This window comes from Neltuma alba, unplaced genomic scaffold (genome assembly GCF_004799145.2).
Source record: "Neltuma alba isolate B1F8T4 unplaced genomic scaffold, ASM479914v2 tig00010597_pilon, whole genome shotgun sequence".
Taxonomy (NCBI): domain Eukaryota; kingdom Viridiplantae; phylum Streptophyta; class Magnoliopsida; order Fabales; family Fabaceae; genus Neltuma; species Neltuma alba.
The window spans coordinates 10555-82643 of NW_021635459.1; the positions used below are offsets into that span (position 1 = coordinate 10555).

At 36.1% G+C, this 72089-nt stretch overlaps 1 protein-coding gene across 1 annotated transcript; it reads right to left on the reverse strand.

Moving 5' to 3' along the window:
- Positions 1–27580: 27580 nt before the first annotated feature.
- Positions 27581–34544, reverse strand: LOC114757492 (uncharacterized protein K02A2.6-like). Its single transcript, XM_028946561.1, has 4 exons — positions 34437–34544; positions 30700–30772; positions 30235–30339; positions 27581–28062 (listed from the first exon to the last, which is right to left on the reverse strand). Exons 1-4 carry the CDS (start codon positions 34542–34544, stop codon positions 27581–27583), a joined length of 768 nt encoding a protein of 255 aa, XP_028802394.1.
- Between the last annotated feature and the right edge of the window lie 37545 nt (positions 34545–72089).

The window sequence follows — 72089 nt, forward strand, 5'->3', positions numbered from 1 at the left end:
CTGTCTAAAAGTAGTGAATCATAATAAAGCTTTCAAGGCTCTAGATCCAATTCTCTATACTAAATCCCTATATCTGATCCAGATGACAGAACTCATGCACCTGTAAGGGTGTATATGGAAGCATTTCCATCATCGTATAAATCCAGTCTTTAGCATCTAGATAAGGATTACCCAATCCATGAGTCTAATATAACACCTTCACTCCTTGAAGGTAATCTAGTTAAATTTTGGGTCTTGCTAATCCTCATCTTTCTTGATATGATAACCCAAGAATTCCAACTTCTCTCTTAGCTGATCTTGACTACGGATCTCAAGCTCTGTTGGAACAAGGATAGGTACTGCAGGTACCGGGGGGTACTGGTGGTACAGTACTAGGGCCAGTTATGTCACTTAGGTGGGAGCCTAGAAAGAAAGGCTAACTAGGCTCAGAAAAGTCGAACCTAGAAACATGTGGTGGCAAACTTGGAACTAGTACACATTCCACTCAAAAACCAAACCCAAGGAGTCTCCCTAAACTCGATGCTAGGTTAGACCCTTTGATTGAGTGTCCTGGGTGAGCATTTTTCAACCACTCCTTCAAGTCTTCCTTTTTTATCATCAAATATTTACCCCTGTAGGGTGCCTCTCCTTGGTTCACTGAACTCTCTGGCTTAGCATCCCAATCCATGGTATTCTCCATCTTGATTCCTGCAAAATATGTCAATTTTCCCTTCAACTGACACATTATCTAGGCAAAGTGTTCTATCCTATGCCAGAACCTCTGTTCTAATACCAAACATGTTACACCATACTATCGGATCAACTTATAGTTCAATCAGAACCATTTTAGATCATATTGGATGGTCTTGGGCTCAAAAATATGTTTAGGATGCTGGTTTTTAGATTTTTACTGTTCATATGGTAAAATCCAATTTTCTATGTCAACTTCGAAAATTCATAACTTAATCTATAAAAATCAAAATGGAGTGATTCAAAATTTTGTGGAAAGCTCTTTGAATACTCTTTCAAGAAAAAATAATCTTAGGAACCAAATCCATTTGAGAAAGTGTTAGGTGGTTGTGGAAATCACCACTATCCTTTTGGTAAAAATCCATTTTCCAGATTTTGAACCCTAAATTTGAAAAATCATTAAAAATTGCATAGTTATCCATTTTTAACGTGCTACCTATCAAATTGAAGCTCAGGACATGATCTGCATGAATACCAAATTTCATGATTTAAAACGTTTATGAATTTAATAAAAACATACCTTCAAGTTGACAGTTCAGTTAGGATTATAGTACCAACCATGCATACTCATACATAACCAAAATAGGATTGTTTCTCATGATTCCACCACCATATTTACCCTTGTATTTGTAACATCCAAAATTTTGAGCCTAGAAGTACCAGAAATAGCCTGGATTGAATAGGCTACTAGACCCCTTTTGAGCAAAGTCCCAAAGATGAGAAAGGAAGGCAAAGCAGTTCAGGGACTAACTGCAAAGTAAAAGTTTTAAGGGGCTAAAGTGTAATCAAAGTTATAGGCTTTAGTAAAGTCTTGAAGGCCCAGAGAGAGAAAAGAGGCTAGACACAGGCCAAAGGTTAAGTTAGAAACCTCAAAGAGAGGATTGTATTAAGTCCAGTCCAAGTAGGGACTAAATTGTAAATCCAGAAAGTTATGACCAACAGGGGTAAAAATGAAATAGTATACGGAGAATTCCAAGAAAATCCCAAAAAAATGGGAAATAATATTCTAAGACTCTTCTGTGAAGAAAAAAAGACGAAAATACCCCTAAGACAGCTTAAATGGAATTTTTGAGGTTATGACCGGTAAAAAGTATACCGTTTAAGGTAATTGTTTGAGATAGCAAGAGACCTCAAAAATGTATACAAAAATAAGGTTAAATGGTTGAAAGTTTGTAATAATTTATAAAATTAGTCCTGCAACCAAAAGGCCAGTGGAGTGGCTTTAATAAATTAAAGAACCGGTTTTGCCGATAAAAGGGTATTTTGGTAAATGAATTTTTATGCAAGGTTTAAAGGAAGTGTTATGGCATAAGAAAATTCATAGATATTCTCTAGAATTAAAGGAAATTTATGAAGCAGATAGAAGAATTTTTTGAGCTCCAGAAGGCCATAAAGGAAGCTAGAGAAACGTGGGCTAAGTAAATTCGGAGGAATTAAGTTTGATCCAACGGCTAGAATCTAATCTCCCATCTCCTCCACCACTTTTATGACACTTGGCATCTTCTAGAAGGTTGAGGTAAGCATGATGCAAGAAGATGATGCAATGATGATGTAAAAGTCAACTTGAAGTTCCAAAATTGCCCTTACCCTTTCTATTAGCCACCAAGGGCATTTTGGTCCATTCAAGCCAAATTTTTGGCTATAAATAGGCACTCCCTCCCCTCATATTTCAGCCAAGCAAGGTACTATAGGGGAACTCTGCCGCTCTTGCATCTAGAGAGAGAAAGAGCTATTTCTAGTGAGAGAAAGTCCACCTAAGTTCAAGCTTCAAGATCAAGGTATGTGGTGGCTATAGCATCTGATTTGATACCTATTTCGAATTATTTACTGTTCATATCTGATTCTAAAATTTTTATGCTTAAAGTACACTCTGTGAGCTTTAAATCCATGGGTAGAACAGTTCATTTGGATATGTGTACGATTTATGGTGATTTTTCAAAGTTAGGGTTTGAAATCTGGAAACAGTGTTGAACTTTTGGAAGAGTTTTGAGTTCCGTACAATTCCGGTACTGTTCAGCATAGAATTGGTTCCTGAAACTATTTTTCCTTTAAATTTAACTTAAGTATCTTTCAGTGAGACTTGGAACCACTCAGTTTCAATTTTTATGGAATTAATTATTAATTTTCAAAGTTGAGCAAAAATTCTGGAGTTTCTGCGTGAACAGTACCCGCGAACCAAAATTTTCAGATTTGATATTCTTGAATCTAAGGCCATCTAAAGTAGTCCTAATTGACAAGAAATGGATCATAAGGATGGGAAATGATGAGATTTATGTTAGAAAAGCTAGAAAGAAAACTCTAAGACTAAGAGGAAGGGTTGAGGTTCAAGAGAGATAGTCTTGAACTTTATGTAATCTAGTGGTCCTAATGGATTGTATGATCATTATGGTTATGTTTAGGACCTTTGGAACATCCAAGAGGATATTTGGTGATGTTGACCGAATGCCCACATGGTTGGAAAGTCAAGGGAGTCAAAGGAAAAGTAAGAGGAAAGCTTGAGGTGCAAGGTAGTGAACTTACCTATTGTCATTGCTTGATGTTGTATGCTTGTGTGTTGCCGTGTACATGTTATTGAATGTTATTGTGAAATGTTTTAGCTGCTGTAATTGCTATTCATGATGAGTAGATTATGTCTCCATGGCCATGCATCAAGAAGTTAGATTTGAGCATGCTAATATGTCACTAATTAACAAGAGAATAAACAAGTTACGTGTAGTGCATTAGCATCCATCTAGCATGATTATGTGGTATTGTTTGCTACTGAGATTCCCCTAAATCTCCCCCTCCCTAACCAACCATATAGGTCAATCATCAATGGGCAATAATGGCATGAGAAGCAAGGAGAAGAAAGTGGAGAATTATTGATGTCAATGAATGATATTATTATTCATTGTGTAATTCTCTTATTATGTAATTTATGTTATGGATGCATATGATGCCATGTATTTAATTATAATGCTTATGGCATGTATAGAAATGTATGAGCATGAATGGAAAAGAGTAAGCCCATGTTATGTATGCCAAAGAAATAAAAAGAATTTAAGTAAAGAGATGTTAAGGGATAAAACATAGGTCCTGGAGCAGCGAGTTTGTAGCCCCAGTTTGACCTATCAAACGAATAAGTTAAGTCACGAGATTTAGTAGGCTTATAGTACACGTCCCAAAATTTAAAATGAGAGGTATATCACCTCCATTGGATGTATACATAAGGAGATACGAATTTCCAAAGTTGAGGCACAGAATCTGGAAGGTCCAGATTTTACGAAATGAACAGTAATATCTATTGATTTAACTGTACAAATTGGACAAGGATAAGTCTAATTGGATATTTTTTCCTAAAAGAGCATCGAAATAGCTTTCAGTAGAATTTTAGATCACCTCAATACAATTTAAATGGAATTAGTTATGAATTTTTGAAATTGGCCCTATAATCTGGAAATTTAACAGTGAATAGTAACCCGAGTAGTTATGTTAAAACTTTAAATCCACGGGTTTGTGCCATGATCTGCTTGAACCGTAACGCTTACAAATGTGTACTCTGAGGGGTTAAAGGTAGGATATTTCAGTATTGGCAGCTTCCATTTGGATGATTTGGACCCTAAAATTTTGAATTATTTTAGGAGGGTGAGATTTCAATGAAATCCCAGTAGCAAGAATAATCAACCACAATATCAACATGCATCAATTACAAGCATTTTAACCTTTTGCTATTAGTAGGGAACTACTTAACCTTATACATGTAGCACTCTAACATGCAATGGCCAAGGCACTTAACACAAGGAGTATAGCTACACAATCATCATCATCATCATCATCATCATCATCATTTAGCTCAACCACATAATAGGACATGAAATTGCATAGTAATCAATGCAACAATCAACATTAATGTTAATTAAACCTTGATCTAAAAGCTTTTTGCTTCTTTGTTCTTCTTCCTCTCCTCCACAAATACAAATCATAACATAACAATCCATAAAAAGGGTAGCAAGATTACCAAACAAACTATATAAAAATCAATAATGAAACTCAAGTAACCCCTTAACCCTTAAAGCTTTAATCTTTGTTCTTTAATTTTAGAGTTTTGTTTCCTTAAATCCTAAAAATCCTCTCTTGGTTCATTGCTACATGATTTTTCATGTAGATTCCAAATATGCACTTGGATTTAAGAAAATAAAACTCCTTCCCAAATTCAAACTGACCGAATGCCTTAGGGTTTAGGTTCCAAAAATTACAACCTCAATTCTAATGCTTCCAACACTTGTTCCTTAGGTTTATCCTACACTATTTTTCAATTTGAACACTATGAAAGCATCAAAAAATTGAAAAACTCATCCTAGGGTCTAGTTATCATTTTGACCAAACAGCACCTCTTAGGTTTCAACAAAGAAATCTTTTTAGAAATAACATACAACTACTTGAACTGTCACACCTTAAGTTTATACCAATTAACTTGCCTTACAAAGCATTTGGTATCACTTTTGAAGACTGCAAGTTATGAAAAATCAAGTTTGAAAATTTTCTTCTTCGGATTACTATTCATTGTAACCCTAAAATGTGGTAAACTTTGAAAATTCATAACTAATTGTAGAAAAATCGAAATCGAGTGATTCCAAGTTCTATGGAAAGCTCTTTGGATAAAATTTTGAGAAAAAATAGTTTCGAACTGATTGCCTTGAAATTCAAGCCCAGTTTTCTTTGAAATATTTATTGTTCATTTGGTATTTTTGGATTTTTACCTTATCTTTACCTAACTTTGGAAAGGCATAACTTTCTACTCGGTTATCAGAATCGGGTAAACTACCTCTCATTTTAAAGACAAAAATCAGATCTCTTTGGTCACCAAATTTCATAACCTAACTCACTTATTTCCTCAAATGGTCATTGGTCAAACTTTAGTCTATTTTAGTTGACTGGTTACCCCCTTGAAAGGGTAAATTAACTTAATTGACCATTTATCATCATAACATACTCTCATTAGCTATACTAGCTATTTCTAACATGCTTGGACTATTCTAATCATGCTTGTATACTTCTAACCTTAATCACTATTGGAAACTTAAAGCATGTTTACTATTACATTCTTCCAAAATAGAAATGTTCAAAGACATATAAAGTCACTATGGCTTACTACCTCTTCAAGTAAGAGCCAACTCCCTTCCTTTGCCCTTAGATGTTGAAGGCCTTAAGGTTTGTTTAAATATTGGGGTAAGATTCTTGGGGAATCTTAATAGCAATTGCATACATTATCAAGGTCACACAATACATTGTAAATCAAGCTATATGCATGCATACTTTAACTTTATGTTCATGCTATGGCAATGACATATCATCATAAATATTCATAGCACTCAACATAGCATAAGCCAAGGCATAAATTGCATGGAGGCAACATCATACAACATAACATTCTCATCCACCTGATAGCATAACAATTTAGCAAAACACAGCCATAATCATATATAGTAAAGTGACACTCTAATATAATGGATTACAAAGCTACCTTGAATGCTTTCCTTCCTTTTGAACTCTTTCCTCTTGACTAGATCTTTGTCCCTTTGTTGTGTATAGCCTGTTAGGCAACCAATGACACAACATTAAGTGTTATTAGAACTCCATAACTTAACATAACCCCCTAAACCCCTTTTTCTTGATTTTTAGGGTCTACTTTTCTAGCTTTGATTCTTGAACTTTCTTGGGCCTTTCCTATATAATTTTTCATGTAGAATCCATTTATCATATTATTTTATGACAATCCAATACCTTCCCATTGAACTTGACTTGGTCGAACACTATATATAATCATAGGGAAAAGGATTTTCAACAAAACTAACATGTAATCACTTAATCCTTAACCTTTAACCATGCCTAAACTTAATCATACATAATCATACATAACCCAAACCCTTCCTATCCATTTTGATAAAATTTAGGCAGCACTTTTCCCTAGGAAAATGACTTTCTATCATCTTCAAAATAGCATAAAACCAACATATAATCACTATAACTTGAAATAGAAGAGTTGTAGAAGCTTACCTTGCTCCCAAGTGACTTCCTCTCACTAGAACTCTTCTCTTTCTCTCTCTAAATGAAATTTTTCAAGAGTTTCCCTACTTGAATGGTCTTGGATGAAATGAACATGTGGGGGGTATTTATAGGCTTCCTATTTTCATTAATTCCACATATGCCCTTCTTGCATAAGACTTGATCTTGGCCTTGTAATTCTTACCTCTTTCCAAATGTACAAATCTTAAGCTACGTGGCTTAATAAGTTGACACTTGGATGGAGTCATTAGGGCTTATGTCATCTCTTCTTATCCATTAAGATTAATTAGGCTTTAATCAAGGTTAAATCTTTTAATTCCCTGATTAACTTGGCTAATTACCCTTCCAGAAGCTTTTGACTTCTCAAAGATAGATGGTTAAATCCTAGCCATCTAATGAACCATGCTTGCCATGTGTCAAGATCTTATAGAAAATTACTTAACCATAATCGTCTTACTTAACCCTAATTAGATTTTAATCTAACTTGATTTATTATTTTCTTTTTCTTTTGCTTTTTATTTTCTTTTTCTCTTTCTTAGCCAATTTGGGCATCACATGTGTCCTTCACATTCTGTCAGAAATTTTACCACCCTGGTTGTCCTAACAGTCCACTGAGTCTTAATATAATATTAGTTTATTTTATCTGATAGCCAAAAAATTTTAGTATCTCAAAATTCTTATATCATATCACCATTAATTATATCTCAATAAAGGGAACTTTCCTGATTAATTTCATAATTTTTCTCCCCTATAACTCTTCAAATTGTCGTTTCCATAAAAATAGACAATCTACTAATATTAATTTAGCTTTAAATTCAATTAAAGCTAACCTCCTCATTATTTAGGGTTGGAAATAGTTTTATAAATCTCCATAATTCCTAATGAATTTGCTTTAATTTTTCATGATATTCTGAAATCTCTAGGTATTTTTAATTAATTGATATTGGCCAATTTTCCCTAATTTAGCCAAAATATTAATAATTAAAATAATTTTTAATAAATTATTTTCAACCTGTATTTACTTCCTAGACCTCAAATACCATTCTAAGGCATTAATTCTATCTTCCATGATTCACTAGACATTTTTAGGATTTTTAGACACTAATTACGATAAAGCCCTTTATAGATCAATCATTTCAAAAATGACAATTTGGTCCTTTTCCAATTTTTTCTTCAATTGTTGTGCTGTTTATCTATCTTTTATCTCACCTGGCCTTGGTCAACCCTAATTCCTTCATTAATCATGTTAAAGAAATTAGGGTGTGACATATTTTCCTATTTCTGGGTTAGAAATTTTGGGATGTTATAAAACCCACTAGGAATAACCATGATTTAAAGTGTTCTAACAAGTTTGAACAACATAACTTCCTCCCCTTTACAAAGGTCATTTCGGCCAACACCTAATAAGGAGGAACAACAGAAATTTCAACCATACAACTCAAGAGAATCAAGCAAGAAGCAATATAGAATCATCCAATAACCTTAACTCCTAGCTTACTTGATCAAAGTTGGTTGCTTTCTCCTTGAACACACTTGAAGCTCTCTCTTGGCCACTCTTTTTCCCTCTTAGCCAAACCAACAAGTCTAAAAATAGGGAGAGGAGTGTCACACCTTACTATTGGATCCACTTAGGGTTTAATTAAAACCATTTTAGGCCACATTGGATGGTCTTGGGCTCAGAAATTCATGAAAAACGCTTATTTTTGGATTTTTACTGTTCATCGGGTAAAAATCCATTTTTCTTGCCCAACTTAAAAAATTCATAACTTAATTTAGAAAAATAAAAATGGAGTGGTTAAAAATTCTATAAAAATATATTTGAATTATTTTTCAAGGAAAAATAATCTTATGAACCAATTCCATTGAAAAAAGTGTCAGGTTTTTGTGAAATTCACCTGTCCATTTGGCAAAAATCCTTTTTCTAGATTCTGAACCTTAACTTTGAAAAATCATTAAAAATCGTGTAGTTGGCCATTTTTAACGTGCTATCTATCAATTTGAAGCTCACAACGTCAACTCTAACCATACCAAATTTCATGCAGAAATTCGTTCAGTAAATAAATAAAACGTGGCTCTAAACTGACGTCCTGCTTAGAGATTACAGTACCAACCATTGGTATTTATACATAACCAAAAGTCCACGAATTTTTATGGTATGACACCATAATTTAGCTCCAATCTGTAGCTTGTTCTTGGGAGTTTTAGGCCCTAAAATGTTAGATTATATTTGGGGGATGAGATTTTAAGAAATCCCAGTAGCAAGATCAATCAACCAAAACATTAACATGCATCAATTACAAGCATTCCAACCTTTTGCTATTAATAGGAAACTACTTTATCTCATACATGTAGCACTCTAACATGTAATAGCCAAGGCACATAAAGCAAAGAGTATAGCTACACAATCATCATCATCATCATCATTTAGTTCAACCACATAATAGCACATGAAATTGCATAGCAATCAATGCAACACTCAACATTAAGGTCAATTAAATCTTATTACCTTAATCTAATGCTCTTTGATTTTCTTGTTCTTCTTTCTTGCTTCCACAAATGTCAAACCCTAACATGGCAATCCAAAAAAGGGGCAGCAAGAATCATCAACCATTTCTCATAAAAATCAATAGCATAACTCAAGTAACTCCTAAACCCCTTAAAGCTTCCATCTTTGTTCTTGAATTTTTTAGAGTTGGTTTCCATAAACCCTAAAAATTCCCTCTTGACTCCTTCCTACATATTTTTCATGTAGATTCCAAATATCTACTTGGATTTAATAGAATAAAATTCCTTCTTTTAGTTTCAGCTTGGCTGAACCACTATGGTTCACTTTCCAAAAATTACAACTTTGATTCTATGGCCTCCAACACATGTTCTTTAGGTTTATCCTACACTATTTTCCATTTTGAACGCAATGGAAGCATCAAAACTTTGAAAAACACATCCTAGGATCCAGATCTTACTTTGGCCGAACCATACTTGGAGTTCAACCATGAAAAACTTCTCAAAACAACACTAAACCACTAGGATCTATCATGTTTTGAGATGTTCTAGCAAGTTTGAACAACAAAACTTCCTTCCCTACACTATACCCATTTTGGCCAGCAACAAGAAGGGACAAGAAGTGATTTTTCCAACCATACAAATCAATAAAACAAGGCAAGGAACATCTTAGAACAACTTACCAAGCTTAGATCTTAGTTGGAAGGTAAAATATGCTTGCTTTTCTCTTGATTTCCCTTCAAGTTCTCTCTTTTTCCTTCTCTTCTTGCCTTGGATGAAATGAGGTTTAATTATGGGGGAGGAAAAGCTCATTAATGTTCACAAAATATCCCACCAACCATCATCAATGATTTGCCAAGTGTCAAATGCTTACTTAGTCTTAATCCTCTCTCTTAATTAACTTAAATCATAATGTAATTAAATTCCAAAGTCAAGATCCTCTCCATTAGTGGCTTGACATTTGGAAAGCTTTAATTACCATCCATTAGAGGCTTGACACATGGCTAAATGTGAACCATTCAAATTGCAAGACTCTAGTCTTGCTTTATCGGTGCACTTTGACTCTGGGTTTAATTTCTTTTCTATAATTACAGTGCTCTGGCCTCTGTAATTATTTTCTATCAAATCCATAAATTATTCTCCTCATTTTCATCTTCCCAAATTGTCCTCTTTGTCTCAAATTTAATTTCCCAATAATTAAATAAAAGGAAAACTAATTTCCTTCTCTTTAGTGATTTTTCCACTTTTCAAAGGAATTGGGAAAAATCTTGGATACTTAAGGGTCTTCTTTTAATTTCATAATCTCTTATAATTCTTTGGGATATCATAGGAATTTTCGTGGGGTTTTATCCTCCTTAAAAATATTTATTTGGAATTTTCCAAATAAAGGACCTTAAACTAGCTTAAATCGCCCTTAAATTCCTTTGTAATTTCTCTAAAGGGCAATTTGGTCATAAAACTAATTTTATAATCCCATATAATTTTCAAGGAACATTGTCCTTATTTTTTCTTAATTTTCTAAAGCTTGAAAATATTTTTCCATAATTATTCTTGACCAATTTTCCTTAATTAGTCAAGCTTTTCATAATTGGCTTGGAAAACTATAATAATTATTTTCCACCAAAATTTTTCTATTTCTTCTTGTCATTTTTGACCCTTAGTTATTTAGGAGTATCCCTATTTGTAAATGCCATATTACTAGATGTGACAAGGAGAGCTCTCTCTTAATGACAAAATATCTCAAAAACCACATTTAACGAAAGTCTAAGTGTCAATCCCCTACTTAATCTTGCATTCTCTTTCTTAATTAACTAAATCCAAATGAAATTAATTACCAAAAGTCAAAATCCTCTCCATTTAAGGCTTGACACTTGGCAACTTTGAAAACTCTCCATTAGGGGCTTGACAAGTGGCAAAATGTGGGCCATTTAAAGTGCAAGACTCTAGTCTTTACTTTATCGATGCACTTTTACTTCGGGTTTAACTTCTATTCTATAATTACAGTAATCTGGCCTCTGTAATTATTTTCTGTCAGATCCATAATTTATTCTCCTCATTTTTTTTTTTCCAAAATGCCCTTTTTATCTAAATCTCAATTTCCCATTAATTATATAAAAGGAAAACTAATTTTCTTCTCATTAGTGATTTTTCCACTTTCCAACTAAATTAGAAAAAATCTTGGATATTTGATGGTCTCCTTTTAATTCCATGATCTCTTATAATTCCTTGGGCTATAGAAATTTTCTTGGAATTTTATTCTCCTTAAAAATATTTATTTGTAATTTTCCAAATAAAAGACCTTAAATTAGCCTAGATCACCCTTAAATTCCTTTGTAATTTTTTCAAGGGTAATTGGGTCATAAAACCAATTATACATCCTCATATAATTCTCAAGGAATATCATCCTTATTATTCCTTAATTTTCTGAGGCTTGGAAATATTTTTCCATAATTATTTTTGACCAATTTTCCTTAATTAGTCAAACTTTCATAATTGACTGAGAAAATCATAATAATTATTTTCTACCAAAATTCTTCTATTTCTTCTTATCCTTTTTGGCCCTTAAATGTTTAGGAATATCCTTATTCCTAATCACTTTATTACTGTATGTGACAATATGGCCTTTGTGAGGTTGCGACCTAGACTTCCCGAGTTGCGACATGAGATTATAAGGTCACAACATGAGTATGTTAAGTGAAGCTATGTTTTGGAATAGGTTTTTCAGCTTCTACACTTAGGGAAAGTAGCCACCATGAAAAGGGAGCTCTCCATTCTGTAAATTTGTAGGGATAGAAGCCACCACAATTCTCTGTCAAGCCTCTATTGATTCTAGAGTCCAAACCTTTATTTTATCTCACTTCTTTACAATTTCTTGTGATTCTGAATTGATTAAACCACTCTAACCATCTTCTTCTGCATGTTTTTGACCCTCTTTTTAGCATCACTTATGGTTGTTCTTACCTGGAGTGATTGTGACCAGTTTGAAAACATAAGAGGCTAAATCAGTAAATCTTTAGCTTCTTGGTTATGGAGGATGAAGCTTGAGCTAAAGGACTTAATCGGGGAGTCTTTCTATAGTCTAAATCTATGCTTAAACTTGTGTTGAACATTTCTAAATTGAGGAATTTTCTGTACTTATGTAAGACTTGATTTATGATTTGTAAATCTTGTGTCTAGACTACTATAATGTAATTGGATTGGATGCTGTTAATGTTGATTTATCTATATAATATTTCAGTTTTGAATCCTTGTAGTCAGTTTATTGTCTGTGATCATTGATACTTAAATTGTTTACTTGGTATTATGAGTTGTTGATTGACAATCTGAGGGCATTTGCATCATCCATTCATTTACACTCTAAGTGGTTTTCAATAATGTTTTAAGATATGGCAGTTAACTTTGATTAAAGTGAGTTTTCATTAACTAAATATTGGACCCAAGTAATTACTTGGGGTTTTTCATCAGACTTAGATATTTCTAAAACTCCTAATCATTTTAAGAGTAGTGACAGCTAAGTTTTCATCATCAATAGACTATTCCATCATAACTTTTCTTTAATCCAAAACATTTCTTCATTCACTTAAAATACCAAAAAGATTTACTTCTTTGTAATTTACATTTATTGCACCACTCTTTGAACAATTAAACCCCCATTTTCTTTACACAAATCATTATGTTTTCGATAACCAGTTTAGTCTAGGTTTTTCTAATAAAGAGCTCCTCTAGAAATACGATTGTTTGTGCCCTATACTGCATTATCTGGTGCAATCACAATCTTGATGACCCGAAAGGCGGCATTCCAGTTTGATCAATAAACTGAGAGCAAAACTGAACACTAAAAGATTGAGGTTGTGACAAGACACAAGTCAAGTCACAATTTGAAGAAGTGAGGTTGTAACATATCAACTTTTGGGCCTAAAAGTACCAGAAATGGGCTGAATTGGATAGGCTACCAGATCCCTTTTAGTAGAGCTCCCAAAGATGAAGCAGTTTTCAGGGGCTGAAGCATAATCAAAACTAGAGGCTCCAATAAAGTCTAAAGAGCCCAGGAAGGAAAAAGGGACTAGATACAGGCCAAAGGTTAAATTAGAAGCCTCAAAGGGATGGTTTTATGAGGCTGAGCCCATACAGGGGTAAAACTGTAAATTCAGAAAGTTATGGCCATTAGGGGTAAAAATGGAAAGTATACAAAAAATTCCAAGAAAATCTCAAAAAAAAAAGAGAAATAATACTCCAAGGCTTTTTTGTGAAGAGAAATGATAAAAATAGCTCTAAGACAGCTTAAATGGGATTTATAAGATTATGGCCAGTAAAAAGTATGTTGTTTGAGGTAATTATTTGAAATAGCAAGATACCTCAAAAATGTATGAAAAAATAAGGTTAAATGATTGAAAGGATGTACTAATTTATAAAATTAGTCCCGTAACCAAAAGGCCAGTGGAATGGCTTTAATAAAATATAAAGCTGATTATGTTGACAGAAGGATATTTTAGTAAATGATTTTTATGCAAGGCTTAAAGGAAGTGTTATGGCCCAAGAAAATTCATAGATATTCTCTAGAATTAAATGGAATTTATGGATCAAATAGAAAAAAATTTTGAGCTCTGGAAGGCTATTAAGAAATTCAGACAAATGTGAGCCAAGTAAATTAGGAGGAAACTTAAAGACTAAGTTTTGATCTAATGGCTAGGATTTAATCTCCTTCTCCTCCACCAAAATTGTGACACTTAGCACCTTCTAGAAAAAGGTGATGATGCAAGAAGATGATGCAATGATGATGTAAAAGTCTACTTGAACTTTCAAGTTTGCCCTTGCTCTTTTTATTAATTACCAAGGGTATTTTAGTCCATTCAATGCCAAAGTTTGGCTATAAATAGAGCCTCTCCCCCCATCCATTTTCAGGCAAGACAAGATTAAGAAAGGAAACTCTTGTAAAATATATTCTTGAAGCTAATCAAAAGGAAAACACCACCTTTGATCATCTAAGCTTGGATCTAAGGTTAGTAAGTTGTTTCCTCTTGTTTCTTACTTTGTAAACTTGAGTTTAATGGTTGAAAAATATGGAATCCCCCAAGGGGAAGTGCTAGCTGAATTTATATAAGTTTAGGGGAGGATGATTTTGATGTTATATTTAGTTAAAACACAATGGCTCAAGGTTGTTTCAAGTAGTTTGTGCTGATACGTGAAAGATTTCATGATTGTTTAAGGAAGGATAGTGTTTGGCCAAACCTGGTTATGTACCATAGGATGTAATTTTGATAATTCTAAGGCTTCCAATTGATTTAGAATGGAAAATTATGTGGAAACAAGTTAGGAAAGTGAAGTTGGAAGCATAAAAATCAAAAGTAAAATTTTAGGAATTCTAAGGGTACTACTTAGCCAACACTAATTTTTGGAAAGGAGTTGGATTTTCATAAATCTAATTAGACATTTGGATTCCTTGGGTAAAATTGTATAGGATTAGTCTAAGAGAACAATTTTTACAAAGCTAGAACATTAATCCAAAAATTAAGAGAAAGAGGTTAAGTTCAAGAGAGTTAGTCTTGAACTTTGTGTAGTCTCTTAGTCCTAATGGATTGTGTGATTAATATGGCTATGTTTAGGATCTTGGAGCATCTAAAAAGATGTTTATTGATGTTGACTGAAAGCTATTATGGTTGGGAAGTCAAGGAAATCAAAGGAAAAGCAAGAGGAGAGCTTGAAGTACAAGGTAGTGAACTTACCCTTTATGTCCTTGATGTGGTATGCTTATGTGTTGGTTTGTATTTGTTGATTGTATGATATTGTGACATGATGATCATTGCTGGAAATGCTATTTTTAGTATGTTTCTATGGCCATACATTTTTATACCAAGCATAAAGCATGATTGCATGTTACTAGTTAATTTAAGTTTATGAAAAACTACATACCATACATTAGCATCCATCTTATGCATGTATGTTACACCTTACTTCTGGTACGGTTTAGAATTTATGCTAAGGCATTTTAGACTATATTGGATGGCCTTGGACTCAAAAATATCCAAAAAACACTGATTTTCATATTTTTATTGTTCATGTAGTAAAAATCCAGTTTTCTAGTCCAACTTCGAAAAATCATAACTCAATCTAGAAAGATCAAAATGGAGTGGTTCAAAATTATGTGGAAAGCTCTTTGAATGCTCTTTCAAAAAAAAAAGACTTATGAACAATTCCATTTGAGAAAGTGTCAGGTTTTTGTGGAAGTCACTCTTATCCCTTTGGTAAAAACTCTTTTTCCAATTTTGGACCTTAAATTTAAAAATCATTAAAAATCATATAGTTAGCCATTTTTAACGTGCTGCCTATTAATTTGAAGCTTATGACATGAAATTTAAGAGCAAGCTAACACCCCCGAGTGGTATCAGAGCCAGCACAATTTTGACAGAAGTGAGATATTATTTGTGATGGTAAGTAAGAAGATATCATCTTATCATGAGTGAAACCTCAAACAGCCTTGAACCCGTTCACTTTTCTTCTTCCTTTATCCCACAAAGACTTCCCTCCTCTATTCGTAGAACTCTTTCTAGAAAAATGAAAAACCTTGTTGAGATAGATCATCTTCCTGAAGATGCTAGAATTCAGGAAACAGATCTACCTCTTCTTAGCCCTTATAGCCTTTACCACCGTACTAATCGTGTCACTAGGAATGTTAGAAACTTGATCTCCACTCAAAGACCCCATGTAAAAGAAGTTATCTAGTATACCAAATTGGAAAACTGTGATCCTCCTGCCTCTTCCTCTGAACAATATGTCAATATTGACATACCTCAACCTTTGATTAATGAATGGATAGCTCAAGGTTATACCCATCTCCATATTGGTACTGTACGTCTTATTGTTACACTCTATGGGAGAAAAGGAATTCTAGCCACTGCTAAAGTTGCTCTAGTTGATACTACCTATACTTCCTACAGTAACGCTTTGATTGGTGCTGTCTTGACCCTCTTAGCAATGGTAGTGTCATCCTTACCATGGCCCCAGATTTCAACATCAAACTTTCAGATCCAAGACTCCAAGTCTACATAGTTGGAGCAAACAAGATCCCAGAGCTATCACAGCAATTCTTCATCATCAAGTTATCTACAGAGTTCAGAACTATGCTCTTGACCTTCATTTTCCAAATTCCACTAAAGATGCTCTTTATGTGGTTTTTGATAGAGCTGATGATACCTCCATCATCCAGATTCCCCGACAAATCCCAAAAGAGGAACCTGCTCAGTTGATGCCTCTTGAGCGGATCACCAACTATGAAAAACACTTTCATGGTGTTTAGAGGGTGTCCATAATTCTCCTCCTCCTGAGATAAAAAGGCTTCCAGATGGCATAGTCAAAACGATCTTCACCAAGCCAGGTCATCTGGCATAGTCCATGGCTTGGCATTCTGGACGTATTTTGACTATCACCCCGGCCTATGCTCCATCTGAGCGAGACCCTTCAATTGTTTGGGTAGACCAAAATGCCATGCCATGTTATGTGTCTCACATAAATGGTCATTTCATTTAGGATCATGCACCAAAAGAATATGATCCTGACTATGAATGCGATATACCTTACTGGTAAGAAGCATTAGATGATGAAGATGAAGAGGATAGATGGTCTTACCCCATCAGATATGCTGTAAAGAAGAAGAAGAAGAAGAATACATCTCCTTGTTCCCACAAGAATTACCATCATCATCATGATGATGATGATCATGGTCCGAAGTGGAAAGCCAGAAACTGGAAAGCTCCTATCCCTACTGTTCCTTCTAGCAGATTATCTCTATATGATTTGCTGAAAGAAACAGGTCATAAAGATCTCCTTCCTAAACAGAGGCCAGATCTAGTGATTCCTGTCAACCAATAATCTATCCCGTGTATAGCAATGATAGATCTTTATGAGCAAGATTTTCCTCCCCTTGAGAGAAGAACCAATAGAGAAACAAAGGTTACAACAAGACCTTTCTTTGTTCCAACAGAAATCTCTCCTACTGGTGAAGCTAGACTAGTCTCAACAGCAGAAGAAGTTCTTAACTGGCAAACCTAGAATACGATAGGCCAGAACATAACTCTGACAAAGATTGATTCCAAGCTTGACCTGTTGAGTCTTAGAACTGATACTCTGACAAGCAGACTTGACCAAGTCTCTGATCAAGTCAAACAGCTTTATATGACTCTATCTTCTCAGGCTTACCAACTAGATGCAAATCTGAAGCAATTCATCGAAAAAGGATATATTGGACTAGAGTTTACTAGGAAAGAGCAAGAACTGTCATGAATTTGAAAGGATTTGCAAAGAATTGAGTCAAACATAGTGAATGATCATTCACAAACCATCTATGACCCTTACCTATCTTACCCTTCTAGTTTCCAACTTCCTACATATCCAACATCGCCTCTTTCTTACCCCAGAGAATCTTAACAGCCAACTCTTCCACCTGTCCAACCAAAGCCTCTTCCCAGACCTCCAGTAAGACTACCTCACTTCCCTTCATCTGAAAGACTTTTCCACCCATCATCCTCATACACTAAACCTATTGAGCCGACACCACCCTCCCAAGGAGTTATAATAAGATCTCCACCAAAACTGTAAACCTTGTTTGCGACCTTATATTTACCAAGTTAAGATATTGGACCAAGCAAGATCAAGGATGAAAAATCTGAATTTGAAAATTTCTTTCTCCCGCATTACTATTCACTGTCACCTTAAACTTGGCATAACTTTGGAAAATCATAACTAATTCTAGAAAAATCGAAACAAGGTTGTTCTAAGTCTCACTCGAAGCTCTTAACATCATATATCAAGGAAAAATGACCTCAGGTTCCACTTTAATCAGAAACGTATCCAATTTTAATTTCGAAAAGTACTGTTCATTTGGTCATTTTTCTATTTTCCAGGATTTTTTTGCCTAACTTCGAAAAGGCATAACTTCTTGCACAGAGCTTCGATTGTGACGCTTCACCACTCATTTTAAAGGGAAAATTAAGATCTATTTGCATGCCAAATGTCATGGAAAAATTCAACCATTTGATCAGGGTCTTTGTTGGTCAAAGTTTGGTCAAATCTAGACCATTTTTATCCCCTTTTTCCCTAATTCTAGCACCATTTCGTTTTTCACTATAAGCATACCATAATCACATATGAAGGTGCTCTACCATTAATATACATTTCAAAAGGTCATCATATCATGTATTCAAGATCAGAATATGCTTACATGGCTTGAAAGAGAGAGGTTCAAAACCATATAATACAGTACATAACTAATAACTTCCTCAAGCCATGATTATTTCTTTTCCCTTCTCCTTGGAAGTAGTAGCACCTAGAATACCATATTATAGGAGGAATGAGATTTCATAGAAATCCCAGTAGCATTGAACATACAATCATCAAGTCAACATGCATAAGATGTCATGCTACATGTAGTAAAATAACATTGCTAGTCTTTATGCCATGCCATAATCATTCTGTATCCATGTCATCATTGTAGGGAATTGAAAGACGACGCGCAGCGGAAAACGACATAAAATTTTAAAACTTTCATTCCCTTTCCCGGATCTACCGATCGCGTTTAAGTCAGGTAGTAAGAAGCATTACCTTTAGGCGTTCGATTCCCTGTGACTTGATGATTCGGCCGTTCAGGATGCTTCTGGTGCCTCCTTTGTCGTTCGAAGTCGACAACTCCGGTCGGCTTCCTCTACCGGTATCCACACGAGTAGCCCTCAACCTCGAACGGCGTGCTAGCGCCTATGTCCGTCTAGGGTTTTAGGAATCCGTCCTCTCTCCTCTATTAGGCCGTCTCTTTATCTGTTAGTTCTCTCTTGCTTAAACCCTAGCTCCTCATACCAATATATAGGATGCTATATAGGTTTAATTAATAATATTTAATTTCAAAATTAACTCTAAATTAATTCCGAAATTAATACAATATCAAATATTGCCTAATCAGATAAGAGAACAATTAAATAAATATGGTTTAAATTAAATCCGTCTCACAGATTTAATTCTCCTATTTATTTAATAAAGAGATGACGGAATTAATTTGTATATATTTAATTTATCCTTATAAATTAAATCTAATAATTAATATCCTTTATATTTATATATATATATATATACGAATTTATATATATATATATATATACACGTCCACCCTATATTATTCATTGAATCTGGACATATCTTAGATTCAATGAATCTGGACATCATAACTCGTGTCGGGCTATTTTGTGTGCGACCCTGTAGGCCCATATGAAGTTGGCAGTGGGCCATTAACTATAATGACCCACAAGTCGTAAGCGGTCTCTAGCAAGACATCACGACTACCCAAATCATATGAGGATCATTGAACGATGCAACCTTTCATACAACCATATCACGTCCCTTTTGTCTCACGACATTTTGGTCATGGATGAGGCATGGAGAACGTCATCCTCCTATCCATGACCGTTACTTTCTCGATCCCTGAGTAGTCTGAGTATAGAAATGGAACTACCTTTCCATTATAGTATGGCCATACATTTCTCAGACTCACTCATCGAGGGGCCCAGTAATGTCTCTCTACGAATGTGAGGGACAAATTCCATCTTGACCATTCACATTCCTACGCATGAAAAACCACTAAGCCTGAACATAGTCTTTATGATCACTTGGTCAAAAGTGACTTTTGACTAGGTCAAAGCTAAGCGTTTCTCATGTATGAATCCATGATGATCTCAGGTCAAAGGGCACAGTGACATGGTTTGTATATGAGAGAAGCTTATGACTTAACCCATGCAGCTCTCTCATAGCGGGTCGGTCCAACACCTTGTACTCTTACATGTGCCTATGACTTTAATTTATATCTCCATATATCTTTAAAGTCATACTGGTCTTATTTCATCTTTGCTCCCACATAGATGACCGACCAGGGACATTTAGGATAAACCATGAGTTATCCAAGGATAGTTATCACAGTAAACATGCAAATAATATGATAACGTAATTAATAAACTCATAAATTAACAATGTTCAAAACATAATGATTGGCCCCTAGGGCACAATTTCCAACAATCATATCATGGAGCATATAATCATTCTAGTCAAAACTCAATCATGCAAGAGCCAAGGCATACATTGCAAGGAGTTCACATCATCTGGGCATAGACATTCTCATGGCACATAAACACACATAGCAGAAACACCAAATGCAGGTCAACAAAATAATTACAAGTTCATGCTACCTCAGTTCCACGCTTAATGTTTCCTCCTTGTTTCCTTGCTTGAGATCCTCCTAGGTTTCCAGAAAATTACCTATCAACCATATAGTAAGGGTATGGTAAATTCCATATCCGGTATACAATTCTTTCTCTATAGAATGCTACCCTTGTGTCTTTCAATTTATAATTTCTGTATACTTTTCCTAATCCTTTGACTTTGGTTTGACCAAGCCTTAATCCTCAGTTAAGGTCTTGGAATTCTTCCTTAATCCATGATTAATCATGCTTTCTTGGTTAATCATTAACCCTTAATCCTTAATCCAATATTTAATTAAGGTCCTCAAGTCTCATAGTCATTAGTACAACATAATCTTCTAAGATTAAGTCACTAATCCCTTATAGATTAACCATTAGTCATTCTCTAATCAACATGATTAACCTTTAATCATTCCTTAATCAACATGATTAATCATAATTAATCATCCTTCAATTAGCATAACTAATCACTAATTACTAATTAATCAGGGTAGCTAACCTTAATTACTTACTAATCTTTAATCAAATAACATGATTAATCTTAGCTACCACTAAACCATAATTAATCAAGGTAACTAATCCTAATCTTCCTCAAATAAATAATTAACTAAAAATAATTAACACTTAGGGAGGTAAACATACCTTAATTAGCTCTTAATCGGCGATTAGAGGTGTCTAACCTTGCTTTCTCCCTTTCTCTCTCCTAGAACTCAAGAACACAACATTCCTTCTCATGCAAACCTCTTTGGCCGAATTGTTCATGAAAGGGGGGTATTTATAGGCTTTGATTTTTCAAAATTCTAAAAATGCCCTTCGGGAAAAAGATGCGATCTCGGCCGTCCATTTTTTTCCACTTTACACATGGACAAATCCTAGGGCACACACCATAAGAAGTTGACACATGGATGGACACCTAATCACCATGTTGGAAAATGGAGAAGAAGGGTGTTGGAGTGGTTTGATCGGTTTAGAAAATACAAAAAATGAAGAGATGAAGAAAAATGAAAGTTTTAGGTGTAACATCAATCGAGACTTGAGAGGAGATGATGGTGGCTCAACCTTGTGCAAATCTACAGAATGGAAGAGTCCTCTTTCGTGGTGGCTGCCCTTCTTAGGTATCGAAGCTCAAACACCTATTCCAAAACACATAGCTTCACTTAACGCACTCAGGTCGCGACCTCAGGAATGTAAGGTCGAGACTCAGGGACGTCAGGTCATGACCTAAGAGGTTCCATATTGTAACCTAGGAAGACAGAGAGCTCTCATCTTGACTCAGGTCCAAAACACGTAGTTTCATTAAAAGGGCATCCAGGTTGCGACCTAAGTAGTCCATGTTGTGACCTAGGGAGGCAAAACACTCCTAACTTTTGTGTTTTGGTCCTTGTAACATTTTGGCTCCATCCATGCTCTATCATGACTCTTGGGTCCTTCTCCAATTGCCTGAAAATCACAACAAAGAGCTGTGTAAAGACCAATTGATTACAGATCAAGGCAATTAAAATTTAGAAGAGAAAAATGACCCTTTTTACCCCTTAAACAGCAAAATGCAATACATGACTCAATATAATCAAATGGATATAAATGCACACATAATAAGGGTAAAATTGTTGCAAAACATTAGAAAGCACTTGAAAGAGCCATATAAAGATTGGGTTCTATCACTCCCCCACACTTGAACCTTTGTACTCCTGGACAAAGATTTGAATCATTCTAAAGTAAGTACAGGTACAATTAAAGAAACTAGCATGTTAAAAAGTGATCTCAAGAGCTAATCGATCAACCTCTTTTAGGAATACAAAAAATGATAAAATGAACAATGCCAATTAATCAGATACAAGGTGTAATTGACTCAAAATACATGAACAACAGAGATTTGCTCACAAGGTATAAGTGTTTAAATCACTCATCTCTCCTCATTAGGGTTCTTTTCTCTCATCTATCCAAGTAGCAAACATTCTACCATAAGCTTGTAATGACCCTAAAATCTCCACTACTATTAAGCATCCATATAAAGAACCAAGAGGACTTTTGGGGTTATAGTGATGGGAAGGCTAAATGAAATAGAAAAATGGTGAAATCGAGTGTCAAGAATTAAAGAAATGTGAGTTGAATAACATCTATTTCTAGTCAAGGAAGTTCAAATCCCAACCTTCTATCACCAAGGGAATACTTTATTCACCTTTATTTTGTTGTGATAGCTTATGTATATATAAGGAGTATTTCTTTACTCTTGTGTTTTTATTTTTTGTTTTGTTTTGTTTTGTTTTTTTTTTTTTTTTTTTTTCAAACTGAAATAAAAGGAAAATTCCCAATTAAGACCAATGAAGACCAAGAAATCGTAATTGCTGAGATGGATTCAACTCAATTAACATCGTTGTTCAAAACACTCAAAGTGGTAGACAAAATGAAGGAAGTGCAGGCTTAAAAATGGTCAAGCAACGGATAAATGGTTGTGGGTTGTGTTTAGGTAGAAAGGTGTAGAAAAGAATGCCTCCATCATATTCAAAATCATAAATGCACACGTAATTTTGACCAAGAGCTAAAACAAGTTCTAGAGAATGTAAACCACATAAATAATCACTCAATATAGGAATCAAGGCTCAAGAATATCCTTCCAACAAGGGGTTCACATCTCAATTGCTCATACAAGAAGTTTCAATCAATATGCACTAGTCACAAGGCATTAAGACACTTATCACAAAAGCAATCCATGAGATAAGGATTAGAAAGATCATGATAATCACTTGAGAACATACTTGAATCCCAAAAGTGACTATAAATTCTTCAAAAAAAGCTCCTTTTCAAAATCCAAGGATGGCACGGATTTCAAGAAAAACTATTTGATGCAATGAGGGTATATGAAAAAGGCAAAGGTTTGCTTGAAAAAGATGCAAAGGTAGCTTAAAAAGGTTCCTCCTACACAGCAATGCCAACAAGCAAAGAGAAGGGTAACAGTGCTCAGAAAAAGAGTCCAGGTCGTGACTTGAATACAATGAGGTCGTGACCTGTGCACACAGAGGCACGAAGTCAGGAAAGGGGAACAAGGTTGTGACCCCAAATCACATAGGTTGCGACCTGGGATCACAAAGAGCCTTCCCTCACCAAAGTCACTCTTCAAGTCGCGACCTGAATTAGTGAGGTTGCGACTTGAAGTCACAGAAGCTACCAATGCAAAAAAATTCAAACTATGGCCCCAATTAACAAGTAAAAACACTTTTAGCAAGCATCAAATGATCCAATTCACAATAATTCAACATCTACAATCAATTCAAAGCCAAATAATGATGATGAAAGATTGGATTTTTGAGAAAAAAATAACCACAAAAATGATTCAACAAAGCGAAATGAATTCCTCCTCCACACTTAGACTTGACAGTGTCCACACTGTCAACAGAAAAGGGAAAAGAACAGCAGTAACCACAAAAGAAGAGGAAAGACAAAACCATCATTGCATAAAAGCTAAAACACAAAAAAAAAAATTAAGCCTTCAGTTACAGACATCAAGGAAAAACAAAGACCAAAGGAAAACTAAAAAGAAAGCAAAGACTATTCTCAGTCTTCTGCTCCTCCTCTCTCTTCTTTGCCAGTACTCCCTCCTGCCTAGACATCTCTTTCTCCCATCTCAGCATCAGTAGTAGCAGCACCAGCACCAACACCAGATGATTACCCTAGACCCTCACTAAAATAACTAGTGGCAGGAATGGTGTTCTCCCAAAAAGCCCGCTCATACTCGTGGGGGAAATCAACCTTAAGAGCCCTGGCCATCTCCAACATTAGGGGATCCAAAAACCTCTGCCTTTTGAATTCGTGAGACATGGAGTAGCTTGTATGCCTCAAACTCCTCACTTAGGTTTGTCATTTGATGACTAAGTTCGGTAATCTGATCATTCAAGGAGGTGAGGTTAGAGTAGAGCCACCCTCAGCTGCCTCCTCTTCTGGACCTTCCCCAATCACCCTTTTTCCTCTCTTCCTCTCTCTGTGTTTTGGAGGTGGCATAGCACCTGGTTGTGGTGTCAGACTTGCGTACTGGTATGTCATGTGCTGCACACAAATCGATAATCAAGTACGGAAACACCATAAGAGTTTCGACATTGTTGATACAGTGATCAATTTGGTCCAGGGCAGTAATAGGAATGTCAACTGGCTGCAAGGTCATCAGGAGATGTAGAAGGAGTGCACCCTCTTCAGAAACACCAGAAATATGGGCTGATGGCATTACGTTATAAACCATGAAGTTTAGCCAAATCCTGGCTTCATCATTCATGTGCTTGCACTCGAAGACTTTCCACCCACTCTCCTTTATGGTCCACCCAACTTCCCCTGTCCCAATGGTTTGGAAGACCTCTACCTAGGGAACTTTAGTAAGTTTGGTCTTCCATCGTTAGTATTCGCAGACAGGGATATCAGGTAAATTGTAGAACTTCTCAACAACCTCCCGAGTTAAGAAATATTTACTGCCTCTAAAAGTGATCCCCCTATGTCCGTCCATAGCAGAGCAAGTGTAGAATTCTCTCACCAATGTCAAATTGGCCTTGTTCCTCTTCTTCATAAGTTCCTTAAGACCCTTTTGTTTGGCAAGCTCATAAAAATGGTACTGCTACGTTTGTGGAAAATATCGCTTCTGAACCACCCCTCTGTTGGCAAATAAATCCACCGCTTCCTTCCTTGAAAGTCTGGTCTCTTCATGAGGGTGAAGCTTCTCCTTCGAGCCTGAAGACTCAGGGTTTTTGGTGCGAGGCATCTGGGCATAAAGCAAACAACCAACAAGCAAGCAAAGTAAACACAAAAAACAAACAAACCTAGGAAAAGAAACCAAAAAACTACACTAAGCCTAGAGACCAAGTACTCCCCCACACTAGGCCTATATTTACCCATTGCCAGACTCACTTAAGCAAAACAGTTGAGGATTTTGAAACGGGACATTTGCATTTTAAAACTATTAGGGAAATCATGAGAAAACCCAAGTATTCATAATTTTCCATTGCCTAAAATCTATTTCTTTCAAATCCTTAATATGAAAAGTCAAAATCTATTGAGAAAATGCAGTATAGAAACAGCAGGAGTGAATCAGAGGTTTAAAACCTCCTCTGTTAACTCAGGTCGCAGCCTTAATATAGTGAAGTGGCAACTTGAGTAGACAAAGGGACATTTTAAATTTTAGAAAACATCAAGGTCGTGACCTGAAAACAGTGAGGTCGTGACTTGAACCCAGAAATTTTAGAAAACGTAGCACAAACCAATTTGCTCAAAAACCAAATCTTTTGCAGAAAATGCAATCCCAAGCAGTCTGAAAATCAGTTAAACAATATTTTCAACGTCCAACAATACTCCACTCAACCAAAATCAAAGCCCTAACAAAACAACACTAACTACCCCTAAAACAAAACGCAGAAAACTAAACTAGAAAGAACTGAAAAACTGAAAACAAAGAGGGAAGATTAAACAAACCTTGAGAGAGTGGAAGGATGGAAGAACTAAACTCAAGGGTAGAGAGAAGGCTTGATTTCTCACTGCAGGAGGGGAATCTCAGAGTTAAGGCACTCAGAAATCAACAGAGACGAAGAACTGAAGCAACTAAACGATTGTAGAGGAAGCAACCGTTAAATAGGAGTTGAACAGTTATGACTTTGGAAGGAATTTGAAAAGAAGAAGCTGTTGAAGAATCTGTGATTAGAGGGTCGTGACTTCAGAGAGAAACTAGAAGGCTGGAGGGTCGCGACTGGAAGGAGAATGAAATGAACACGAGAAGGAATAAAAAACTGAAAGGAGGGTTAAGTGTGGTTTTACAAAGGGAGGCTAGGGTTTTGGGTCCTTGCAGTGAATATAGCTTGAATAGGGGGCAGGTTCAAGGGGCAACATGGTAATTAGGGTAGAAATAAGTAAGGGTAAAGAGGTGAACTCACAGAAAAATCCTGACTTTTCATGTCAGGTCACGACATGAGGTATACGAGGTCGCGACTTCAGGAGCCAGAGGGGGATTTAGGGTTTCAAAAGACTCCATGTCGCAACCTGAAAACAGCGAGGTCGCGATTTAAACTCATAGAGAGCCTTTACCCAGTTTCTTCCCCAAGTCGTGACCATATATATTGAAGTCGAGACTTAAACACACAGAGAGCTCCAAAATTCAAACTAACCCCCAGGTCATGACCTGGAAATATTAGAGTCGTGACTTGAGTGCACAGAGAGGCTCTGACACTCTAGACCTTGAAAAACTTCAAATCTAAGTTCCTAAACCAAAATCACTTACCAAAATGCCTACCATAACAACCTAACTCAGCAATCCATCATAAAATTCTTAACAATTCAAAACAAAACTCCTGGACCATAAAACCCAACAACTAAAACACAAAACCACTTTTAAGAACTCCCTACCCCACACACTCAAAGCAATATCCATATTGCGATACACAGTCACACCAAAGCACAAAGCCAAAACACAAAACAACGAATGTGGAAGTTGTAAAGTTCAGTTCAAGACTGAAGCGCAACACGTCACCCTTCTAGAGAGAGGAAAAGAGCTGAGCGCAAAGGTAGGTAAACTCAAGAGTGCAAAGAAGTGCATGGTGGTGACAGAATAGAAGCACAAATACAATCATATCAAACTCAAGGCTAGGGAGATTATTGAAAACAAACAAAACAATAGAATTTAAAGCTACTTCTACTGAGGGCATGCCTTTCACAGTTTCTAAAAGTCACAGCAAGGTAATTTAAGCACAAGTAAGTTCATGTGAATAGTAGAAGTAAAGGAAAGGGACGACCTGGCCTTAAGAAGGCGGTACGGGCTCTTCATAGAGCTTGAGGAGATGCCCATTGCACTGAAACATTTTGCCTGTGGCCTCCTCCCTGAGCTCTATCATCCCAAAGTTATGCACTTTCGTCACAATGTAGGGTCTATCCCAGCTCGTCTTAAACTTACCCTTCTTGAATTTGAATTGAGCTTGATACCTCAACACCTTGTCACCCTCCTTAAACTTCTTTCTTAAGATGTTGGCATCATAGACAAGCTTGGTTTTCTGCTTATAGATGTCTGAGCTGTTATAGGCATCTAACCGTATTTCTTTAAGTTCTTGAATTTAATGGAGTCGGTTCATGCCAGCTTCCTCCAAATCGGTATTGCAACTCTTTACCGCCCAGTATGATCGATGCTCCAGCTCCACTAGAATGTGACAGGCCTTACTATAGATGATCTGATACGGAGACATACCGATTAGGGTTTTGTGGGCGGTACGGTAGGCCCACAGTGTATCATCTAGTTGTAAGCTCCAATCTCTGTTGGAGGGCTTGACAATCCGTTCCAAGATGCGTTTAATCTCTTGGTTTGATACTTCAGCCAGACCATTGGTTTGAGGACGATAAGGGGTGGACACTTTGTGGGAAACCCCATGCTTTGCCAACAAGTTATTGAGTAACTTGTTGTAGAAGTAGGTTCCCTGATCACTTATTAGCACTTTAGGCATGCCAAATCTACTGAAAATGATGGACTTCAGAAATTTGGAAACTGTAGGTGCATCGTCTTTGTGTGTGGGGATGGCTTTCACCCACCTTGAGAGGTAATCTACAATTAGGAGAATGTAGGTATAACCATGAGAGGGTGGAAAGGGACCCATAAAGTATATTCCCTAAGCGTCGAAGATCTCACAGAACAAGATAGGTTGCTATGGCATTTCGTTCCTTCTACTAACCCCCCCAACCCATTGGCATTTATCGCATGCCTTACAAAAAGTGAATGCGTCTCTAAATAAGGTGGGGCAGTAAAATCCTGCATCTAAAACCTTCCTAGCTATTTTTCTAGCATTAAAGTGCCCCCCACATAAAGTATTATGGCAAGCCTCCATAATGGCTCGAGCCTCTACTTCCGAGATACACCGTCTAATCACTTGATCAGAACATAACCTCCATAAGTGCGGTGGATCCCACATATAATAGGAAGCTTCGCTCCTAAGCTTTTGAACTTGAAAGGTGGTCAAGTGAGAAGGGATTAGACCAGTAGTAATATAGTTAACTAAGTGAGCAAACCACAGTTGAGAAACAGACAATGCACATAGAGATTGGTCAGGGAATGAATCACAGATAATTTCAAAATCGAGTACTCCCTTGGTTTCTAAAGGTAGTCTGCTTAGGTGGTCTGCCACATGGTTGACATTTCCAGCTCTGTCTTTTACTTCCACATCAAATTCTTGAAGCAGTAAGATCCACCTCAAGAGCCTCGGCTTCGATTGAGGTTTGTGAAAGAGGTATTTTACTGTTGCGTGATCTGTAAACACAACCACTTTGGAATTTATTAGGTATGGTCTAAACTTATCAAGTGCAAAACCAATTGCAAACAATTCCTTCTCAGTAGTGGTATAGTTTTTCTGAGCTGCATTTAGAGTTTTAGAGGCATAAGCAATCACTTTCAAAACAGAATTCTCTCTTTGACCCAACATTACCCCCACACTCAATTTCGAAACATCATAAGAAATCTCGAAAGGCAAATCCCAGTTGGGAAAGGTCAAAATAGGAGGAGTAACTAACCTATTCCTCAATGCATTAAAAGCAAGCTCACATGCATGGTCAAATTGAAACTCAATATCTTTTTATAGCAGTTTGGAAAGAGGTAAAGCAATTTTACTAAAATCCTTGATGAACCTTCTATAGAACCCCACATGTCCTAGGAAGGATCTCAACTCTTTCAAGTTGGTTGGGTAGGGCAAAGAAGATATCACCTCTACCTTAGCTTTATCTACCTCAATTCTTTTTTTAGAGATTAAATAACCTAGCAAGATGCCATGATTAACCATGAAATGACATTTTTTATAATTCAAAACCAGCTTTTTCTCAATGTATCGTGCTAGAATTTGGTCAAGACTTTTCAAGTAGTCTTCAAAAGAATTTCCATGAACAGTAAAATCATCCATGAACACATCCATGCATTTTTCAATAAATTCAGCAAAAATGGATAGCATACAGTGTTGGAATGTGCCAGGAGCATTGCAAAGACCAAAAGGCATTCTTTTGCAAGCATAAGTTCCAAAGGAACAAGTAAAGGTGGTCTTATCTTGGTCTCTAGGGTCTATAGGAATCTGGAAATATCTAGAGTACCCATTTAGGAAATAGTAGTGACTCTTCCCCGCTAACCATTCAAGCATTTGATCAATAAAGGGTAAGGGAAAATGGTCTTTCCTAGTGGCATCATTTAGCTTCCTATAATCAATATAAACTCTCCATGGGTTTTGCACCCTAGTTGGGATGAGTTCATTGTTTTTGTTTTTAACTACTATGATCCCACTCTTTTTCGGCACGACTTGTACTGATGACACCCACTCGCTATCAGGAATAGTGTATATGATTCCAGCTCTTAGAAGTTTGTCTACTTCTTTCCTAACTACATCAGAAATTAGAGGATTTAACTTCCTCTGGCTTTGTTTAATTGGCTTGGAATCTTCAATCAGTAAAATCCTATGGGTACAAATAGTAGAGTCAATTCCCTTAATGTCAGCTAATTGCCAACCCAATGCCTCCCTATTTTTTCTTAGAACTCCCATTAAACTAGTCTCTTCATGCTTAGTTAAAGAACTAGAAATAATGACAGGCAATTTATTCTTAGGCTCAAGATAAGCATACTTGAGGTTGGGAGGTAAATCTTTTAGTTCCAAGGTCGGAGGTTGAACAATAGAGGGAATTAGAGTAGGAAAATCAACAGAGTTAGAGAAACTCCCCTTTGTAGACCCTTTTGAAATGCACTTGCCAGCTTCACTTGGATCAACTACACTTGCTTCAGTCCTATTGGATGTTGCACCAAGCTCGAGTTGGTCTATAGAAGCAACAAACTTAGGTTGGTCCACCTCCATACCTACATCATTATTAGAGATTAGATCATTCAAAAATCATAAGGTATGGGGTGTAATTTTAGAATGTGTATGAGTAGCAATTAAATTAGAAAGTGTTGGCCCTTTAACCAAAGTCTTCAAGACATGAGGTGGTGGAGCAATTGAAGTTTGAAGTTCAATAGGTGAAATAGGTGAATTAGGTTGCGACCTCATATATCCAGGTCGTGACCTCACATTACAGAAGCTACCCTCTTAGAATGCTTGGGTTGAAGTCGTGACTTGAGAACTCTCAGGTCACGACTTAACTTGATAGAGGCCACCTTCTTTACAGGCTTGGTAGGAAGTCGCGACTTTGAAAAAATTAGGTCACGACCTCACATCACAGAGGCTCGTTTCCTTAGATTTTGCTCCACTCTCGGCACTAGCCACATCTTGAATACCTGCATTATTAGCTAACTGTCACATCCAGTAATATGGCAATTAGGAATAAGAAATATTCCTAAATAATTAAGGGTCAAAAATGACAAGGAGAAATAGAAGAATTTTGGTGGAAAATAATTATTATAGTTTTCCAAGACAATTATGAAAAGTTTGACTAATTAAGGAAAATTGGTCAATAATAATTATGGAAAAATATTTCCAAGTCTCAAAAAATTAAGGAAAAATAAGGACAATATTCCTTGAAAATTATATGGGATTATAAAATTAGTTTTATGACCAAATTGCCCTTGGAGAAATTACAAAGGAATTTAAGGGCAATTTAAGCTAGTTTAAGGTCCTTTATTTGGAAAATTTCAAATAAATATTTTTAAGGAGAATAAAATCTCGAGAAAATTCCTATGATATCCCACAGAATTATAAGAGATTATGGAATTAAAAGAAGGCCCTCAAGTATCCAAGATTTTTCCCAATTCCTTTGAAAAAAAGGAAAAATCACTAAAGAGAAGGAAAATAGTTTCCCTTTTTATTTAATTATTGGGAAATTAATTTTGAGACGAAGAGGGCAATTTAGGAAGATAAAAATAAGGAGAATAATTTATGGATCTGATAGAAGATAATTACAGAGGTTAGAGCACTATAATTATAGAAAAGGAATTAAACCCGGAGTAAAAGTGCATCGATAAAGTGTTAATCAAAGTCTTGCACTTTACTTGGCCCATAAGTCGCCACTTGTCAAGCCTCTAATGGATGAAATTAAAGCTTTCCAAGTGTCAAGCTACCAATGGAGAGGATCTTGACTTTGGAATTTAATTATATTATGATTTAAGTTAATTAAGAGAGAGGATTAAGGCTAAGTAGGCAATTAACACTTGGACTTTCATTAAATGTGGTAGATGAGATATTTTGAGAGCATTAATTGAGTATTTTCTCCCCCCATAATCTGATCTCACTTCAGCCTAGAGGAAAAGAGAGAGAGCAAGAGTGATTTATGAAGGGATCAAGCCAAAAGCAAGCATCTTTGATCTTTCAACTAAGATCCAAGCTTGGTAAGTTGTTCTAAGATAATCCTTGCTTTGTTTTATTGATTTGTATAGTGAAATTTCTGGTTTTCCCTCTTCATTGGAGCTGGCCAAAATGCTTATGGGGTAGGGGAGGAAATTTTATGGTTCAATCTTGCTAGAACACTTCGAAGTATGATAGATCCTAGTGGTTACAAGGGGTTGTAGGTTGATTTTGAAGTGTTTTCTTTGTTATGAAGCTTGAGTACCATTTCGGCCAAAGCTAGATCTGAACCCTAGGATGATTTTTTCAAAGTTTTGAGGCTTCCATTGTGTTCAAAATGAAAAATGGTATAGGGTAAACCTAAAGAACAAGTGTTGGAAGCCATAGAATCAAAGTTGCAATTTTTGGATAAGGAACCCTAATGGTTCGGCCAAGCTGAAATTGGAAGAGGAAACTTTATTTTGTTAAATCCAAGTAGATATTTGAAATTTACATAAAGTCATGGGGGGTTGAGTCAAGAGGGAATTTTTAGGGTTTATGGAAACTAACTCTAAAAATTCAAGAACAAAGATAGAAGCTTTAAGGAGTTTAGGAGTTACTTGAATTATGTTATTGATTTTTATGAGGAATGGTTGATGATTCTTGCTGCCCTTTTTGTGGATTGCCATGTTAGGGTTTGGCATTTGTGAAAGCAAGAAAGAAGAACAAGAAAATCAAAGAGCATTGGATTAAGGTAGTAAGATTTAATTGATCTTAATGTTGAATGTTGCATTGATTGCTATGCAATTTCATGTGCTATTATGTGGTTGAACTAAATGATGAGGATGATGATGATTGTGTAGCTATACTCCTTGATTTATGTGCCTTGGCTATTGCATGTTAGAGTGCTACATGTATGAGGTAAAGTAGTTCCCTATTAATAGCAAAAGGTTGAAATGCTTGTAATTGATGCATGTTAATGTTTTGGTTGATTGATCTTGCTACTGGGATTTTCAAAAATCTCATCCCCCAAATATAATATAACATTTTAGGGCCTGAAACTCTCAAGATCAAGCTATAGATTGGAGGTTAAATTATGGTGTTACACCATAAAAATTTGTGGATATTTGGTTATGTATAAATTCCATGGTTGGTGCTGTAATCCCTAAGCAAGACGTTAGTTTAGAGCCATATTTCATTAAGTTACTAAAAAAATCTCTATACGAAATTTGGTATGCTTAGAGTTGACATCCTGAGCTTCAAATTGATATGTAGTACGTTAAAAATGGCCAAGTATACGATATTTAATGATTTTTCAAAGTTAAGGTTTAGAATCTGGAAAAAGGATTTTTGCCAAATGAACAGAGGTGAATTTCACAAACACCTGACACTTTTTCAAATGGAATTAGTTTATAAGCTTATTTTTTCATGAAAGAGCATTCAAATAGATTTTTATAGAATTTTTAACCACTCCATTTTGATTTTTTTGGAATAAGTTATGAATTTTTGAAGTTGGGCTAGAAAACTGGATTTTTACCCGATGAACAGTAAAAATCCGAAAATCAGCGTTTTTTCATGAATTTTGAGCCGAAAACCATCCAATATGGTCCAAAATAGTTTTAATTAAACCCTAAGTGGATCCGATAGTAAGGTGTGACACTAACAAACTCCTTCCAAGGCCAACATCAGTTGTAAACATAGAAATGGAGTCAATATTTGATAGGAAGGAAAGGTCTTGAGAAATGGAAAGCATGCTATCAATTTCTAGGGAATTAATGCATGGCACTTTATCTCCACAAGAACTAGAAAATGAATAAACAGAAGAGAGGGAATTAAAATATTCATCATATGTACTCAAAGATGAATCAAGCTCATAGGATTCATGTGATGATGCAGTAGAAGAATCAATCAATTTAGGTGAACTCATGTCATAACTATCATATATATGCAGCTCATGCTCATCCCTAGCTTGCTCAACAGCTAAATCAATAGCATTTAAACCCATGAATGCAGAATTATCAAAGGGATAACGCATGACTTCATTTATATTAAAAGTTACAACATGGTCTCCTACTTCCATTGTTATACAACTGTGTTTCATGCTTATGATAGTCTTAGAAGTTTGCAGGAAAGGTCTTCCCAAAATCAAAGTGCTTTCATTTGCAAGTTCATTCGACATATCTAAAACATAGAAATTAGCAGGGAATACTAGGTCCTTGACTTGGACTAGGATGTCTTCTATGATTTCCTTAGGATACTTGATAGACCTATATGCTAGTTGGAGTACTACACTTGTGTCTTTGATCCCGTTAATCCCTAGAGCCAAATAAACCGACCAAGGCATGAAGTTTATGGCAATACCTAGATCTAATAATGCTCCCTTAATGTGAACCTTTCCTATGGTGCAAGGGATGGTGTAAGACCCAGGATCTTGGCACTTAACCGGTAGTTCAGCTTTGAATAAGGATGACATATTAGCACACACTTGAATTATCTCAAGGGACCTAAACCTTTGCTTGTCATTACACAGTTCCTTTAGTAATTTAAATTATTTAGGATTCCCTTTTAAGAATTGAATTATGGGCATATTGATTTTTAGTTTGTTAAACAATGTGTAAGCATCAGTAGCAAACTCAGCATCAAACTTTTTCTTACCAGAGAAATAGGCTTTAGGAAAAGAAAGGTCTTTAGCACATACCTCCTTACCTACTGGCTTAGAGGCTCCTTGGTTACTGGTCTCTGGCTTGTCCTCCTTTTGCTTGTCTTTGTGAGTCAAGCTCTCTACAATGCTCTTATCTTCTGGCATAGCTACTTGAGATGCTTCTTCTTATGCTTGAGTTGACTTCTCTTTTGGTTCAGTGTGTGCTCTTGCCTTCATCATGAGCTCTTCTTCTTTGGAGCTCTCAGACTTACCAAGCCTCATTGGGGAAAGTGGGGGACTCTCTACCCCTTATGTAGAATCATCCTTGTCTACTTTTTCACTTTCAAAGTGAACCTTTTTACCGCTTCTTAGAGTTATGGCATTGAGCCCCTTTGGATTGATTACTGTATTGGAGGGAATACTGCCTCCACTTTTAGCTTGTATGTCATTGACTGCATTAGACAGTTGGGTCAAATGACTGGTGATATCAGTGTTCTTTAAAGTGAGCTCCTTCAGTTTCTTATGAACATCTGAGTTATCTTTCTGCATCCCTTGCAATATGGTGGTTATGGAGACGAACTTGTCATCACTTTCCTTCATTTGCCCCTCTATGTTTGTCATCTAAGCAGCCATGCTTTTTAAGAGTTGAGAAGTGTCATCACCTCTTAGCAGTGGTTGAGATGCCATGGTGTTAGGTGGAGTTGTCACCACTGCTCTTGAATGATCTTGAAATATGCTTAAGGAGGCCCCAGGATTGTGGAACTGATTGCCTTGGAGCTGGTTTGGTCTATTTACTCCCCTATCCCATTTAAAGTTTGGATGATCTCTCCAACCGGGGTTGTAGGTATTTGAGTAGGGGTCCCTTTTCTGATATTGCCCCTCTCTTCCTTGGTACATGGCATTCACTTCTTCAACTGGCCCAGGGCAATTTGAGGTAGTATGCATTGGTGACTGACAAACTTCACAACTTGTAGCTACTAGGGCAAGAGAGTGAGTTTTGTTGGAGCGAAGGCTTTCAACTGTATTTGCAAGTTTAGACATGTCTTGGGCTAGCTTTACCAAGAAAGGGTCTCTTTCAAATTTGGGGTCGCTTGAATCCCTTGAGCTCACATGTTGTCTATTAAGAGTAAAGGTCCTTATTAACTCCCATGCAGCCCTTGGTTCCATATTTTCCACAGACCCATTTGCGACGGCATCCAAAACTTGTGCATTATATGTTGACAACCCATTGTAGAAATATTACACCAAGTGCTCCTCAAGAATCTGATGGTTAGGGCACCGGGTAAGCATCTCTTGAAATCGACTCCAAAATTCAAAGAACGTCTCAAATGGCTCTTGCTTAGCTACTGAAATTTCCTTCCGAGTGGCTGAAATCTTTGTGGAGGGAAGTATTTATCTAAGAATGCTTTCTTCAAATTGGTCCATGACTCATAGGCATTGTCCACATAGAGTGGCAGGTTCATGTACCATTCTTTAGCTATGCCTTCCAAAGATAAGTGAAAATCCTTCCACTTGAGGTCATCAATACTGGCTCCTACTGGCTTATGGACAAGCATTGCATATAAAGAGTTCGGAGGTGCAAGTATGGGTTTTCTCCTGCAAGACCATGGAACTTAGGCAATAAGTGAATCAATTGACCTTTAATTTCAAAATCTACATTGAAAGTAGGAAAAGCACCAGGTATAGGTTTAAAGTTCCTATCAGATTGAGTTGGTTCCTTAATGGTTCTACCCCTAGGTTGTTCATTAATCCTATTTTAGCCATTATTTTCTCCTTGCCCCTCATTACCACCATTATTAGGTCTATTATGGTTACCATTCCTATTCCCACCATTTGGACCATGAGGAGGTACTTCAGCCATAATTTCTTCTTCTACTTCCTTACTCTCACTAGATGAATGGGGTAGAGCTCATAAAATAAGTAGGCTACGAGATCTTGTATGTCTACCTCTCCTGCCTCTACGCGCTCTAGGCATACACAATTATTCAAGAATTTAAGCACAGATAGAGTTCAAGAAAGATGTAAGTTCAAAACCATGTATTTACCAAGTGTGTAGTTCAAAATTGAGGCAAACTCAATGATTTCAAATAATGCTCATTGAGTTTGAGGTGTATGAAGTGCTATACACTCTCAAAGTATGTGCAGAAAGTAAAGTTATGCAAAAAGAGTAAGTCTGAACACTTAGGAAGATTTTCAGTGGAAAACTAGATCAGGTCGCGACTTGCAAAAGTCCAGGTCATGACTTCAATGGATAGAAAGCAACCCTGAAAGAAAAGGAAGTCGAGGTTATGACTTGTAAAATCCCAGGTCGCGACTTAAACAAATCGAGAGCAACACTGGATAACAGCAGGTTAAGGTCGAGACAAGCCACAAGTCAGGTCGTGACACCAAATATGTGAGTCGCGACTCAAGGTCACAGAGAGCTATTTTCACAAAATCTTTGAAGAAAAATACTAAGTACTTCAACCAGATACTGATCAACTATGAACAGAGTTCAAAATTTCAAGTAATTGGCTAAAACACTCAGGATCAAGCTAGAATAAAATGCAAAATGCTATGCAAAAAATGCAAATGCAAATGTATAGAAAAACAAGATATTTGGTTCTATTTCTCAAAAATTTTGATGCTATGAAATGCAAGATTTAAGTTCAAAAACTAAAACTCTACGAGAATCGACCTAAATCACAATGGTGAAGAAAACCAATTACTACGAAACCAATTCAATGGCATCCCCGGTAACAGCGCCATTGATTGATGTGCCAGACTGTCGCCTTCCTGATCGTCAAGAAAGAGAGTTGCACCAGATAAAATGCAGTATAGGATGCAACCAGTCGTTCTTCTCAAGGAGCTTGTTATTGGGAATCTTAGACTAAATTGGGTTTCAAAAACATTGTAAAAAAGGGGGTTTTAGTTGTTTTAAAAGTGGTGCAACAAATGCAAAGTGAAAAAAATTAACTATTTTTGGTATTTTGAATAAATAAAGAAATGTTTTGGATTAAAAGGGAATTATGGTTAAACAGTCTCTTGATAATGAAAGCTTAGCTATTACTGCTCTTTAGAATGATTGGGAGTTTGGAAAACCTCTAAGTCTGAAGAAAACCCCAAGTAATCACTTGGGTCCAATGTCTTAATTAATGAAAACTCACTTTAATCAAAGTTAATTAACACCTCTTAAGACACTACTGAAAACCACTTAGAGTGTAAATGAATGAATGATGCAAATGCCCTCTGAATGTCAATCGACAGGCATAGAATACCAAGCACACAGATTAATCAACGATTATCACTGATAATCAAACTGAACACAAGGATTCAGACTAAAATATTAAATATATTAATCAACATTAACATCATCCAATCTAAATACAATAGAATAGTCTAAACAAAAGATTTACAATCATAAACCAAGTTTAATACAAGTACAGAAAGTTCCTAAATCTAGAAAAATTCAACACAGCATTAAACAAAGGTTTAGACTATAGAAAGAAAACTCCCCGATTAAGTCCTTGAGCTTAAGCTTTGTCTTCTATCACTAAGAGGCTAAGGGTTTAGCCTCTTATGCTTTCAAACCAATCGCAATGGCTCCAGGATTGAATAGCCATAGTTAAAGCTAAAAATAAGGTTGGAAAAATGGAGAAGAAGGGTGTTGGAGTGGTTTGATCGGTTTAAAAAATACAAAAAATGATGAAGAGATGAAGAAAAATGGAATTTTTGGGTGTATGATCAATCGAGACTTGAGAGGAGATGATGGTGGCTCAACCTTATGCAAATCTGCAGAATGGAAGAGTCCTCTTTCATGGTGGCTGCCCTCCTTAGGTATCGAAGCCTATTCCAAAACGCACAGCTTCACTTAATGCACTCAGGTCGCGACCTCAAGAATGTAAGGTCGCAACTTAGGGGGGTCAAGTCGCGACCTGGGAAGACAGAGAGCTCTCATCTTGACTCAGGTCTAAAACGCGTAGTTTCATTAAAAGGGCATCCAGGTTGTGACCTAAGTAGTCCATGTCGCGACCTGGGGAGGCAGAACACTCCTAACTTTTGTGTTTTGGTCCTTGTAACATTTTGGCTTCATCCATGCCCTATCATGACTCTTGGGTCCTTCTCCAATTGCCTGAAAATCACAACAAAGAGCTATGTAAAGACCAACTGATTATAGATCAAGGCAATTAAAATTTAGAAGAGAAAAATGACCCTTTTTACCACTTAAACAGCAAAATGCAATGCATGACTCAATGTAATCAAATGGATATAAATGCACGCATAATGAGGGTAAAATTGTTCCAAAACATTAGAAAACACTTGAGAAAACCATATAAAGATTGGGTTCTATAAACTGCCTAAAGGAATTAGATATGAAAATTTCTTTAGTGTATATACTGAAATTCCTAATCTCTTTGAAATCTAACAAGCACCACCATAATATGAAGGTATCCGAGATCATCTCCTCAAGTTTTGTATTGATAGTGATCAACAATTCTCTCATCTATTTCCATTATGAAAAAATCAAGAGTTTTATAAAACTCCCTTTCAAGAAAAATAAAGATATCAATCCCACTAAAAGCCTCTCATCTAGGAATGAATCCAGAAGATCTCAAGCTCGTCAAAGAGGAATGTACTGCATTTCTCAAACAAGGCCTTATTGAACCAACAAAATCTGATTGGGCTTGCCAAGCATTCTATGTTGAAAAAAGATCAAAAATCAAAAGAGGGAAGAAAAGGTTAGTCATTGACTATAAACCTCTCAATATTTTTCGTCAAGATGACAAATTCCCTTTACCAAAGCCCAGTTCACTTACAGCCCATCTTAGAGATGCAAAAATCTTTTCCAAGTTTGACCTTAAAGTAGGATTTTGGCAATTGGATATCCACCCAGAAGATCGACCCAAAACTGCTTTTTGTATTCCAAATGCCCAGTACCAATGGACTATTATGCCATTTGGGCTCAAAGTCACCCCATCACTATTCCAAAAGGCCATGACCAGAATCTTTAAACCTATGCTTGTTAATCTCCTCATTTATATTGATGACCTCTTACTTTTCTCGAAAGATAAAGATTCTCATAAACTTTTATTGACCCCAGTTTGGGGAAATAATTGAAAAATATGGGATTATGCTGTCGATAAAGAAAGGGAAATAGGTGTCAAAAGCATAGAATTTCTTGGAATGAATTCTGAAAATGGTTAGTATCATCTAGGACCACATATTATAGAAGAATTGCTCAAGTTCCAAGACGATAATCTGACAGCAAAGCAAATCCAACAATTTCTAGGGATTATTAATTATCTTAAGGATTTTATCCCTCGTGTGTCTAATCATACCAGCCAACTGTCCAAACTTCAAAAAAAGAACCTCCCGCATGGGGGACAGAGCAGACCTCAGCTGTCAAGACTCTCAAAAGAATTATACAGCAACCACCACTTTTAAAGATACCTGACAAAGGGCTACGGATCCTCCAGACTGATGCCAGTGATGACTTTTGGGGAGCTGTCTTAATTGAAGAAATAGATGGAAAGAGATTCTACTGTGGACATGCAAGCGCACAATTCAAGAAGTCAGAGAAGCATTATCATGCTACCTACAAGGAGATCCTTGTAGTCAAAAGAGGAATCGAGAAGTTCAGTTTCCATCTCAGTCCTTATCAATTCAGAGTAGAAATGGACAATACGTCTTTTCCCAGAATGCTTAATCCCAAAGGAAAGATTTTACCAGATAGCCAGTTACTCTGATGGAAAGACTGGTTCTCTCACTATAAATTCACTATCCATCATCTCAAAGGTCACCAAAACATGATAGCAGATTTCCTCATAAGACCTCAGAAAGTTTCCCAGCCGCCAAGACTCCTGTCACTCTCTAAACACCAACTCCTTTTCATCCTAATCATATCTGAACTAGAAATGGCTCACAGAATGAGAGCCACCATTTTCCCTCCTGGATCCTGTCCTGAATCTCCAGCAGATGTCTAAAACTTTGCCAGAAGCACTATGTTCTATAGGCTCCACTGTGTTCTTGTAGATACTGGAATTCACCCTTACCCTCAACACTTTGATGCTGATGCTCCATACCTCACTGTTCCCATCATCAAAGGACCCATACTAGAGGAACTTTTATAGTACATCTAGTCTGTCTCAGCCAATTATACTTGTGCCAAAGCCTTCTTAGCTGTAGTCGTACATGATCACCTGAATGACTTCAGAAATGAAAATTCTCCTCTTACCACACTCTTTGAGATGCTTGCTCCTCTTCTTTACTGGAGAGGAAAACTTTGAAAAATTCTCAAGGAACATAATATCTGGGACTTACCATCTCCCAAACAAAAAAGATTTTTCTGTTTATATACCTTTTTCAGGAACTATGGTATAAGTGCTAATCAAAGGTTTTACACAGACAACCGTCTGATTCTCCAAGTCACCACCCCCTCATGGCCAAGAAATAAAGCATTGTTAATGGAAAAAATTGGGAAAACATTAACTGCTCTTAATCAGCCTGACACGGGAGACGACACTTCATGTCTTTCTCTTGGACCTTTCCCTCCAACTTCACCTTTAGCCAGCAGCACAACACTTGAAGAATTCCAGAGAGATTTCATCATGAGTATTGTCAGACCTCCACCAAATAAGTCACAAGTCCCTCTACTGATAGAAGCCTCCCAAGACCCTTTTGACAGAGACTCGCAGATTCAACTCACTCAGCCTAAAGGACTCCATCTTCCTCAGCCTAGTTTTCAGCTACAACTCCCATTCCTTACAAGAGAATCCCAAATCCTAACCAAGATGACCTTGACCCAGAACTTGAAGACTCCTACTGTACAAGGAGATACTATGACTCAGATGATCCTCACCCAGATGGCATTATGAACCTATCCCCTAGCCATGAACCTATCTACAAAGACTAGGGAACACCATCATCAGAAAATCTCCTTTTGAGATGCTCTGAAGATAAGGGGGACTTGCTAGATTCCTACTTTATGTTGCCATCTACTTTTACTTTATTAAAGTAGTTCGTCTTGTGGTCTATTTCGTCTTGTAATCAGTAAAGTAGTTGCCTTTATTAAACTAGTTGGCAGTAGTGTCATTATTAGGATAGAAAGCCATTATGACCCCTACCCGTCATAATGATATCTACTATTAGGACTTTGTCCTGTAATGACTCGGAGCCTCTATATAAACCCCACTTTGCTATCCGTTACAGGCAGAAGGAGTTGTATCAACTTCCTTATATAATACCAGTGTGCTTTCCTTATGAGTTCTCTCTAAATTTCCCTCTTCTTCTAAAAGCCTTACTTATAATATCTTTCTTCTGTCGCTAGAGATTCTGAGTATGCTCTGCACTTACCTCTTCAAGAGGATCCTGTGCATTAGAAATAGAATCTGACCACGATCCATAAAGGAGTGCTTAGTGACAATCTTTCCAGTTATCCTAGATCTGGTATTCAAAGCTGAGAGTCCTAACATCGCCTGTTGATGAGTTGAGAATAAGTGGCCTTACCTGGACTAAGGCCTTGGGTATCAAACTATGTTAGCTACCACTCAGGGGTGTTAGCTGAACCGGACCAAGCTAACATAGTCTGATACCCAAGGCCTTAGTCCAGGTAAGGCCACTCATTCTCAACTCATCAACGGGCCACATTAGGACTCTCAGTTTTGAATACCAGATCTAGGATAACTGGAAAGATTGTCATTAAGCACTCCTTTATGGATCATGGTCATATTCTATTTCTGATACACAGGATCCTATTGAAAAGGCAATGCAGAGCATACTCAGAATCTCTGGCGACAGAAGAAAGACATTATAAGTGAGGCTTTCAGAATGAGAGAAATTTAGAGAGAGCTCATAGGGAAAGCACACTAGTATTATACAAGGAGGTTGATACAAGCTCATGAGGAAAGCATTTCAATCTTTTGCTATTAATAGGTAACTACTTTACCTCATACATGTAGCACTCTAACATGCAATAGCCAAGGCACTTAAAGCAAGGAGTATAGCTACACAATCATCATCATCATCACTTAGCTCAACCACATAATGGCACATGAAATTGCATAGCAATCAATACAACAATCAATATTAAGGTTAATTAAATCTTACTACCTTAATCCAATGCTCTTTGGTGTTGTTTTTGAAAGATCTCTTGGTTGGTTTTCAAGAGGGACTATTTAGCCAAAATGAAAGTTGTAACCTAGGATGTATTTTTCAATGTTTTGATACTTCTATTGTGTTCAAAATGGAAAAAAGTATGGGATAAACCTAAAGAACAAGTATTAGAAGCATTAGAATCCAAGTTGTGATTTTTGAAAAACAAGCCTTAGTGTTTCGGCCAAACTGAATCTCAAGGAAGGAGATTTATTTTCTTAAATCCAAGTGTATATTTGGATTCTACATGAAAAATCATGTAGGAATAAGCCAAGAGGGAATTTTTAGGATTAAGGAAACAAACTCTAAAAATGTAAAGAATAAAGACGGAAGCTTTAAGGGGTTAAGAGTTACTTGAATTATGTTGTAAAATTTTTATGTGAAATGGTTGGTAACCTTGCTGTCCAAGTCAATTATGAAAAGTTTGACTAATTACCATATTACTAGATCTGACAATGTATGTGGTATTATTTGCTACTGAGATTCTCCCAAATCTCACCCCTCCCTAACCAACCATTTAGGTCAATCATTGATGGGCAATAATGGCATGAGAAGCAAGGAAAAGAAAGTGGAGAATTAGTCATGTTAATGAATGTATAATTCTCCTATTTTATAAATTATGTTTATGGATACTAATTATGCCATGTAATTGATTATAATATTTATGGCATGAATGAAAGTGTATGACCATAAATGGGAATCAATAAGCCCATGTTATGTATACTAAAAAGATAAAAAGAATTAAAGTAAGAAGTGGTTAAGGGATGAAGAGTAGGTCATGGGACAGTGAGTTTGTAGCTCTAGTTTGACCTATCAAATAAATGAGTTAAGCCACGAGATTTGGTAGGCTTATAGTACACATCTTGAGCTTTAAAATGAGATGTAGGTTGCTCAACTGAATGGTGCACAAAGAGATGTGAATTCCCAAAATAAACACACAGAATCTGGAAGTTTTAGAATTTACCAAATAAATAGTAATTTTTATTCATTAAACTATATGAATTGAGCAAAGATAACTTCAGTTTGGTATTTTTCCTTAGAGAGCTTTCAAAGATATTTTTGCGAAATTTTAGAACACCTCAATACGATTTTTATAGAATTAGTTATGATTTTTCAAAGTTTGACCTGAAATCTGGAATTTAAACAGTGAATAGTAACCCAAGTAATTATGTTGAAATTTTAAATCTACAGGCTGGTGTCATGACCTGCTTGAACCATAATGCTTACGAATGCATACTCTGAAGGGTTAAAGGATGGATGTTTTAGAGGTTGTGACGTGAGAAACTCAAGTTGCGACTTCAAGTCATAGAGAGCTGCTGTCATAAAAACCTTAAAGAATTCACTAAGTTTTTCAACCAAATGCTTTAACAACTATGCATAAAATTCAAAACTTTCAAGCAAGTGGTTAAACACTCAGGATCAAGTGTAAACAAATGCAAAATGCTATGCAAGAGTGTAAATGCAAAAGTATAGAAAAACAAGATATTTGTGTCTATTTCTCTGAAATTTTTAAGCTATGAAATGCAAAATTTAAGTTCAAAAACTAAAGCTCCATGAGAATTGACCCAAATCACAATAGTGTTGAAAATCAATTACTAGGGAACCAATTTCTTAGCTCCCAGGCAACGGTGTAACACCTCATGTTTAAATCAATTAACTTGCCTTGCGGAAGCATTTGGAATCACTTTTGAAGGCTACAATTGATGAAAGATCAAGTTTGAAAATTTTCATTTACGGGTTACTATTCATTGTCACCTTAAAATGTGACAAACTTCGAAAATTCGTAACTAATTGTAGAAAAATTGAAATTGAGTGATTCCAAGTTCTACTGAACTGATTGCCTTGAAATTCGAGCTCAATTTCCTTTGAAAAAGTTACTGTTCATTTGGTCATTTTCGGATTTTACTGTATTTTTGCCTAACTTTGGAAAGGCAAACTTTCTGCTCGGTTATCAGAATCAAGCAAACTACCTCTCATTTTAAAGAGAAACATCAGATCTCTTTGGTTGCCAAATCTTATGACCTAACTCACTCGTTTGATAGGTCAAACCGGAGCTACAAACTCACTGCTCCAGGACTTACGTTTTATCCCTTAACATCTCTTTGATTCTTTTTATTTCTTTGGCATACATAACTTGGGATTACTCTTTCCCATTCATTCTCATACACTTTCATTCATGCCATAAATATTATAATTAAATACATGGCATCATTGGCATCCATAACATAGTTCACAAAATAGTAGAATTATACATTTATTAACAGTCTCATCCATTAACAAGAATAATTCTGCGCTTACTTCTCCTTTCTTCTCATGCCATTATTGCCCATCATTGATTGACCTAAATGGTTGGTTAGGGAGGGGTGAGATTCGGGGGAATCTCAGTAGCAAACACTACCCATAAGCATGCAAGACATAATGCACATGCATGACATGTTATAACATTAACACATGAATGCCATGGAAAGTAAGCTAAAGCATTTCATGCTTCCATAACATATTGCCAAGGCAAAACATAACATAAACTTGCAAACATAACTTTGCAAACATTTCATCATAGCTTAGTCACATCATGGCAACACAATCACATCATGTAAGCATACATATCAAGCACACAGTATAGGTAAGTTCACTACCTTGTAACATGGCTTTCCCCTTGCTTTTCCTTTGATTCCCTTGTCTTTCCAACCATGTGGACATTCGGTCAACATCACCAAACATCCTCTTGGATGTTCCAAAGGTCCTAAACATAGTCACATTGATCATACAATCCATTAGGACCACTAGATTACATAAAGTTCAAGACTATCTCTCTTGAACCTCAACCCTTTCTCTTAGTCTTAGGGCTTTCTTTCTAACTTTTCTACCATAAATCTCATCATTTCCCATCCTTATGATCCATTTCTTGTCAATTAGGACCACTTTAGATGGCCTTAGATTCAAGAATACCAAATCTGAAAATTTTGCTTCGCGGGTACTGTTCACGCAGAATTTCCAGAATTTTTGCTCAACTTTGGAAATTCATAATTAATTCTAAAAAAATCCAAATTGAGTGGTTCCAAGTCTCACTGAAAGCTCATTAAGTTAAATTTACATGAAAATTAGTTTCAGGAACCAATTCTATGCCGAATAGCACCGGAATTGTACGGAACTCGAAACTCTTCCAAAAGTTCAACACTGTTTCCAGATTTCAAACCCTAACTTTGAAAAATCACCATAAATCGTACACATATCCAAATGAAGTGTTCTACCTATGGATTTAAAGGTCACAGAGTGTACTTTAAGCATACAAAATTTCAGAATCAGATACACACAGTAACTAATCCGAAATAGGCATAAAATCAGGTGCTATAACCACCACATACCGTGTTTTAGAGTTTGATCTGGCTTGGAACCACTTGGCCTTTCTTTCTCCCTCTTCTTTCTCTCTCTAGAAACCATTTTGCAAGAGCTTTCCCATGGATTCCTTATGCTTGGATGAAATGGAAGGGAGGGGAGGGGGTATTTATAGAAAAACAGACTGAATCTAGACCGTTGATCTTAAAAATACGTGGCTCGATCTGGACCGTCCATTTTCTCTTTTGATCTTACGGTGACAAGTGTCCTATGACATCATGCTTACCTCATCATGATGACATCATGCTTACATCATCAAGCCATGTGTCTTGCATCCGACCGCACACGTGTCTTGCATCCGACCGTACACGTAATATTTTCTTTTTCTCATCTAACCGTACACTTGTGACTTTCATGTCCTTTCATCATTTATGACATTAAAATAGGGAGAAAATAAATGGAAAAATTCGTGCAAAAATATTTTCTTAATTATTTCTCCACCTATCAAGCCAATCTTGCATCGTATCGGATACTTTTCGGGTCTTGACTTACCCTGTACCACCAGGACATGTTCTGACACTATTTTCTCATCTTAATAAGTACATATATGGTTCCACCTTAGAGGAGCAGAGGGAAAAATAATTAGCTCTACTGACGGGCTACTTAACCTTACTGAGTCATGCAGTAGAGATTTCACTATAACGGGTAGACAAAAGACTGTCTAAAATATTCCCATACTGCGTTCTGATTTTTATGCTGTCCATAAATATCTTCTGGTGACTCAGCATGATGACTCGTAGGTGTCATGATTACACTTGATGACTCAGCATGATGACTCGTCGGTGTTATGATTACGCTTGATGACTCAGCACGCTGACTCAGCATCGTCATGATGGTCCTTAGATATTTTCTTTGGTTTTGTCTCCTATTTGGGGGACAAAATTATTTAATATTTGACTGGAGCATTATATTCAATCCAGAGCTCCAAAAATTCATCCAAAAATATCATAAAATTCCTCATATTCTAGAGAAAATCTGTGAATTTTCTCAGGTCATAACTCAACCTGTAGCTCCACTTAAAAATCATTCTTTAAAATGTCCTTTTTCGGCACAACTGGCTTTTAAGTATTCTTAAAGCCATTTTGCTGGTCTTCTGGGGATGAGACTAATTTTATAATTTTTTATAGTCTCTTAGATCATACATTCCCATTTTACCATAATTTTCTGAGGTTTTCTTATGACTCAAACAATTAAATCTACCTCTACATCTCAAATTGAGCCATAAACTTATAAATTCCTTTTAAGTTACCTCAGGGGTATTTTCATCATCTCTCTTCACAAAAGAGCCTTAGAATATTATTTCCCATTTTCTGGGATTTTCTTAGAATTTTCTAAGTACTTTTCATTTTTTACCCCTGATGGCCATAACTTTCTGAATTTACGGTTTTACCCCTGTTTAGGCTCAACCTCATAAAACCATCTCTTTGAGGCTTCTAACTTAACCTTTGGTCTGTATCTAGCCTCTTTTCTCTTTCTGGGTCTTTGAGACTTTACTGGAGCCTCTAACTTTGATTACACTTTAGCCCCTTAAAACTTTCACTTTGCAGTTTAGTCCTTGAAACTGCTTTAACTTCCTTTCTCATCTTTAGGACCTCTACTAAAAAGGGGTCTGGTAGCCTATCCCATTCAGGCTATTTCTAGTACTTATGGTCTTAAAAATTGGGATGTTACAAACGGCGCCATTGATCGGACCAGATTGTCACCTTTCGGGTCACCAAGAAAGTGATTGCACCAGATAATGCAGTATAGGGTGTAACTAGTCATTCTTCTCGAGGAGCATTTTATTAGTGATCCTAGTCTAGATTGGTTATCAAAAACATGTTAATTTGGGTAAGAAAAAGGGGGTTTAAATTGTAAAACAGTGGTGCAAAATAGACAAAATGCAAAGTAGTAGATCCTTTTGGTCTTTTAAATAAATGAAGGAATGATTTGGATAAGTGGGAAAGTATAATGAAATAGACTCTTGATAATGAAGGTTTAGCTATCCTTGCTTTTAAGTTGATATTGGAGTTTAGAAATCTCTAAGTCTGAAAGAAACCCCAAGCAATCACTTGGGTCTAATGTTTTAATTAATGAAAACTCTCTTTAATCAATGTTAATTAACACCTTTTAAAACACTGTTAAGAGCTACTTAGAGTGTAAATGAATAGATAATGCAAATGCCCTTAGATTGCCAATCAACAACCACAGTATACCAAGTAAACAAACTAATTATCATATATCATTGACAATCAAATGACCATAAGGATTCAAAACTGATATATTCATATAGACAATTCAACATTAAACAGCATCCAATCCAATTACATTGCAGTAGTCTAAACAAAAGAAAAACAAATCATTAATCTAGTCTTACATAACTGCAAAAATTCCTAAATCTAGAAATGTTCAACACAAGTTTAAGCACAGATTTAGACTAATAAAATCCCCTATTAAGTCCTTGGGCTTAAGCTTCATCCTCCATCACCAAGACGCTAATGGTTTAGCCACTTATGCCTTTAAACATTCACAATCACTTCAAGTGTGTTCAACTATGAGTAATGCTAAAAAGGGGTTGGAAAATGGAGGAGAAGGTGGTGGAAGTGATTTAATCAGTTCAGAATTGCAGAAAATAGTGAAGAAGTGAGAAAAAATAGAGGTTTGAGGTATGGGATCTATAGAGACTTGAGAGAAAAAGGTTGAGGCTTCTATCCTTGTAAATCTGCAGAATAGAGGCTCTTTGGTTCATGATGGCTACCTCCCTTAACTCTGATTGTAGAATAACCTATTCCAAAACACACAACTCTACTAAACACATTCAGGTCGTGACCTCAGAAAGTCAGGTCGTGACCTTAGAAAGTTAGGTCGCGACCTCATGAAGCTATGTCGTGACCTGAGAACATAGAGGCACAATAAGTCTTGGCCTAGCTCCAAAGCGCATAACTTCACTTAAAGAGCATCCAAGTCGTGACCTCAGAAGTCTAAGTCACGACCTAAGGACATAGAAGCACCTCAATCTTGTGTTGAATTTGTGGCTCCATCAATGCTCCATCTTGGGTCTTAAATCTTCCTCCAAATGCCAGAAAATAGCGGCAAAGAGCTCTGTAAAGATTAAACTGATTAAAGATCAAGGCAATTTTAGTTTGGAAGAGAAAAATGATCCTTTTTACCCTTAAATAGCAGAATGCAATACATGGATCAATTTGATCAAAAGGATATAAATACATACATAATAAGGGCAAAAGTGTTACAAAACATTAGAAAACACTTAAGAAAACCATATAAATATTGGGTTTTATCACCCACACATAAGTATACCACATCAAGCACATAAGGGGTAAGTTCACTACCTTATACTTCAAACTTTCTTCTTGCTTTTCCTTTGACTCCCTTGACTTCCCAACTATAAGGGCTTTTGGTCAACATCATCAAACATTCTCTTAGATGTTTCAAAGTCCTAAACATAACGATATTGATCACACAATCCATTAGGATCAAGAGTTACATAAAGTTTAAGACTAGCTCTCTTGAACTTAACCTTTTCTCTAAATTTTTAGATTAGTATTCTAGCTTATCTCTTAGGCCAATCCTACACAATTTTGTCCAAAAAATCCAAATATGAGCTTAGATTAATGAAAATCCAACTCCTTCCCTAAAAATCTGTGTTGGTCGAATGGGGGGTTTAAGAAATCCAAAAATTCCAACTTTAACTGCAATGCTTCCAATGCTTATTCTTTAATTTTACCTTACACCATTTTTCATTTTAAACCCATTGGAAGCCTTTGAATCATCAAAATCACATCCTAGGGTGTATAACCAGACCTGGCCAAACACTACACTCAATAACCATATCATACAGTTTTTTCAATTTCAACATAAATCCACTTGAAACAACCTCTAATCAATGTGTTTTAACTAAGTTTAACGTCAAAATCATCCTCCCTTATCTTTTATAATTTTTGGCCAGCTCCTCCTCTTAGAGGATTCTACATTTTTAACCATCAAACTCAAGAATACAAAGCAAAATATAAGGCAGAACATAAAACTAACCTTGTATCCAAGCTTAAGTGGATGGTTTCCTCTTGATTGATCTTTAAGAAAATATTTTGCAAGAGTTTTTCCTCTTAAACTCATCTTGGCCGAAAATGAAGGGGGGAGAGGCTCTATTTATAGCCAAAATTTTTCCTTGAATGGACTAAAATGCCCTTGGAAGTTAATTAAAAAGGTAAGGGGAATTTTAGAACTTTAAGTGCTCTTTTACATCATCATTGCATCACCTTCTTAAATCATCCCTTACATTATTCTTCTAGAAGGTCTAGGTATCAAGAATCTAGTGGAAGAGAAGGGAGATTGAATCTTAGCCATTAGATAAAAACTTAATCTCCAAGTTTCCTCCTAATTTACTTGGCTCACATTTATCCGGCTTTCTTGATGGCCTTTTGGAGCTCAGAAAATTCTTCTATCTACTCCATAAATTCCCTTTAATTCTAAAGAATATCTACAAGTTTTCTCAGGTCATAACACTTCCTTTAAACCTTACATAAAAATCATTCACTAAAATCCCTTTTATCAGCATAATCGCCTTTTTATTTTATTAAAACCATTCTACTAGCCTTCTAATTGTGGGACTAATTTTATAAATTAGTACAATCTTATAACTACTTAACCTTATTTTTGTGTGCATTTTTTAGGTCTCTTGCCATTTTAAATAATTACCTCAATCAGTGTACATTTTACCAGCCATAATCTTATAAATTCCATTTAAGCTGCCTCAGGGGTATTTTCATCATTTCTCTTCACAAGAGTCTTAGAATGCTATTTCCTATTTTTTTGGATTTTTCTAAATTTTTTTGTATACTTTCTATTTTTACCCTTATTGGTCTGTACCTTTCTGAACTTACAGTTTTATCCCTGCTTGGGCTCAACCTCATGAAACCATCTCTTTGAGGCTTCTAACTTAAGCTTTGACCTGTCTCTAGCCTGTTTTCTCATTTTGGGCCTTTGAGAGTTTATTGGAGCCTCTGTCTTTGATTACACTTTAGCTCCTGAAAACTTTCACTTTGCAGTTTAGTCTCTGAAACTACTTTGACTTCCTTTCTCATTATTCGAACCTTTGCTAAAAAGGGTCTTGTAGCCTATCCTATTTAGGCTATTTTTGATACTTGCAGGCCTAAAAGTCAAGATGTTACACCCAGGAGCTCATTATCTTAGCTGTGTCTAGAGTGATGGTTCTGCCTCTGAGTTTAGTGGTTAGGCAGTTTTTCACCAAATTGTCCTGGTCATCATACTCTTCTATTACTTCCATGTTGCAATAGAATCTTCTTACTACCTCAAGACAGTAATCTTCTCTGATACACAACCAATTGGAGTAGTATTCTATTGGATTAAACAGATCCAATTGGGTTTTCTTATTAGTTTTCAAGCTGTTCAAGTCCACAAACGCTACTGGATAGAATTTTTGTATGGCAAAATCTACTTAAACTTTCCTATGTTGACATCCTTATCCAAATTCCCAATCAAGGATTCAGTAGTAGATTCAGGATGGTTACCTTAAGTAGGAGCCTAATGAGATGCCCCTTCACTAGCTCTCTACTTCTTATGTCTTAGTTACTTGGGTACTGAGATTTTCAGGGCTGTATCCACAGCTTTCCGAACTGAGATTTACTTGTCAGACTCAATTTTTGATCCCTCAGAGACTACATGTAGTTTGGATTTAGATTGAGTTTGCCTTTTGCTCTTTGTTAGTTGAGAAGAACTCTGAGACTGGCTTTCCCTGATCTTTAGTGTCCTACTCCTCTAGGGTTTTTCTTGCCTAACCTTTGGTTTATGCTTCATTTTAGCACTCGAAGGAGTAGTCTCTTTAGGAGAAGCTCACTTTCTAGTGGTTTCTTCCTAACTTGACCCCTGTCATTTTACTCTTGCCATTTTTCGTGGAAGATGATTTTATGAGAGATGATTGGTGAATGTTGAGATAGGAGAGGTTTGGAGCAATCAAGAAAGCTCAGAAGGTGTTTTCAAGTGGTTTTTAGTGAGAAATTTAATAGAATAGGAAGGATTTTAACCGGTGCTGAGAAACAGGGATAGTGGTTATCGAGTTAGGGTTCTGTAACTGATGAGCGAATTTCAAATCTTTGTACTTAAAGCACTAAGGATTATCGATCAGATTATCGATTAAGACATGATCGATCAGCTTATCGATAATATTGAAAAACAATAAGAATACTATGAACAGTTATGAACACGTTATCGAATAAGCATTAATCAAACAAGTGATTAAAAAGACATAGGTAGAAATCATACCTATTCGTATTAATCAATAAGTTGATCAATAAATCAATATTTGATTAAGTGATCAATTAACCTTACCCTTTTTAAGCTGCTTCCTTTTTGCACGAAGTTTCTCCTTATTTGATTGAACGTGTTTGATAATTGGTTTATTGAATACGTTATTGCAAATTTACTAGCTACCATTCTTCATTAGCTTCTACCTGCCTTAGTGATCGATAATTTGACCCATAAATACCATTATCGATCAGGTGATCGATAAATATAATAATTTTTTAGCCATAGTTATCAATTTCTTCATTGAACATTCTCTCCTCTGTTAACCTCTATTTTTCAATATCAAAATAGAGTTTCCTGCAAACCAAACTTCTATCCACTCTGATACTTAAGTTAGCTTTCTAATCATCAAAATGTTAAATTTAAATACTCAAAATAAAGAAGTAATGTAAAATTTCTTACAACTCATTGGGATTTGCCATTCACAATTCTCTTCTGAAGTAATTGAACTTCTATTGGTCAAGGGGCTTTATGAAGATGTCTATGATTTGATATTCAGTAGGAATGAATTCTACTGTCACGTCTTTCTTTTGAACATGATCCCGAATGAAGTGATGGTGAACATCAATGTGCTTAGTTCGGGCATGATGACCTGGACTCTTTGACGGACTGATTATGCTCGTGTTGTCATAGAGAATTGGGATCTCTTTCAACTTAATTCTCAAATCTTGTAATTGTTGTTTTAACCATAGTATCTGAGCACAACAGCTTGCAGTGGCAACATATTTTGATTCTGTAGAAGATATGGCCATAGTGTTTTGTTTCTTGCTTGACTATGAAACCAGATAGCCTTTGAGGAATTGACATTGTCCACTAGTATTTTTTAGTCTGTTTTGCAACCTCTATGGTCAGCATCTGAGTATCCCATGATGTTCTGCTCCTTTCTTTGGATACCATATTTCTAGATTAGGTGTTATGACAAGATATCTGAGGACTCTTTCGATAGCTTCTTCATGTGATTCCTTGAGAGCTGATTGCTATCTGGCATACATTCCTATGCTGAATTGAATATCTGGTCTACTTGCTGTGAGGTAGAGTAGTGAACCAATAATTCCTCTATACTTAGTCAAATTCACGTCCTTGCCTTTCTCATCTGCATCTGAGGATAAGGTTGAGCTCATTGGAGTATTTGCACTTTTTGTTTGCTCTAGACCATACTTCTTCATAAGTTCTTTTAACTACCTTATTTGAGATATGAATATTCCGTTCTTCTTTTGTTTAATCTGCCCTAGGAAGAAATTCAATTCTCCCATCATTGACATCTCGAGTTCACCCTGTATTAGCTTAGCAAACTCTTGGCAAAGATCTTCATTAGTAGCACCGAATATAATATCATCTACATAAATTTGAATGATTAAGTTCTTTCTTATTTCTTTTGATAAAGAGTGTTATGTCAACCTTACCTTTTTCAAAACCTTTTTCTATCAGGAAGTTGCTAAGACGTTCATACTGTAACATCCAAATTCTTAACCTTAAGAGTAAGAAAATCCCACGACATTTAAGGGCCAGAATAGTGAAAAGAAATATAGAAATTTTGGAAAAATATGTTAGAAATTCCCAAACATTTTGTAAATAATTACGAAAGGTAGAGAAAAGGTCATTGGACAGTATTCAAGGCTCAAAGGTTGAAAATTTTCAGTAATTATTGAATATTGACTAATTAGGAAAATTGGTCAAAAATTAATTATAGAAAATAGTTTTGAGCCTTAGAAAATTGAGAAAAAATAAGGATAAGGTGTCTTGAGAATTATAAGACATTGTACAAGTGGTTTTATTCCCATAATACCCCTGGTTAATTTTTAAAGGAATTTAAAGTCTAATTATGCTAATTGGGGTTTTATTTGGGAAAATTTCAAATAAATACTTATGAGGCTAGATAAATTACAAGAGAATTCATGGAGCTTCTATGGGATTAATAAGAGGTTATGAAATAATTAGGAAAGTTTTAATGAGCCTAAAGACCTAAAAAAGTAACTCTTGAGTAAGAAAACTAATATAGTAAGAAAATTAGTCCTTTTCTTCAATAATACAAATTTATTATCGAAGTAAAGGAGGGCTCTTTAGGAAGGAAAAATTGATAAAGAAACGTTAAGGATCTAACAGAAATTTATTAGGAAGCTCAAATCACTAATATAGAAAAAGACGGAGCTATTTCAGTATCAAAAGGGTACTGAAAAAGGTGAAAAGTATACACCTTTTTACTTGGCTCTCATTATGCCACTTGTCAAACTAGGGGTAGAGAGGATTTTGACTTCTAGAATTCATTTTATTTGAAATTAAATAAAGGAAAAAGAAAATGCAAGAAGGAAGCTTAGCTTGACATATTATCATTGCAATTCCTTTGAACTTGGATGGCAAATAGTTAATGCTTGGCTTATAAATAGCCTCTAACCCCCTCACATTTTCAGCCAAAGCAATAACTATAGGGGAGATTATGTTGCTCTTGAGTTTAGAGAGAGAAAGTCTACCTAAGTTCAAGGAATCACTAAGATAAGCTTTTAAGCTTTTTGTGAATTATTATGGGCTGTTTTTATATGCTTTTATGTTGATTTAGATGGTCATTTTCCATGGGGAGATGCTACCCAAATTTTCAAAAATTAGGAAGGGTTTAATCAAGGGTTTGAAACATAGATTAAACACTTGAAAAGGATAGGATTTGATTGGTTTTAGGTGAGTTTTGGAAAGAAAATCCAATCCCTATGATTGATAATTCAATTCGGAAAAAGAGAGAGAATAGTGTTGCAATTGGATTTGATTTAATTTAATGCTTCCAATGTGTTTAAATGATAAAATGGTGTAGGAAAACACTAAGAAAGTAAGCTTGGAAGCATTCAAATTGAAAATCAAAATTTTGTTTTCCAAGATACCTTATTCGGCCAAAGTGAGATCTATAGAGAGGAATTGGTTTTCATAAATCTACGTGAATATTTGAAATCTACATGAAAAATTATGTAGAAATAGCCCAAGAGATTTAAAGAATCAAAATTGTAAGGAATAACCCAAAAATCAAAGAAAATGGGTTTAAGGGTTATTTGATTAATATGTTGGATAATTAATGAATGGTGATGTCCTATTGCATTATCAATAGGCCTAGCATCCAAGGGGAAGAAGATTTGTTCAAGAGCAGAAGAGCTTAAAGGAAAGGACAAAGCTTGAAGAGGTAGCTAGCAATTATCATCTAATGTTACCTTGCATTGTGTTTATTGCTTTATGTTATGCTATGTTGCTATGCCATGATGTGGATGAGATGATTATGTTATATGATGTGTAACTCCATGCATGTAATGCCTTGGCTTATGCCATGTTGAGTGTTATGAATGAGAAGTAAGTTATATCCTTTCCATGGTATATGCATTAAGTGAAAGTAAGCATTAGCAAGTTCATTTAGCATAAAATACTTTGCTTAGTTGGCATTATGAATGTGGTGCTATGCTATTAAGATTCCCATGAACAGTTCTTTTTGAAATTAAATCTGGGCTCAAATTTGAAGACAATTCATCCAAAGCTTATTTTTTTCTCAAAATTTAATCAAAATAGCTTCTAATAAAACTTGGAATCACTTGATTTCAATTTTTCTACAATTACTTATGAATTTTCAAAATTTGGCCAATTTATGGGTTGCTATGAATAGTAACCCATGAGCAAATTTTTTCAAAGCCCAATTTTTCAAACTTTTGGCCATCAAATGTGATTCCAATTACCTCTAATTGGATGGTAATTTGGTACAAAGTTAAGATGTTACAGATACCAAGCTCTAGGTGCCTATTTTAATCCATATAAAGCCTTTTTCAATTTGTAACCATGATTTGGAAAATTTGGATCTTCAAATCCAAGAGGTTGTTCAATGAAAACTTCTTCCATAATATAACTATTCAAAAAGGCACTTTTAACATCCATGTAATACAGTTTAAAATCTTTCATAGAAGTAAAGGCTAAGAGTACTCGTATAGCTTCTAATCTAGCTACTAGAGCATATGTTTCCTTATAATCAATACCTTTTGTTTTTGATAATTTATGCAGATTCATTGAGCTTATTCTTGAATACCCATTTGGTGCCTACAACTAGATGGTCATTAGGTCGGGTACCAAGTCCCAAACTTGATTACTCTCAAATTGGTTTAGCTCTTTCTGCATAGCAGCTATCTAAAATTCATTGGATAGAGCTTCATCAACACTGGTTGGTTCAATGTTTAAGATAAATACATAGAAACACACTTTATTCTAGAGGGTGGTTTTTGTCATATCTCCAAGCCTTAGGTTGGTCTAGATTATCTTGAGAACACGGTTCAATTGGATCATCTTGATTTTCAGTGTTTTCTACAGAAGGCATTTTGTTCAGAGACTTGTTTAGACTCCATTTTTCAAAAGTTTGAACAATCTCAGCATCATCATCTAAAGGTTTTGAAATTGACTCAGTTTCAGTAAACACAACATGAATTGATTCTTCAATAGTAAAAGTTCTTTTATTAAAAACTCTATAGGCTTTACTACAGTGAGAGTACCCTAGAAATAAACCTTCATTAGCTTTAGGATTGAATTTACCAAGATTTTCTTTATTGTTGTTATGGATGTAGCATTTGCTTCTGTAGATCTTCAGATGAGCCAGATTCAGTTTTCTTCCCTTGTATAGCTCGTATGGTGTTTTCCCGAGTAGTGTTTTGATGTATGCTTTGTTGGAGATGTAGCATGCTGTGCTTATGGCTTCTGCCCAGAATACTTGTGAAATCCCCTTTTCGTTTAGCATTGCTCTAGCCATCTCCATGAGCACTCTATTCTTTCTTTCCATGACTCTATTTTGCTTAGGTATTCTTGGTGCTAAAAAGTTGTGGTTGATCCCGTGTTCATCATAATAGTCAGTGAATTCATTGTTCTCAAATTCTTTTGCATGATCAGTCCTGATTGACACAATAGAAATACCTTTCTCATTTTGGACCTTTTTAGCAAAAACAATGAATGCACTAAATGTCTCGTCTTTAGAGGAAAAAAATAGAATCCAAGTAAATCTTGAATAGTCATCAACTATCACAAGAGTATATAAGTTTCCACTAAAACTTTTGACTCTTGATAGACTAACCAATCCATATGAAGCATTTAGAGTGGTCTCTCAGTTGAGACTGTCTTCTTTGATTTAAAAGATGACTTTGTTTGTTTACCCTTCTGACAAGCATCACAGATAATGTCATGTTCAAACTAAATTTTAAGTAAACCAATAACTAAATCCCTTTTAGTTAATTTTGAAAGCTGATTCATATTAACATGAGCACGACATTTATGCCAAACCCAACTTTTTTCATTTTTACTAACAAAGCAATTTTCAAAAAGTTTGGAGTCAATTTGAATAGTATAGCAGTTACCGTCTCTTGGTGCTTTTAGCTTCACATTCAATTCTTCCTTTCTGAGTGGCAGGTCATCTTTGTTAATGATTAAGCATTCTTCAGAATCAAAGATTACCCAGCTATTCTTATCAGTGCTCTGGCTAACACTAAGCAGGTTGTGACATAAACCTTCAACGTAGTACACATCTTCAACTTTCATTCCTTTGTCACTTCCTACTTCTCTGATTCCTGCTATTCTTCTAGATTGATTTCCACCGAAGCTCACTTTACCACCTTCTTTGGGTTTAAGTATTGAAAATTTATCACTATCACCCGTCATGTGTCTAGAGCATCTGCTATCAATGTACCATTTGTTTCTTTTGGATGCTTTAAGACAGACCTGCATCGGAAAAATCATGTTTTAAGTACCCATACCTTCTTGGGTCTTTTCATGTCCGTGGTACATATAGACCTTTAAGCACCTATTTTAATATTTCGTAGGTTCCTTTCTTCTCGTGATGATAAGAAGATGTTGTGTGACCCTTACAGTTACAATAAGAAAAGTGCAAATGGACTAGAAGAATGAACAAAATTTCTAAAGAAAGTTAGATACGATCGCTCACCACTTTTCTTCTTTCCTTTTCTTTTATCTTGAGTAGGATCATATCCTATTTCGGATTTTGTCCATTATGCACCGTTAAGCTCCTAGTATCACTTTGAGCATTTCACTGCCCTTTGTGAACTTCTCCAGAGTTTTTGTGAGATCCTCAATTTTCTTCATATTCTGCTCACACTTTGTACAGTTTGGTGCACTAGTTTCTTTCTACTTTACTTGTTCTTCCAAACTCTTAATTTTCTTTTTAGAGCTTACCAGCTCTTTGGCTATTCTAACTAATTTAGAATGTAAAGCATTGCATTTAGATTGTAACTCCTTATAAGAGGGTTCAGAAATGATTACCTTATCGGTCTTTGAATCTTCATCTTCCTTTGCAACAAGACAGATGTTGGCTCTTTCTTCATCATCACTGTCATCTTCTTCAGATGAGCTATCTCCCTGGATTGAAGTAACAAAAGCCTTCTTCTTTCTAAACTTCTCTTTCTTTTTATCTTTGTCTTTTGATTTAGATGGTTGTGGACAATCCGCTTTGATATGTCTCGGCTTCTTGCATTCGAAGCATATTATTGGGTCTTTGGCCTCAATTTGAGATATGGAGGCTTTATGCTTTGATTGGAACCTTCTCCCGACTCTGTTCTTACAGAATTTCTTGAACCTCTTTAAGAGGCCCATTCCTTTATCCTCCAGATGTTCTTTGTCGTCATCTTCACTCTCTTGAGCCTTAGGAGCAATGCCTTTATGATTCTTCTCATTCATCTCCTTCTTGTACTTTTGCTTGTTCTCGTATTCTGCCAGACTTCTGAGTAGTACATCAACTGAGCCTATTGATTCTCTTTTTGTTTCCTTAATGGCTGTAACTTTTGGTTCCCACTCTTTGGTGAGTTTGCCAAGTATCTCTTACTTGATCTTCCTAACTATATTTCTTCCCAAGGGTAGTCATGTGATTAATAAGGTGTGAGAACCTTACTTTCATATCTCTAATACTTTCTCTATCTTTCATTTTGAAATAGTTTGAACTTGAAACATCCTTCCTTTAACCCCTTAGAGTATGTATTTTGAAAGCATTACGATTTAAGCGGTTCACAAAACAAGCCCGTAGATTGAAAATTTGCAATTAGTTCTCGGGTACCGTTCATTGGTTAAATTCCAATTTTTTAGTTCACCTTTGAAAAATCATAACTAATTGTAGAAAAATCATATTGAGATTATTCAAAATTTTATTTGAAGCTCTTTCAATTCTCCACAGGGAAAAAATATAAAACTGGACTTAACCTATGTCAATTCACATTGTTTATTCATTGAAGTTTATTGTTCATTCGGTCAAAAATGTATGTTCTAGTTCTCTGGCCTAAATTTGATTAAGCATAACTCTTAGTACACACATCCATTTTAGGTGATCGACCAATTTTTTTAAAGCTTAGGATGTTTACTTTAGCCATACCAAATTTCATGGGCAGAATCAATATTTGCTTCCCTTCCACTCTGTCTCAATTTTGTTGCTCAATTAGGGATAGTTATTTCCCTTAACTTGTATTAATAATTCATGATTAATTCTTTCCTTGTATAATACCATTACATTAATCCATAAACTATTTCCATACATTATTATAGTCAATTATGCATGCCATCATCATTATTTGTCATCACATAACATTAATGGCATGCTCATATCATACATCAACATCCAAATTATACAATATAATCCAATAAATCTCCTCAATTCTTTTCCTCTTTCCTTGCTTCCACTTCATGCATCCTTTGCTTGATCATTATCACCTATTATAGTTGGTTAAGGGAGAGTGAGATTCAAGAGAATCTCAGTAGCAAACATTACCACATGCATGTACAAGATGCATGCTAATGTATGCTATGTAATTTTCCATAAACTTAGATTAACTAGTGACATGCCATCATGCTTTGTGCTTAGTATAAAAATGCATGGCCATGAAAACATATTAAGAATAGCATTTCTAGCAACATTCATCTTGTCATAACATCATATAGTCAACATATACAAACCAACACATAAGCACACCACATCAAGCACATAAAGGGGTAAGTTCACTACCTTTTATCCTTAAGCTTTCTTTTTGGTCCCTTTTGCTTTCAACTGTTAAGGTTGCTTGCTCAACCTTTGCTATTCCTTTTTCTTGATGTCTCACAGCCTAAATGCATCAAAAAATCATTTCCATTCATTCATTAGAGCCATGGTAATCAACAACATCAATACTTTGTTTTCTTTGAACTATATTAACTTCTAACTATTGACCTTGATTTCTAAATTTTCTAAAATTAATTCCACATGATATTCCCATAAAATTTTACATGTAGAATCCATTTCCAAGCTCAAAATTATCAAAATCAAACTCCTTCTCCATGAACCAACCATGACCGAATAGTATGTACCTTGGGTCTAAATTTTCTATTTCCAATTCTAATGTTTCCAAACTTGTTTTCTCACCTTTACCCCCACACAATTTTTCATTTTAAACATATTGAAAGTATCAAAATCATTAAAATCTGATCCTAGCTCTAAGAACCAGCTCTAGCTTAAATGTTACTTAAGTTACAAAATCATGAAATTCAACCAATTTCAACATAAGGCCACTTGATTCTTGTTGCTTTCAAGCCTTTAAATATTATTCTAACATCAATTTCATCTTCCCCTATCCTTAACAATTTCATGCAGCATATCCCCAAGGTTTTCAAGCTCCCAAAAACCATTAAAATCCATAACCAAGCTCAACAACAATAAGAGTAGTGAAAACTACATCAAAAACCATGAACATACCTTGTTTTAGAGCTTAATCTTGCATAGGATCACTTGGCCTTTCTCTCTCCCTCTTCTTTCTCTCTCTTGAATTCAGTTTGTAAGAGTTTCTCTAAGGTTTCAAGAGCCCTTAGACGAAATGAGGGGAGGGGAGGGGTATTTATAGAGTTTAAGAATAAATCCTAGCCATTGATCTTGAAAATATGTGGCTTAATCTTGATCGTCCATTTTTCCTATTTATCTTGTGGTGACAAGTGTCCCTATGACATCATACTTACATCATCTTGATGACATCATACTTACATCATCAAACCACATGTCTTTAATCGAACCGTACACGTGTCTTACATCCAACAATACAAGTATTTTTTTCCATCCAACCGTACACTTGTCTGTCATCTAATCATACACTTGTCTCTTCCATGTCCCTTCATCATTTTGGCATTAGGATAGGGAGAAAATTAATATAAAATTCTTCAAAATACAGCCCTTAGGCATTCATCCACCTATTTTTCCATTCTGTACCGTATTGTGTATTTTTTCAGGTCCTGACTTACCTGGGACTATTGGGACATGTTCTGGAACTATTTTCTCACCTCTAATAAATCCATATGGTATTATATAACATGCCTAAAGAGGGAGTGATGCTCTTTCCTTGTTCTTCCGTTAAAACAATTAATAATATTTATTTTGGAGTAAACTTGACCGAATTCTTTCTACCGGTCCATGACTCCGAAAATCTGTCTCCAGGTACCAATATTATTTATTCATCATGGGGAATTTTCCTTATTTTTCTTAAATCAAAAGTTAATCTCTAGACATTTAACTTTGACTTTTCCTTGTTAGTGTGTAAATAGGCTTTAAATTCTATTAAAGCCAACCTCTACGCTTTTTGGGGACGGAATTAATTTTAAAACCTGTGATAATTCCTTAAGTATTATTCCCCCATTTTAGTTCAATTATTTGAGGCCTCCTTATACTTTAAATAATTTATTTTCGATAATATTCAAAATCAGTCAAAACCCTTGGAATTCCACAAATCCCTTCTAGGGGTATTTTCGTCATTTTAAACCTCATATGGGCCTTTGAACCTTATTTCTATTTTTCTAGAATTTTTCTAAAGTATTCAGGCCTTAACCTATCATTTCCTATTTTTTGGAATTTTTCTGGGATTTTTGGGCATAATTTCCATTTTTGCCCTTATCAGCTCCAAACTTTGCAAAAATCATGATTTTGCCCCTGGTTTGGCTTAACTCAAAATTCACCTTATTGAGGCCTCCAACATAATCTTTAGCCTATATTTATCTCTATTTCTCATTCCTGGGCCTTGAGACTTCATCTAAGTCTCTAACTTCCTCTTTTTTAAGTCCCAGAAAACTTTTGCTTTTGCAATTTGGTCCTTGAGAATCCTTCTATCCTTTCATGGAACTTCTTGGATCCCTACCATAAGGGGTCTAGTAGCCTACCCATTTTAGGCTAATTTTGATACTTCTGGGTCCAAAATTTTGGATGTGACAATTCTCCCCCTCTCAAAAGAAATTTTGTCCTCGAAAGTTCCAAGTCAAACCTCTATCTTAACACTTAATAAAAAGTTAACTGAGGAGAATATCCCTCCTTATACTCAACTTTGCTCTTTTCAAGTTTTTATTGTACCTTATTGCCAAGTTTCAATCCTAGCATTCATACTTACATAGCTTTCTCTTTCTTACTGTTTTGTTACTTATATGAGCATAACCTTTGCTTTTATGTATTTGATCATTGCCACTCACATTTTTCCTAAACTTTAGGCCCATCCTTTCATAACAAAGCCATAACAGTATACCTGTCTTCACAGTATTTTACTATACTTTGGCATTTTAGGTCCCTCTAATAATGCCTTTATCAAGTCTTTTCGGTATACTCTCCCATTCTCATCTTTACTTTAAGGGCCTATCTTCTTTCTTTTACATTCTCATTTCACATATAACTTGCCTGAATGCATGCTGTTGAGGACTTACAGCTCTTAGTTCCTTCCGTTCTTACTTTCCTTACTTTCCTTTATTGACTAGAACAAAATTAAGCTTGGTCTAATCAACAATAATAGTATCTGTGAAAAAGTCAAGGGTACTCTCTGTACTGGGCAACCAACCTGAGGAAACCGGTTTCCCTATCTTAGACTCATCCTTGGCCATCTCATTCTTGTGCCCCAAAGAGACACTACCCTTACAGCTTAGCAACTTTCCCTTAGGCTTGGTCTACTACGACCTTGGGAGCTACTATACTCTACCATAAGCCTTTTCAGGATTGACTGTGACCCTGGATTCTTTCACATTCTACCCAAGCCATGTTCTGCTGTTTAGGAGCCTTTAGACAAGTAGACTGAGTTAAAGAATAAATCACCTACCCTCAGCTAGTAACTTGACTGATTATTCCCAAAGACTGATTATAGATGCCAGTATTTGCCTTCTTAGGCCTTTACTCAATCCTTTCTGTCAATTCCAAAATCATTTATCTTTCCTGCCTTTCCCTTTCTCTTAACTTTTAGCTACCTCAAGCCATTTTCCTTGCATTGTGCCCATTTAATTCGCTAGGCGATTAGTTTACCTCTATGGCCTTCTGGGCTTCTTGTCATATCCACACCAATCTGCCATGCCTTACGAATTCTCTTTCTCATATTATAATGAGAGGTCTTGTAAAATCATCTCTATTATCTTCTCGGATATTTCATACTTACATTACTCTTGGCCAATTTTGTCCTCATTGGGGTAAGGTCAACTCCTGTGCCTTACCTCAATTGTTGTTACCTTATCCTGTAGGAGGACGTATTACTCACACTAGAGCAACATCACTCAACCACTTTTCCTGTCTTGATGGAGGACATAACACTTTCATAGGTATGGCGCCAACTGTACCGCTTCAAGAGGATGTGCTATTACCTTTATAACATTGTCAACCCATTGTAACTATTTCCTTTCCTTCCTTTCAGAGAATAGCTCGCTCTCAGTAGAGCGATGTCAACTCTGTTTCCTTTACTTCCCTTCAGAGAACAGTTTGGTCTCAGAAGAACGGCATCAACTCTACATTGGAGAACCACCTCCCAATTTGAGAGACATTCTATGCCAAGACCTACCAGTTACTTAATCTCTATCTCGACACATTCTTGTATATCAAATACCTATTAAAGGAGCCTCTCGACTTGACTCATTCAATCACTATGGCAGTGGCATCCATCTATAGGAATCTTACCCCTTAAATTCCTTACTGGCCTGAGTGTTATGGTCGCACTTCTCATTGATGCCTTAGGGACATAAAGGAATACTCACTAGTCCCAAACATTATCAAGTACCTAAGCATCATTGGGCTCTAGGCATCATTAGAAACTTACTTATCTCTCTCTATATATCAATTCCCAGTGCAACCATCACTATCACATTCTCAGCTATTTCCATTCAACTCTATCCTCCAGATGGATCTTACCTGACTCTACTCTTTCTAACTTCATTTACCTTCTAACCAATCATTCCTATGGTTAGGTATTAATCATTATACACTGATCACATCACACAGTGAATATTTAATCACCTTGCTGTGTTGTGTCTAGGCCAAGCACCTAACTCATTATCAATTCTTCATTCAATATTATCTAATCACTACCCCTCTTGATTTACTATTCCTTGGGGATTTCTGCCTCTATTCAAGGATTTGAACAAGCCTCAAGCATCTTGTCCTGTTACTTTGCCTTTATTGAGGTCACATCGACTTGGTTTCCTTATTGGGGCACTGACTTATACCCCTGACTAGCTTATTGTACTCTTAGCCACTACCCTTTGGGGGAGTCCTTTGACTTTGACTCATACCCCAGTCAAGCTTTCTCAGCTCAACCATTCCTTTTCTCAGGAGGAGTCTCTTAGCAGTGACTACTGATAAGTCTCATTATTTGCATACATTTCTAGCCCTAAACTCATGCTTTTGCCATCGATATTTGCATACTTTGTGGATAATTAGCTTCCATTGTGCATAAGAGTTGGTGAGAGGAATTGTGAGGTTTTGCATGTGTTTTTACATATTTTTATATGATTTTATATGTGTGTACTTTTGATCCTTGCTTTGGTGTGAATTTCAGGGAGTTTCAATTCTGTCTGAGGCGCCACAGCGGATTTAGGAAGGCGCCACGGCGGATTTCCAAGGGGACTCTCGGTAAAAGGCGCCGCGGCGGATAGAAGGAGGCGCCACGGCGGATTGGCATTTACATGTAGCTCAGATTCAATAATCCAAACGACACCGTATGAGTAAGGCGCCGCGGCGGATTGACGGAGGCGCCGCGGCGGATGACGCATATCAGCAATTTGAACCAGAAACGATCGAACAACGCGGGAGGAGGAAATTGGATGACCCGGATCATGGAGCTCCATCCTAAAAGGCGCGGATCCTAGCCAGATGAAGGGAGTTAGTTACAAAATGGAAAGAAGGAGATTCGGAGGAGATCACCATTCTTCTCCCATACACTCTCTCTCTATCTCATCCGCATCTCACCATCATTTTCATCTTCTTCCTGGAGCGTCTGCCATGGCTGAATCTGGATTAAAGCTTGGTGAAGCAACTCGAGACGCCATGAGCAGCTGAACTTCCACCTTCCTAAGAGATGTGACCGAACCAGAGCCTCTATGCTGACAGGGGAGTTTATCTTCAGTTTATGTTCATGGTTGATTGTCTAGTTGTACGTTTGACTATGATTTTAGGCTGAGATTGAATTGTTTCTGCAAGATATAATGTATTCAGATTACAATTTGGATTTATTGACGGTGTATTCCTTGAGTATAAGTAGGTTAGATTGGATTCTTAGGTCTAGTTTGACTGAGATTTCGATTTGACTGAATGATATATGGTAGATATCGGTTGATTCTATCTTGGGAATTTTCAATTTATCCGATTGATATTTGCATCATTATACCGACTGCCAGTAACTCTTGACTCCATTATCTTTTCAGTCTGTGAAGGTCTGGTCACCACTCTTAGGAAGAATATCATTTCACTTAAACCTCTGTTTCTGCCATCTACATCTTCATAAACCAGAAAATCAATATAAAAAGTAGAATAGATAGTTAAATCAATTAGATACAATCAGATCACTTCCACTGTTAATAAATTGTGAAGGCATTTAATTAACAAAACTCTTGAACAACAAGCCTCCTTGTGAATCGACCTAGGGTTGAGCCACTGCACTTCTAAGCTTAATTCTAGTATTTTTGAGTGCCCCTAACGACAAGGCTTCATCAACTACCTACCTCTCAGGTTACTTTCTGTCATTCCTTACTTCTTCTCTACATCCATCTCCCTAGGAAAAATCACATCAATCTCGTAACTTTAGTTAGACTAATTCTAGTAACTCATCACTTTTCAAGATAGGGATTTCACTCCTATCAACTTTGCTTGAACCAGTGCTCTATTTATACCTTGGTCAGAGCTTTTACCAGAACCTCTGTTCTGTTTAAACATTTGCTAGAAACTTTACTCTAATACCAAAATTGTCACATCCGGCAATAAGGTAATTAGGAATAAGGTATATTCCTAAATAATTAAGGGCCAAAAATGATAAAGAGAAATAGAAGAATTTCGATGGAAAATAATTATTATGATTTTCCAAGTCAATTATGAAATTTGATTGATTAAGAAGAATTGGTGAAAAATAATTATGACAAAATATTTCCAAGCCTTATAAAATTAATAAAAAATAAGGATAATATCCTTTGAGAATTATATGAGATCATATAATTAGTTTTATGACCAAATTACTCTTAGAAAAATTACAAAGGAATTTAAGGGTAATTTAGGCCAATTTAAGGGATTTTATTTGGAAAATTCCAAATAAATATTTTAAGGAGAATAAAATTTTAAAAAAATTCCTATGATACCCCAAGGAATTATAAGAGATTATGGAATTAAAAGGAGACCCTCAAATATCCAAGATTTTCCTAATTCCTTTGAAAAATGGAAAAATACCAAAGAGAAGGAAATTAGTTTTCCTTTTTATTTAATTATTGGAAATTCAATTTTGAGACAAAGAGGGCATTTTGGGAAGATAAAAATAAGAAAAATAAATTATGGATCTAACAAAAAATAATTACAGAGGCCAGAGTACTATAATTGTAGAAAAGAAATTAAACCGGAGTTAAAGTGCACTAATAAAGCGAAGACTAGAGTCTTGCAATTCAAATGGCTCACATTTTGCCATATGTCAAGTCCCTAATGGAGAGGATTTGAATTTGCTAAGTGTCACACCTCAAATAGAGATGATTTTGACTTCTGGTAATTAATTTCAATTGGATTTAGTTAATTAAGAAAGAGAATGCAAGATTAAAAGGGGTAATGACACTTGGATTTTCATTAATGATGGTAATTGGGATATTCTACTCATTAAAGAGCTCTTCCTCCCCCTATTATTCAGATGTTGGTTCGGCCAAGAAGAGAGCAAGAGGGAAAAGAGGGAGCTTTAAGTGGAAATTAAGGGAAAGGGAGCTACTTTGATCATTTAAGTGAGATTCGAGGTTAGTTTTTGGTTCTAAGTCATTCCTTACCTGTTTGCTTGAGTTGTATAGTTGAAAATCCTAGTTTCTCTTCTCTTTGGATATGACCAAAACATATATATTATAGGGGAGGAAGTTTTGTTGGTTAAACTTGTTAGAACACTTCAAAGCATGATAGTTCCTAGTGGTTTCAAGTGATTGTAGGTTGTTTTTAAAGTGTTTTCTTTGTCATTTTTCTTAAGGATCAGTTCGGCCAAGGTAGTAACTGGACCCTAGGATGAGTTTTTCAATGTTTTGATGATTCCATTGTGTTCAAAATGGAAAATGGTGTAGGCTAAACCTAAAGAACAAGTGTTGGAAGCATTAGAATCAAAGTTGTAATTTTTGGATAATAAACCCTATTGGTTCAGTCAGTTCAAAACTGGAAGAAGAAATTTTATTTTCTTAAATGAAAGCACATATTTGAAATCTTCATGAAAAACTATGTAAGAATAAGTCAAGAGATAATTTTTAGAGTTAAAGAACACAAACTCTAAAAATTCAAGAATAAAGATGGAAGCTTTAAAAGGGTTTAAGAAATTCTTGAGTTATGTCGTTGATTTTTATATGGAATGGTTAATGATCTTGTTGCTCCTTTTGTGGTTTATCATTGTTAGCATTTGAAATTTGTGAAGGGAAGGAAGAAAAACAAAGAAAGCACAAGTCTTTGGAGCAAGGTAGCAAAGTTTAACCTAACTGCTAACATTAACTTTGCATTGTTGATTATTGTATGATTAATTGCTATTATGTAGATGAGCTTTGCTAATTGTGATGTGGCTGCTCTTTGCACTTTATTGCTTTGGCCTTTGCATGATTGAGTTTGCCAAATGATAAGCATGCTAGTTCACCAAGTAGCTAATATGGTTATGCATAATAATGATGTTTGTTGATGATATAGCTGGTTAATTTTGCTATTAGGATTTCATTGAAATCTCATTCCTTCCAAAAAAAATCTAACCTTTTAGGAGCTGAATCATCAAAGGGAAAGCTTCAGATTCAAGCTTAATTATGGTGCCAAACCATAAAAATTTCATTGGCTTTTGGTTATGTAATTATTTTGTTGTTCAGTGTTGTAACCCTAACTGCACCCCCAACTTGGAGCAACGTTTTCACTAGGTTCCCAAACATATTAAGTCACAAAATTTGGTATAATTGTAGATCACATCCTAAGCTTCAATTTTATAGGTAGCACATTAAAAATGGCCAACTACACGATTTATAATGATTTTTTAAAATTAAGGTCCAGAATCTGGAAAAGGAATTTTTGCCAAAAGGACGATGGTGATTCCACAAAATCTTGACACTTTCTCAAATAGAATTGGTTCACGAGTTTATTTTTTCTTGAAAGAGCATTCAAAGATATTTTCACAAAATTTTGAACTACTCCATTTTGATTTTTCTAGATTAAGTTATGATTTTTTAAAATTGGACCAGAAAACTAGATTTTTACTAAATGAACAGTGAAAATCTGTAAATCAGCATTTTTTGTGAAAAATTGAGCCTAAGACCATCCAATGTGGTCTGAAATGGTTTTGATTGAACCCTAAGTTGATCTGATAGTAAGGTGTAACATTTTTTGATATCAGAGTGGAAGTTCTAGCATAGGAGAGAATGCTCTACTTAAGTTTATTCGTTAGATATTAGGGTTGGTCAAGGAGGAACTAACAATATTTTACAAGAATCAAGATGGAAACCACAATGGATTGGGACCCTCGACCTAAGCTATCTGTTAATGATTGGGATCTCAAAATAATCGATCTCACAGAAGAGGAGGATCTGGTGGAATAGACTATGGGAGACATTAGCCCAGGCTATTCATTAGTGAGCTCTAACGATTACGCTGAGCGCTATCCCGAGCTGCTAGGGATTTCTGCGGAACAATTACTAACCCTTCCTGGACCTGGTAACTTGATAGATCCCATAACTGGTTGTACCAGAAACCATTAGACCCTGGCCTTTATATTCAGTCTATCAGACAGCCTGTTACCCCAGAGGTGCATCCAAGCAACATTCCCCGACCAAGTATTGGACCAGTTATACCCCCAGCCCCTGTGACACCCGTGGCACCTACAGTACTAGTCGTACCTACCCTAGCTCCACCTAGTCATGAGATCCATAGTGTGGGTTAGCTAAGTGACAGAATGAGGTTTCTAGGGCGTCACATTAGAAAGAATGTGGACACCTAGATTACCTCCAGGGTGTAAGAGATCTGTACCAAGCCCACGGACCAAGCAACCCTTACCTAGAACCTTTTGATTGGCTAAGAGAGATAGTAGAGGTTCTACCTAACACCTTTTTTTGGACACATGAGATTGTCTACCTGAACTACATACTTGGGGATGATGTGGAGGATTAGATTCGAAGCTTCGAGGGCTTTGTTATTATTCATTTTTTCTAGATGACTAGGACCCTCCTATTACTAACGTAGGATGTATTTTGGTATAGCTAACCATAGTAGGTTAGGCTGACATTACTTGGTGTATGTATGTTTTGAACTGCATTGCTAATAACTAATGCTCAAACATTAAATAATGTATGCATATTTTGTTAAATGAAATCCAAGCATGATATTTACTTCTTGCTCCTTTGCTATGCTATCCAATTAGTTAAACACGATGGTTAGAACTCGACAAAACCTTTCATTAGAGACCCCCAGCTTAAGACACGAGGGTTCCTCCTGATCCACTATAGTTAATTCTGGATCGTCTTAAGCAACAACAAAAACCATTGAGGATATGAGGGCGGCACAGGCTCACCAGGAACAAGAGAGGGACAGTGTAATAGCTGCAATAGCGGCAGTAGTAATAGCTAACCTCAACAGGAGGCAGCCAGAGGAAGAGACCTCCGCAGTACAAGCATCAGAACAATTACTTAGACTGGCAATGCCAGCAGTAGACCCCAACAGCATCCAGCAGTGGATGACTCGCTTCTGCAGCCATAACCCGCAGTCATTTGATGGAACATTTGATGTCCAAGTAGCAGAAAATTGGATTAACCGCCTAGAGAAGATCTTCAAGGTATTAGACTGCCTGACGGAGTGGAAAGCCCAGATGGCAATTTATAAGTTGGAGAATAATAGAAAACAGCCTAAACCATCATCTGCTAGTCAAGACTACTCCCAAGGTGGAGAAGGGAGGCCAAGGAGATCAGGGTGGTACCTCTTTTAATGTGAGTAAGACGAGAAAACAACTATGGGATAATTGCAAGAACAAGAAAGGTGGCAAGCCACCAAAGGGCAAAGAATATGTAAAGTGTGGCAAGAATCACAGTGACAGACTGTGCATGACTGGACAAAACATTTACTACACATGTGGTAAACTTGGACATTTCTCAAGAGAATGCTCACAGAACACTAAAAAGGCACGACTGCATAGCCAAGGTTGAGTGTTTACCCTCGCAAGGGAAGAAGCTCAAAAATCTCTGGAGATGATCCAAGGTACAATCATGATTAACAATTCCCCAGTGATTGCAATTTTTGATTCGGGTGCTAGTCATTCTTTTATCTCATATGCCTGTGTTAAAAGACTTGGCTTGATTATGAATTCATTGTCGTATGATATACATGTGTCCATACCAACACAGAATAAGGTAATTACATCTGATGTGTGCTTAAACTGTATAGTTTGTTATGAGCACTGTTATACTACCATAGACTTAATATGTATGCCCTTCCATGAAATTGATGTGGTAATCAGACTAAATTGGTTGTCGTCCCATAATATCCTGATGGACTATAAGAACAAAACCCTAATCTTACCCCTGAGAGAATTAGAATTGAATCCAAAAGTTAGATTGAATTTCATAACAAAAGCCGAAGCAGGCAGATGTTTACAGAAAGGTTGCTAAGGATTCCTCATTTTCTTCTCGATACGAGTAGAGGTTAAGGAAGGGATAGGAGAAATCCCCAGTTGTTAAGAAGTTTCTGGAAGTGTTTCTGACAGAGGTCACAAGACTACCTCCAGACAAAGAAGTAGAATTCACGATTGATATAGTACTTGGAGCAGGACCAATTTCTAAGGCCCCTTACAGAATGGCCCCGAATGAAATGGTAGAACTAAAGAAGGAGATAGAGGATTACTCGAAAAAGGTTTTATCAAACTAAGTGTTTCGCCATAGGGTACTCCAGTGTTATTCGTCAAGAAGAAGGATGATAGTCCAAGATTTTACATAGACTATAGGGAGTTGAATAAAGTCACAGTTAAGAACAAGTATCCGCTCCCTAGGATAGATGATTTGTTAGACCAGCTAGTCAGTGCCAGTGTGTTCTCTAAGATTGATTTAAGATCTAGCTACCACCAACTCAAGATTAAGCCTAATGATGTTCCTAAGACTGCGTTTAGAACTCGCTATGGGTACTATGAGTTCCTAATGATGCCATTCGGATTGACCAATGTACCTGTGATATTTATAGACTACATGAATAGGACCTTTCACCCTTACTTAGATCAGTTCATGGTAGTGTTCATCGACATCCTGGTGTACTCCAAGTCTCCTTAAAAGCATGAGACGTACTTGAGAATTGTCCTAAATACTGTGAAAGAGAAGCAATTTATGGCCAAACTTAGTAAGTGTGAGTTTTGGCTACAGGAAGTCTGATTTCTCGGCCACGTGATTTCCCGA

Coding starts and splice junctions, on each gene's coding strand:
- LOC114757492 (XM_028946561.1), bottom strand. CDS start 34,544: ATGCCAGAAGATAAGAGCATTGTAGAGAGCTTGACTCACAAAGACAAG. Junction 30,773..34,436: donor CTAAGCCAGTAGGTAAGGAG/GTATGTGCTAAA, acceptor TGGATGTGACAG/TTAGCTAATAATGCAGGTAT. Junction 28,063..30,234: donor AGTTGATCCAAGTGAAGCTG/GCAAGTGCATTT, acceptor TCCTAATTGTAG/ATTACCTCTCAAGGTGGGTG.